Here is a 60,948-nt window from a genome sequence, read left to right as displayed (position 1 = left end):
ATAAAAATAATGTATATCTTGAATAGATATCCACAATTATAATAAAAATAAAACATCCCTTAATCAGTTAAAGGTTCTAAATCTATTTAATGATTATAATGAACTACCACATCTTGTCCGAATGTAATCTATCTATAATACTATAGTCTACAGTATGAACAGTAAAATAATGTCTCAGCTCACAAAAACAAATAGAATATACTTAGATCAAACATTAAGTAAAAAAAAGAATTACTTAATATATGCTAATACTTATGTACGTTATGTTTAATGTATATTATATAAACGCTCTGCGTGAAAACTTGTAAATATACACGCAGCACGATGCAGTTATAGATAATTTTGAGTTTCAACCCGAAATTATATCACATCTCTTTATAAATTAATTTCTTTGACCATTGGAAATACCTAAACAACTCTGTACGCAAAAAAAGACATTATACATCAGGCCCCAAATGCTAATACAATATATATATATATATATTTAACCGAAAACTCTAGTATCAACCTTAAATATTTAAACTATACATTTTACGTTGCATGTTAGGTCAATTTTTGTTAGCAATTTTATGATATTATTGTTATTTTTCATTTTAATTCGTGAACACTGTCTTGAGCTTTTGTGAAGTAACTTTTAAGTTTTATCTGTTGATTAAAAATCTAACTCATAGTTAGTACTTTTTAGAATTAATTCTTGAGAAATAATAATTTATTCATTTCAAAAATTAATACTTGTATAGGAATGATAATGTGAGGTACAATTTCATAATACTCATACATATTGAAGAGGAGGAGGGCCAAGAGAGGGCATGTCTCTCTTAGATAATAACAATAACAAAAGGTTGACAAGAGGGTACCACTCTGCTGCATAGTAGATGTCGAGGGTCATTGTAATGGATGTGTTATATTTGAATTCAATAATATAACATTGTATACAAAAAACGATTCTGAGTGAAGACGATCTGTCAGCCTATATCACTAAGTAGTAAGTACAATAAGTGCATATCATGATATGTTTTTTGATATTCCTATTAAAGTAATTTATTTAACTTATCTATATTTTCGTATAATCTGCCAATAACATGGCATTTATTATGTTATTAATATGGATTTTTGATAATAATATGTATTTATATTATATTATTTTAATTAACCTATGAGTCAATATCATCTGGTCGTAAAACATCAGTAACCTAGCTATTGTTTATTAGAAATAACATTTATTTATACTTTAAATTTTGTATATTACATAAATTATTATTAACCTTAAATTATATTTTAAAATTTAAATAATCGTTATAACAAATTTAATTGTGGTATAGGCAATAATTTATTTGACAGTAATACATTAATAATAATAATATATGATTGGGAATTGCATATTGGCATGAATGCACTTGATTTGCCTATTTTACACGCCGTGTTAGCCAAATATTAATGTGTAATTTAGTAGGTAATAGAAAAGTTGGATTTTTTCAATAAAAATAACTTAAAAATAAAAACATTAATTTATAACTTATTAACACATTTTAAGACTTTACTACTAAAAACCATGATCCTGAACAAAAGATAAAACTTTTTTTACGATTTAACCGTAATAATTTTAATAAAAACATACAAATTTTATCTCTATAACCTGCGATACTGTTTAAATTGTAACATATTATATACTGCAGCAAAAATATTAACAGTGTATTAATTACTAACTCATTAAATAAAAAATAAATAATAGTAACTTCCAATATTATTGTTTTAAATATATTCTGTATACATTAAATCGACTATATAATCTGAATAAAAATATAGAATATACAGAGTGCGTTATTGAATTCTAACGTTTTAAAGATTGTTATAGTCATGAAATAAAATTAATAAGCTAAACTGGTTTATTTTTATATTTTAGTTCATGATGTATAGTTACACTATCAGTAATCATATAGACAAGGCTCGTGATTCGATTTATTTTTACTGTTACAGCATGTATTGATAATTAAACCTAAATCCATCGTAACTGTACAATACAATTTTCGACACATATTCAAAATGTTTGTTAAGGGTAATATTTCATTACTGAATTCAATTTTAAATTGGTAACTTTGAATTTATGATTTTAATTTTGAGAAAAAATACTATCCCTAAAAGAAATATTGAATTGGAGTCATCGGTCAAGTGCATTTATTTGTTTTGATTTAACTGCGTTCATTGCAGAAAATAAGTTTGTTCAAGTTTAAGACAAAAAAATTAAAAGTATGGATGGGCAGCAACTTTTTAATAAACACTCATAAGCGAGTTTTAGACATTCAAAATTTCAATGTCTACATTTTTCACTATGTTTCCTTGGAGATGTTTAAGCCTTCTATTTTTCATGAGTTTTTTCGCATCAATTTATTGTTGTTTCTAACTATTTTTTCAAAAGATTAAAATAAATTATTGTAAAAATAAAAATGTATCAGAAATAATGTATACAAATTAATCGATATCACATGTATATCAGGAAATCTGAGAAACTTAATATTAGGTACATTCAAAATGTTTAAACCTCAAACCTATTTTTGAATTGTTGAATTGCTTTTCACATAGTACTTAAAAGCATATTTACTTTTTTATCTTGCAGCCTTATAAATTTTAATTTTAAATGTTTAACTTGACAGCTTTATACATCACGATTAAATATATTAAATTTTACTTCAAAGCCTTTTTTAAACCTGAACATGAAATCTAAGGATTTTTCAATACCTTATAGTTTTAGTTAATTTAATTCAAGTGTAAGGAAAAATCAGTAAAATATTAAATTGTACAATAAATTTAAATCAGTTAATTTCTTAAAATTGTTTTAAATGTAACTTAAAACAATCGAACTTAATGAAAACATTAACAAACTATTACTAAAAAATACCTCTGTTAGTAAGTCAGTAAAAGTTATTATACGTTATGTCAATATTTTATTTAAAATCACTGAATATTAACATGGTAAATTTATACAACTTTCTGAATCTCAGAGTGTAATATAACATTATTAACGACCTTATTTTTTTAAATATTGAACTTTTTCATAAAAATGTTGATCATACTATTTTGTAAAATATCAAATCACGCTCTGCAATATTCAACAGTCAGTTTAAACTCATAGGCATAATTTCACACTATTTCAATTAAATTTGATTAGCTATCAATTTTAATACAGGTGTGAAATTATTGGAACTATATACTATGGAACAAACGCAAAAGACCAGTTATAATACTGTTTTTTAATTAACTTAATTTCAATTTATTAAATTACAGATAAATAGAATTTTCATAATAAATTATTGATAGATACTTTTTTAACTACTTTTGTTAGATTAATTATTGGTATTATTTAATATTTACAAGTGCCCTTATACAAGAGAACATAATAATACAATTTAGATAAAAGTAACAAAACTAAATTTAATAAGCGCATAGAACGTCTAACTTTTATACCACCACACTGAAAAAAACATATCATATACATTGAAATGGTTACATGTCTAATTTAAATAAATACCAATTATTTGGGTGTATTTGAGTTATATTACTATTAAATTCCAGTCGTAGATATGTGGAAAATATACCAATGTAACAATACATAACATGATACAGAACAAATTATTTGGTTTTATAGTTTGTTACAACCACATTTATCATCGCTTTAGTGTATGCCAGTTTAGTAAACTTTAAACGTTTACGAATAATTTATAATATCTGTTTATCAATAATAATACACACTATATTATAATATATTGTGTTACGCTACATGCTGGTACCTATGCTTGGTTAGGATGATATATAATAGTTACTCGTATTTCCACTATTTTATTAATCTATAATTTTAATAATAAAAAAATACGTATGAGCATCGATATTTATGCATCTATAGGAAGGTTTGGTTAGATAGAAAACCAAAAAAACAATTGTGTTCTCTATGGTTATTTCAAAATTTCCCACGAGATTTAAAAACCAAAATATAATAAAGTATTCTCAATTTGTACTTGAATAATAAATAACGTGGACGATTCATGAAAAATAAAACACTATTGGATAGGTATCGGTAATAAATAATATGTTTCATGTTTTTATTAAAACTTATAAATTATAAAATAAACATAATAATAATAAATTATAGGTGTCATTAATTTAAAGTGATACTGAAATTTCGATATTTTATTCAACTTAAATAAATAATTATTTTCAAAAAATCATTATTCTTAATAATTTACAGTAAAAATTAAGTTATAAAATGAAGGTTCCAATTTAAAAACAATTAATTTGTACGGCTTCAGAAAATTGTTTAAATACCACATACACAATTAATTAACTTCAGAAGTGTATACCTACTTCAAAATTCTAAAAATCAAAATTTAGGTAAATCTACAATTAATTAAACGGTAAAGAGTACAGAGGTAAGCATGTTTAGTAAATCATAAAGTAAACATAGGTTTAATAAATACAATTAGTTTTGTCTTACCCATAGTCCAATGGATCCAGTCTTCTTGTGATTCACTACATAGCTATGTATAATAACTATAAACGCCGAAAAAGGTCGTTAGATTAGATTCTTCCTTATCCCTTACACACGCGACAAAAGTATATCTTAGGAGAAAGGGGAAACGCGTCTTTAATGGGATGGATACGGGTGTATGGGTGCGCGACACACTCCCTTTAACCAACGATGTTACCCTACTCCCCCCACTTACCCTACTGGATTGCCACCCAACGGAAATCGTGCGCGTGAGTACTGTGGAGTAATGTTTTGAGAATAGCCGCTAGTCGTGTATTATTATTATTATTATTACAGTCGGCAGTTGTTTGCGGACCACGTTTCAAACCGTACACACTCGCGTCCCGGTCCTGATCCAGCGGCGTTTTTGATTCAGAGACGTCGGATCTTTCACCTCATATTTATCTGATTACATGAAACATTATGTACCTGCACGGGTAAGTTGATTGCGTAATGGTTTTTACATAACTGTTCATCGATTTGTATAGTAGTATTGTATGATATAAATAGTATTATGATATCGATGTTGTTAATTATTAATGATAAACAATTTACAACAAAATTATCTACAATTACGTGTGTCACGTTAGTAATATTTTTTTCCATTATGAACTATTTTATCAATATTTTCAAAAAATATTATACATTAATAAAATACAATAATGTGATTTTAAAAATTGATAAATACGTGCATAATATGCAAAAACATTTAATATAAAGAATAAATAAAAAATATCAATTTTTATTTTTATTTTATACGGCATTAAAAACAATTCAAAAATTAACATATTAATATATTTTTAATAAATAAAGATTTCATACATTATATTTTACAAAATAATTTCTGATTTTTTAGAAAATAATGTTATTTTTTTATTATATTACTTGATCGTTAAAATTTTATTCTTTTATTCATTTCAACGTTTTATATACAATAAATGTCCAATCTTATTAATATTCGTGTTAAATTAATAGCAATAGTAATCATAACTATGTAAAAATATATAATAGTGGGTATAGTTTTCTAACCAAAAGTTTTGTATCAATTACCAACGTTTATCTTATTTAAAGTTAAAATAAAATAAATATAAAGAATTTAATTTGTTATTGACAAATGTTTACAAAACACGATGGTTAAAAATTATGAATAGATACTAATATACATATTTATGAGTGATTATATAGATAATTTAGAAAAATTTGACAGGCAGGTTACATTATTTATATTTTATATTTAGTAACATTCTAATTATTATTTAAAAAGACAAATTATAAATATATTATATGTAATATAACATTATATACTCGCATTGGTTCTTTATATTATATACACATTATACAATATTATTATTATATTTTAAATAATATTATTTATACAGTAAGATTAATCTTCATCAAAAGTTATGATGACATGAACATAAGATATTACATTATAATTCACATGTAAAAGAGATAAATTAAATAATTTAATACTAGATATACTTTAATCATAGAAAATTACATTATTTTATATTTCTTTAAATTTAATTAAAATTTTTTTTTTTTACGTTTTAAACACTTAATTCAGATTCAAATTTACCTACTAATAAGCTTAAATACTTAAAATAAATGTGTCATCCTTTTATTAAATTATGTATAATATATAAAAGTGTGATAAATTTACTCAATCTACTGATTATCATATTAGTTAATTTATCATACATATTAAGCTTAGGTTAGGAACCAAATCAAAAAAAAATAATAAATCTGTACTGAGGTAATGCCTTGAAAATTTTTTCCCTAACATTTTCTAGACATGAAATACAAATAAACAATAATTCCAAAATCTTTGTAGTTGGTTATTTAAAAAAAAAAAAAAAAAATAATTCAGTTAAAAATATTACATCGGATACAGCTTTCGCCTATATTTTGTAATATTCGTATCATAAATTTTAATACTCAATTCAAAATTATTAAAAGTTAAAATACAAATATACTTATTAATTTCAATAAAAACTACATAACAGTTATTATTCTTTTTAATTAATATATAAGTGATTTCAGTTATTAATGTTATTATTACTTACAATAAAAATTATTCAGAAATAAAATAAAACTATTAATATAACGTAAAAATATAAATATCTCATTAATTTCAGAGATTGTATTAAAAAAAACTCTAACCAATAAATATTTATCATTAAAATTATTTAAATACAATTTTATAAATTAATAATGTCATTTAATATATACCACAAAGAGAAAATTAAAATACATACATGTTTATTTTATTTGTGTGTATTTTTTTAAATTATGTTTATTTTAGTTTAACTAGAAACATTTACTTCAACAATATTTTAAACTTCAGTTAAACATCTCAAATAAATTTTACTCTTGGTAAAAATTTGAATTGTAAATTTTCACCAGATTTTAATTACAATGATTAATGAAATGAAAGTATATTTGGTAATTATTATTCAGCTTATATTTTAACTATTAAAATTGTATTGGCAGATATTTATCAAAAAGACAAATTAATGAAAAAAATAATGAAATAACTAGTGTTTTTTTTTCCTAGTTAATACTTGGGAAATATAGAGAGCAAACAATGTATAAAATAGCACATCACTACACATTTTAATTAAATGATCATTTTTTAATACAATTAATATTTTTTTTTTTCACTTATATCTGCCAATAAAATTTTATTAGTTAAAATAAAAACTGAATAATATTAAACCTGTCATTAAAATAATATAAGTCCATAATCACTGATAGGTCTATCAGTACGGTATATACAGAATTCACTACTTCCATCAATTAATTAGTCAAGTAATGCAAAATTGATTATATTATTTAAAAGATATACGATTATTATTTCTACACGATAGCTTCTTCTTATCACTTTGATTCAGATAAAGTTAATCACTTTCAATTTTTCAGTTTTAGTTTAAAATAAAATATAAAAATTATTTTAAATAACTCCACAGATAGTTTAATTCATATTTATTTTGTACCTATATTAATCGCTCATTGAATCGTATCCTTATAGGTATGTACGATTCAAATAAATACATTTACATACTTTAAGTTAGATATTCAACACCCCTGAGGCATATTTTTAAATATTCAAATTTGACAGATATAGGCGACTCTCCTTGACAGGTGTCACTTATTTATTTTATATATGATACACATAAGCAATACTGATGCATATTGTATGCAAAATTGTAAATGGTCAACCATTTTATGATTATTGTTTTTTATATTATTATTTATACTTCTTCGTTGTTCGATAAGTGATGTTTTGTTTACTATTAAGTATATTAATTTAATATTATTTGATTAACAAAATAAAATTATTGAAAAAAATATTTAAAAATATTTATTAATAAAGTTAATTTGGTTTTAAATTCTCGTAGTTTAAATATAAAATTAACTGCAATATTTGATTATAAGTAACAGGAAATTTATTTAAAAATTGTTAATAGAAATATTTGAAAAATATCAAACTTTGATTCAGAAAATTATCAAGTTTATTACTCCCGTATAATTAGGAACATAAAAACAAAAATTTACACGAAACCAATTTTCTAACCAAATAGATTTTATTTTAATTCAAAAATAAATAACTATGAAGCATGTAAAACTTTCACTGAACATTTAAATTAATCTTTTATAGACATTTTGATTCTTTTTGAACTATTTGCAAATTTTTGAATTGTATTTTATAATTTTTTTTTTTCTGATTAATGTATGAAAATATATTTTTGTAAGTTAAAAGATTAAAAATAAAAGGTTGCTCATAAATTCCCCCTCCGACGAAGTATCTTCAATGGGAGATCTCTTTACTTCATCTTTTCTATGACTATTTAATATATATATATATGTCATCAATTAAACTTATTGTTTATTTGTTTGTAATAGATTGCTAAATAAAGAATTATGTTAGAAAAAAAAAACTTATAAATTAATTACTTATAGCAATCTAAAAATATCACAAATACATGGGTATAATTTTGTTTTAAATAAATTATTTAAAGTTTTGAAAAAAAAATTTAAATTTTTGTTATTATGTTATTATGTTGTAATTCAAAAATAACAAAAAAAATTAATTGTAAAGAATTAAAAATTTTGGCGACTAATTACTGATTGTATTAGTTAGGTTGTATTGTTTACTGCATTGTCAATGTCAAGATTCGACTTGGATTAACTTTTAGATTAATTTGTTGATTCAGGATATTTTGAAATACAAGCTAATTAGTTAAGGGAGAAAATAGTCTAATGGGTGGTTCCATAATTACTGTAGCAGTAGCAGACACAATAAGTATAACTAATGAGTGATTAGAATTTAAATTTAAAATAATATTTTAAGTTTAGCAGTGTAAATTATTTGGTGTTTTTGTGACAAATTTATCTAATATTTCAGTGGTTTTTTTTTTAAAGAAGATAGCAAATAGATAGGGTAAGAGTATTTTAAAATTATTGGTATTAACATAATTATATATAACCGTGCCTCAAGGGTTATTTGAACGACAGCCACATAAATTATTCTTAGCATTGAAGTCGCTACTAATGATAAAATATTTTTTAATTGTATTGAATTGTTCTGCAAATTTTGGATTCGAAATATCATGTAACAAAAGGGACTAAAAGGCACTTATAATAATAGGAATATTATTAGGTTAAATAATTATTAAACAATATTGTATATAATCAGAACAACAGTTAGTGAGGAAGTAAAAGTTCCAACAATAAGTGAAATGTCTATTTGTCTATCATTTAAGATACTTTGGGGTTAATTTACACGACTGTTAGTATCAAAAAATAAAATAAAAAGAGATTTTTTAGACACAGATTTATTCAATTTTTATTTTCTGATAAACTGATAATTACTTGAATAATTAATGAAATTAGAGGATTAATACGAGCCTTAAATCGTTTATTAAACTAGGCATAAGTGTAAATATATTCAGAGTTTAAAGTTGAATAGCAGACTAATCATTGGCCAATTTTTGTCTAAGGGTGGGTTTGAGATTGTCCTGACGCAAGATTGTAGGGAGTTTTATTACAATATTATGAATGGCTATCTTGTATATTATTACATTTAAAAGTAGGGTTAATAGATAATTTATAGATATTTAGGTTAGTTTTCTGACGTTGTTGATGAATTTTATAAGCTACACGTCTCTTGTAGTTTGCAGGGTAATTACCGGAACAAAGGGCGCATTTCATTGGGGCTTGTGTGAAATTGGACAGATAAATGAGGAGTGATCATCACCGCATTAAACGCAATAAGGGAAATATCCACGGTTACCTTTAATATGGCCATATTTTTAAAAGTTTTGACATTAGGTAATTATTTTAGGCTTATGAGGTTCTTCAATTTTTAGTTTAGTGTGTAAAGAAGAATTTTAGTTAAACATTTTCAAATTAATGAACAGTCGGTTCCAAATTCAAAAAAAAAAAAAAAAATGAGTGGTTAAGTAATTTTATTGAGTCTAATTATTTAATAAATTGTGTGACTTGTCTAATTTGGAATAGTTGGTTTTGACTTTTAATTAAGTCTGTTGGAGTAGATAAGTAAAGGTTACAAATAATTATGCGTAAAAGCGTATCTTCTTTAAGTTAAATGCTTCTTTCTTTTTTAAGTAGTGTATTAGTGTCCTATAAGAGTTAGGATTAGAGGTTTGAAATTAAAGATGATTCACCGTAGACTAATAAAAAAAAAAAAATTATTTACACCAATTAATTCAATTATTATTTATTCCAGTATACACTTAAGAAAAGTTATTTACATTTCGAATGAAGATCAGTGGGGGTAGCTTACTCGGGGTGTTTGCAATTTAATAAAAAATAGAACACTAATTTAAACATTATATACAAAAGGCGGTTTTAATTTAAAACTTATTTTCCTTACAATTAGCTTGAGTAATTCATAGGGAGTGGTATTATCAATAAATCGAAAACATGCCAAGTCAAATTAAGATATAATATAAGGTTTATGATTAGATATGTATAATATGTTCTAAAAGTTAGTATCTGATATTGAGTTATATAAGTTATATTAGTTATATTTCATAATAATAAAAATCATGAAACTATCGATTTTTTAACTGATTAAAAAAAAAATAATAATAATTTAATTTAATAAATAGTCGTTAAAGGCATCCAAAGTTTAAATACGCATACTTTTTTAAACATACTTATTCATCCGCAGTAATTTGCACTATATGCACTATACACATTCACATTTTCGCAAATAAATATTATTTTAATACAATTTTTTAAAAATGTATAAACAATTTACGAATAGTTAAATTAATTATTACAATTGATTGTATATTATGAAAATATATAACTACCTACAAAATTAAATTTATAATATAAATAAAACCATTGTGAAAATTAACTTCATTATCTATAAGTCTTTAGTAAAATATACATTTTAAAATTTATATTAATTAATACATTAATATATTTTAAAAATCTGTAATATTTTTGAAACAGTGTTTCAGTAATTATGCGGTTCTCTCATTTGCCCTATAAATGATCCTGTAACGACAAATAACACATATAATTTTAAAACCAATTGATCAGTATTTAAACACAATTTTTTTTTATATAATAATATAATATGAGTTAATAGTAATAATAAACGATTAAATAACACATAAATTATCAATAAAAAAATGATAATTATTTTTTTATTGTAACCTGTAGAAAAATAGTCTATTGAAATATGTATAATTTTACGAGTTGATTTAGAAATAAATTAGAGTTTAAACTAATAACCTTAGGAGTTGAAGCTATACTATGAATAAAAAAAATAAATAAAAATAAAAAATAAATTAAATGTTATAGGCTTTCATAAATATTTATTATGAACTACCTTGTGAATAAAAATAACAGAACATGTATGTTTTTAAAGTAATTTGATTATAAGAAATATATTCAGTTAAGTATTCCTTATTTATTACAAAGATGTTCTTGGCATCACCCAATAATTAGAGCTTTTGGTCATTGAAATTCATTACTATTATTTTAACAATACATTTAAAATAAAATATTACGATTTATTATAATTTAAGTAACAATGATTATACTTTTTATATATTATTCTCTATTATATATATATAAGCACAACATTTTATTTATTTATCAGTAAATAAATTTTATTCAGAATCAATTTTAGAACTCAATAATATAACGCTTTCAGATTTAAAATTGTAGAACAGTAATCTGATCCACCAGCCTAAGTGGTATCTTCGATATACAAAGTATACTCGGATTTTGTGTCTATTATTCTTTTCAATATGTATCTAAAGACAGAGTGAGAAAAGTGTGCTTGTTCTGAATTTTTTGAAATCAAGTTATTGAATATCATATTTAATAAAAAAAAATATTTAAACAATAAGATTTTAATGTAAATAATATAAAAACATTGTTTTATGGAATATTGTTTTATTTAATAATATAATATATGTATATTGTATATACAGTTTTTCAACGTTAAAGGTAACACATGCTATTTTAAACAGATGAAGCTGATTTTAAAATACTTAATATTACTTATTTTTTAAATTTGAAATTGAATTAAATTTATTTTCTTAAAAAACTGTGCCATTAAGTTTTTTCTACTTTGAAAATTGACATATTAAGAGTAAGTTAATGTTTAGATTTATGCATGTTAAATTTATTTCGTTTAAACAGTTTATATACAATATAACAAAATCCCGTGTGATTTTATACTTACAACACTAAAATTTCACAAATGAATTTTCAAATCAATTACACAAAATTACATGGAATTGTAAAATTTTATGATACGAATTTTTGAAAAATTGAACATACATAAATTGAAAAGAATTTTATTATACTCAGTAATAGACGGTCTAAAATAAATAACGATACACATTTAAAATAAAAATCACGCACTTGCCCTATATTATATATGTATGTATCAATAATAGATTTAACATATTTAAATATTATATTATGTTTTAACGATAATAATTTATATTCATAGTACATCTATTATCCGATACTAGAGGTAAAATTGACGTCATACTTTAGGTTATTCTTAGTATTTATACCGTTCATAATCAAATTGTATTTATTTTTTTTATTTATATAATAATCAATTTTGAATATTTCTGCTTCATTCAATTACATGCAACCCATAAAAAGTTTATTTTAAAATGTTTTGATCCAGTAAATCATATTATATATACACTTGCATGATAACATAATATTGTTGTCCAGTTATAAAAATATTAAATTATTTTAAAAAATTAAATAATTTCAAAAAGCTTACACATTTTTTATACGTAGGTAGTACCATAATATCATTGTCTACATAAATCAATACATTTAAACTGTATTATATATTTTTATTTTGACATACATTAATACATTATACTTATGAATGGTGGACCAAAAGTTTTGACTGAGTTGAAAAACATGTTAATTTTTTCTAACTTCTAAAAAATATATTATGTATAAACTACTACCGCGATTAAAAAATGAATAATGATATCAAAAAATAATTATAACACGAGAAAATTTGATTGTTATACGGTTTTAAGGATATAACGTACTATATTTGATAACAAATAAAAATTATATCATGAAGTCATTAATAATTTTTACTTTCTCGTAAAAACAAAACATAATAATATAATATTGTATAACACGTCGAAATATTAGTTTAAGTCATGTTTGTGACGTAAATATTGTGCGAAATAAATGTATTTTATGTACCTATATAAATATTATGTTTTGATTGACACGGCAATAAGAAATCTGCTATGTGGTGCATAAGAGTTAAACTAAGCATTAATTTATCAGAAAGGATATAATTTAAGTGTACATATCGTATAAGTATATATACATGTCTTTCGGCCACAATGGGGGTGGTTGAGATTTCTATAAGAGCTTTACTGCCATATACGGTGCGTATAATTTATTTGGCAATGGCATTCACCAAGACTTACCACTCGTACCTAGACCGCGATTGGCGCTCGTTGGCCTCGTTTTTAAAAGCCATTAATCCTCCGGCAGACCTCCCGCAAAATATCAAATCACGGCCGTACCACAGCACAATATGTGGACCAGAGAAAATAAAATATTCTTCTCGATTTGTCTCATCAGAAATCTTTTTGTTGGCGTTCTTTTTCTTCTGGCTTGTCTACAACCACCATAGTCCAATCATTACTTATTCGAGACGAGCCACGCATATAGGCGTAGACAGATGACACGTTATATATATGTATGTATACCATATTTTATATTATGTGTAGTTTTCTTGCGTATATTGTTATAATATACAACGGTCGGGTCTACACATATGACATATTTCATATATATGTATACACGAGGTCGTGAGAATAGTCGCAAGCGCGTATAACATATCACTTATCTCACATTGTACAATACACCGGCTAGTTCATCTATCACTCGGTCCGACGGACGATTTGACAATCATAAAAATTGTATTATCTTCGTATAGGTATGTGCGTACGTGGTTGAGAGAGGTCAATAAATTGGACTTAAAAGTGGAAAAATATATACGCCGAGAAAATAGTGAAAATACAAGTGGTGTTCATAAATTCATAATACAGAGCGATACTTTTAACAGTTATATTGAAAAATATTAGAAATACCTTAGAAATATACGTTATAATCATGTTTTCACAGTTGGTTTTATTTTTTTTTTTTCAAGCATTTGTATTTTAGATATAAGTAATGAAATAAGTACCTCACTATGTACACCAGTGTGTCTACTTTAATAATTTAAAGTTTATTATACTATCTATACTAAAATTACTAAATAAGTTTAACTTGGAAAATAAATTTACATTAGAATATCAGATAATGAAATAAATAATTAGGTTATTAGTTAAAAATCAAAAGTTTAAACTAATACTTTATAGTACACTTTTACCAATAAACATTATAATAAAAGTATTTTAAAATGTTATATTTATTACAGTATATAATGTGTATCATATAGGTTTCCTAAAAAGACAATTTTAAAAAAAGTCAGTCAACGATATTATGAATAATCAATGCTTATAAATAAAAGAAACATCGCTTTGGAATAATTATAAAAAGACTAAGTGTACCCATGACGGCGAGTAAGGGCCCAGGAATTCCAAGTAATAAAAAATTTGTTTAACAAAACTACTCGTATTAAGGTAAATGCAGTATTAAAATATTGAGTCTAGTATTTATTTAAGTCAGATAATTTTTACAAATTAAAAAATGTTGATAGATTAATATTAATAATTATAATTACCAAACCTATATTATTATTGACTTATTGGTGCACAAAGCTAAATACAAATAAAAAATGACTCGTTAAAATTTCGATTTAGACATATCTACATTTTTAAAAGCCGTATATCATTTCCCCATCATCATTGTTCATTTTTACCTCTTTTATAAGATGCGCGTCGTTCGATTTTCGGGTTATCCATCGTTTGTGCATCACTAGTTACTTTGCATTAAATTATCGTATACATATTATTTGTGTATCAGAATATTTTACAATATAACTGGGAAGAGATTTAGAGTACCCGAAAGCGCAACTTTTTTACTAGCTTTAAGCTTAAAATTTGGTGCTCATAATATTAAGTTTCCAATTATTGAGTTCTTATAAAAATATAGACGTATATTTAGACAAGATTAAACAATTGAAGTACACACGCGGGTGATTCGTAATCACGACCAACTCATACATTTTCATATCGCAGTATGTATATTGTATACACATATATTATATTATAAGTTATGATATTAGCTACGTTATAACGTATTCATTCAATGATATAATAATCTATTTATTCGAAAATATGGTCCTTAAGTATACTTAAAATTAAAAGTTCCAAAACTCAGAAGTTTAATATATTAATTTTCTATGGATTAAATGGAAGTTAATATACTTTGGTTAATCACTCTGCGTACTATATGAATGTATTAATTATACTAAAAAGACACATATATCATATACATAAGGTATTAATATATCTGTAATAAATAGTCGATAATCAGTTTAGTCAATAAAAAAATTAACTTAAAACTGTATTCCATAAAAATAAAAAATAATTTGTTTTTCACCTTTTTTAAAAATATTTTTGAGGGCAGATACTGAGGATTATAAATATTATATTATTTATCATTAATGGTGGTTGGGAGAATCTAATGATCATTTCCTCGCGTGAGATCACTCGTGGTTCACGATAAGTAATAATTACACTATAGCTAAATATACTATTGGCGCAATGTAGTTAATGGTGAATTGTTTTCTTCGGTATTTTACTAATTAGCTGATATTACTTGTCCATTTGATAATACTACTATTTTAAATACTTACATATTTAAAAATAAAATATAGTTAGTGATTCACAAAAAACTGTTATTTAATTGTATAATATACTGATAACATTACATTTTAAGTTTAGTTTCAGAAGGTAATGACAAATACATTTTTATCAATGGACGGAAGATCATACACTAATTTTCTAAATTTATGAATAAATTATTTTAACTATCCGTTTTTATAAAATAGTTTTGAATCTTTATTTTAATAATATCAAATATTTATTCCCAATAATCACTAAAAATAACATAATTTGAGTATTATTCAAACATACCTAACGATTTCTCCTCATATAATTATTGTTATTTTGTATTATAATTCAAAATATTTTATAAATTAGGTTGTGATAACTCTAAATAATTTTATGGAAAAAATGATCATAGCAAAATTCATGTAGTCCACTTTTTTATGTTCTGCAATTTATTGTTACACCATGTAATGTAAAAACAATTATTAAAAGTTAAATTAAAAATTAGATAATTACCTAAACTTTTAAGGTTATAAATAATCGAACATGATTAGGTACTAATGATTTACTAGTTATAAATATACAAATTTAGAACATTGCATTTAGTAAATTTGTTTTAGTTATTATTATTAAAGAGTACCCCGTCAGTATTGGCTATTATAGGAGTGATTCATAGACATTAATTTACGTATATGTATCATAATACACTAATAATAATGAATAAATATACATATTACATACTATATACGGTTTAATGATTAGTTAAGAGTACTTGTTGGTTGTTGTTTATTGATATAATATACTGTATAGTTTTCATTACTAATGGTAGTTAATAGTTTTTAAGGAAATATTATAGGTAGGTAAATTCACACAGTCAATAATATTATAAAACTAATTTTATACAAATACACGTACCTATATACTATATAAGTAGAAACAATTTTAATAATATTATTATTATAACGTATCAGTTGTAAGCAATAAAATATTGATAATAATCATTATTATTTAGTTAAAACTATCTTAGTTTTTAAAATTTTTTAATTAGCCTAGGATAATAATCTATTCGATAATAGATTTATAAAATATGAGTAGGTATTTGAAAATTTTAGTAAATATTATAGATCTTTTAACATTTTATAGTTTTTAAAAATATTCTATGTATATAATAAGCAACTGAATACATTTTACATATATTTTATATTTGCATGCCCGTTCGGTGAACCATTCTGTATAATATACCTTACATTCCTATATTACTGTCTCTTATTACATAAATATATCGTTTGATATGCAAATAAAACACGGACGATTTAACAGTTTTTTTTTTATTCTATGTGTGTATAAAAATGTTAATTAAATAAAAACAATAAAGGAGTGTATGACATGCAATTTGGCTGCGCAATATACTGAATTGTTGAGAATTTACAGACAATATATTTATATAAAATAAAGGAACCTTTTTAAAATAATTTATAATATGACTTTATAAATACACATCAAATTAATAATTGATTAAATAAATTATTTGTGACATTAAATGCTTATAGACAATTAACGCGTGTTAATTATAGGTAAAATTATTTTATCTATATTTATTACTATTTACATGAATACAATAATAATATAGTCATTGATTGAAATTTAAAGTGAACATTGAACGCTGATTTTAATGTAGTATTATATTAATATTTTTAAAGTATTACTTTAAAAATATAATATAATAATACGAGTATATTAATATGTAACTATCAACTATAACGTAACATGTCACATGCGCTTGTGTTGGAAAGTATAGAAATAAAACCACTCGGAAGTCAGAGGACAAAAAAAATCATCGAATGCGCTTTTGCCATAATACAAAAAAATGTCCTATATGTATACATTGCATAAAATATTAATAGTTGTACACAGAAAAAATAATAAAACTTTAAGTAATAATTTTTTAATTATAGTATATCATATAATAACAAAGATCAGAATGGAATCGTTAAAATGTTGGCCATAAATATTTGTATCGTACTTTTTTTTTTGTTTTGATAAAAACATATTTTTCATTTTTGAAATATTGGTACATACTCAAAACTTATTGAAAATATTATAAATCTATTATTTTAAATCTGTTTTGAAAATTTAAAACTTTCATATTTTTATCTAGACTGTGATTTTATTTATTTAACTATTTAATTAATTTTTTATTAGTTCTTTTGGTTTTTTTTTTTTTGTAAATAAGTACTTATATAATACTCTATTGTGATACTTAAGAAAAAAAATCAATATATATATATATATATAAATAATAATATTAGCGTTGGATAATATTTATTATATAATATTATAATAGATATTACAATATTGTTAAATTTGTCATATTATTTTTGAATGTTTTTTAATAATAACATAATAGTAACACAACGTTTTGGACAGACAATAATTTAGTTGTAAATTAATTTGGTTTAACTAGATATATGTTATAATTATATTTAAATTAATTATGCACGTGTTTCATACATTTTAAATCTGCATGTATGACACGTGCTGTTTATTATACTTCGACCAATTAATATAATATATCTATAAGTATACGAATACGATAATCTAATATGTATTGTATTATTAGTTACAAGACACGTGATAAAATTACTTTAGTTTTGAAAGTAGATATAACCATAGATAGATATTATTTGATACATAATAAAAGACTATTTCTTCCTTATACACATTTCGTGTACAAAATCAAATCAAATACAAAATAAGTCAATACGCTATGTAAAAATCGATTAATTTAATTACATAATTGTATAGGTATACATTTTTTGTAAATATATGCTCACTTTTTATGTTTTTGAAAAAAAAAATTATTACGTTTAAGTATTTCATATTTTTATTTTTATTTTTATTAAAAATATTTTTGATGATAATTATAAAGAAAACGCTGAATCTGCGTACTTTAACCGTCTTAAACGATTTGTTGTAAAAAGACTTATGTAGAAAATATTAAATCTGCGTTCAACAGAACCAATTTAGCTTTAATATTAGATGAATAAATTAATCTGTCATCAAACTTGAAAGTAATCAAAGACCTACAACTATTGAAACTACCCCTTGATATTTTACTCCATTCATCTTGATCTCGAATCCCCAAACAAAATATTTATTTAATACTTGCAGACATGTTACTGTATCGAAAAATACAGGAAATTATTTTACTTCTAATGCATTTAACTATAGATACATAAACCTGTACAAAAACATTTGAATCGGCTTTAAAAAAATATAACGTTTAATTGGAAAATAATATAACCAGTGGTTAAAAATATGTATCACTCGATATACTTATCACTCTTTTATATTCTCGGAAAAGTACATAATAATAAATTCTCATATTCGGATTTGACAATAGGTAGGACAATTAGTTAATTGATAAGTATATCGTACATAATTTAAATTAGAGCCCGGGCGTAATGTATGTCTGGTGAATCGTGAATGAATAATAATAATTATATGTAGGACATGTAGGTACTAGGAGGTATATACGAGTATAACCTTGGAAGGCAAATTAGCCGCTCTCATATATTATAAGCAACGGCGAACGGATGCTGCAGATATATACATTAAAAGTACGATTATTGATTATATTATTATGATAATTTATTACCTATAAATTATAATATTCAAAACAATAACAATAATCGCTACGCACGGTCACGCGTGTGATCAGTCGCGTCGAACTCTACTAGTACCTATACTACATTGTAACGTGGTATGACAATATTGAAAATAACGATTTTCGCCATACGTTCAAGGTTTTTCTTTTCGTCGAATGATTATAATTTATAATATCATTGTAATTTGTATTTATGGTATTAATATACACGCTTTTTTGTTCACACACGCAACATTGCATTATACAGCGATAGATGCATGTACACGTTTAAATTATATTAATAATTAATAAATACGTCGTAAATTCGTCACCATGACGCATATACCTACTTATACAAATTGAGTTTTAAATTTAGGAAGGTAATTCAATTTTTTTTTTTTTAAATAACACCCCCTATGTTAAAATAAAAACTAAATATATTTTGAATATGCAATTCATTGATCGATTAATACAAATAAATTAGTTTTAGAATCTGTAATTTTATTTTGTTAGAGCAATAATAATGTATATACAGGTTCTATCCTATTGGAGGTTTGAATGCCTTATTAAAGTATTAAAATTATTATTTTTTTATATTTTCAGGTAGAATCTAAGCGATAATTTATGTTTTTAAAACAACCAACGTCACAACTTGGGCGTACACATTTTGTACGAACATTTTTCATATATAATATTAATAATAATAGGGGTAGTGAATTTAACGTATTAAAAAAACTAAAATTTAAAAACAAATGCATGCAGTATAAAATGCATGTAAGTATATTTATCAATCATATAGTTAAAAAAAATATAAACATTTATTAAATATAATGTTAATTGTTTTAAACTTAAAATATTATTAATTTAGTATGACGTACATACAGTACGTAAAATATTTATAAGACAAAAATTAAATAAGTAATAATAATAAATAAAATATATTTAAAATTAGTAAATAGAAGGAAATTAATAAAAAAAATTGAAAAAAAGTAATAGTAAATGAAAATTTACTTAAAAATATCTAGTAAATCAAAAATTATAAACAATGCAAAATAAAAATTTCAAAATTGTATTCATTAGTTCTTACCTAATTAAAACTTTGTGTTAAATCTATGTTTTAAGTATGTTAAAAATAATACATTTTCTGTAAATTTTCAGCATTAGTAATAATAATATAATATCAACTAGTTGTCCCGTGCACTTTGTTGACCTAAAAAATGTATCTGTGTTAAATTTGGGTACCAAATACTAAAATAACGTAACCTGCGTATGGATAAATAATATTTTTGATATTCTGATTTAGTGTATGGATGATATTTCCAAAATATCAACTTTATATAGCCATCCCGCCCAGCGTTCCTGTGCAAATTGTTTTGGCCATTTATAAGCAGTATTTTTTAAATATTATTTTTCGCTTGGGTGTCAGACTAAATATATTTTTAAAATTATTCTTTAAAGTTTCTATTGATTTTCTAATATTTCTTTGTGAACTATATTATTCGTTTTTATCATCAGAACCATAGATGTATAGATTGTTTTATGAGTTTACCCGAAATAGCAGCAACAAGCAAGAAAAAACATAGCAGTTATACTTGTACGTCGTTCACTTCATTATCCAATACAATTACGCTTCTTATGTGATTCAAACTATTTTCAATTCGTTATTTAGGTACTTATATTTGTCGTTCACAAACGACACAGCGTTCCTTTTATATCTTTTAGTGCGTATTCATTGATTAATCTGAAAATTAATAAATTGATTGTTAATTAACTTATTAAATCAGAAATAAACTTAAAACTTTTCTTTCAAACGAACGCATAGTGCTACATTGTTAGAATCTGTTCCATAGTGTGCTCTTTCATTTAAAAAACTTCATCATTGGTATTTAATAAGATTCATACATCCGTTATTTAAGTTATATTCATGATGACATTTTCTAGAACCTAGTTGTAGCACCACTTACCGGGTCTAATTATGAATCTAAATCATTCAGGAACCCACTCAATCACACACAAAAAATTTCATCAAAATTGGTTTAACCATTAGGAGGTATATTCAGAAGCATACCATTCACTCGGTACAGACGGATTATACAATATAAAGATACCTTATAATTACTTGTATAAATGTAAAAAAAAATATTTTAATCGCTGCTATTTTATTGAACACATATTATAAACATATTTCTAAAAGTTTTTTTTAAATAATTGTATGCCTTAAATTTTTAGGGTGCTATACCAGTTGATTTGCATAACGCCATTTTGTGCGCCAAACTTTCCTTTCGGTTTCCAAACAATTGGAATGTACTTTATTAATACTTCTAAGAGTACTAAATACAGTTATAAACTACTATGTACAGCATAGCACACACATTTCAATTAGCATTAGGTATAATCGGTATACCGATCACACTAGGCGAAACATCGGTGAGTGATTCATAAAATACATTTTTTGTGTGTATTATTTTCAATTTAAATACATTATGAAAATTGTTTTATTTAAAGTTATTTTGTTCAATTTAAGTTTAAACTTTTAGTCGGACAAGCTTCTTAGAAATTTGAAAAAAGCAAGTTTATATATTATAATTACAGCATTTAAGAGTTAAATTTTTCTAAAATTAAAAAAGACTACATTGATAATTTTAATAAAGATTTTTAATTACGAATAATTTTATTCACTCCTTTTTGATGACAATAATACTATTATATTATAAGCAATAAATAATTTGATTTAACAAAAAGTTTAACAATACAAAATTTACAAACAAAATTGCAATAATATCAATATAAAATTTAACTGAAAATATTTTGATGCATTAAAAATTAAAATACTAGATACTGAAATAATACTGCCCCTTCGTTCATAAAATAGTGAGCATAATTATCTCTTGTTTTTATTTTCTATGTCTTCAGAACTGACATTTTTACCACCGCGGTACTTCATGTGGTTAAAATTTACATCGTACCTTTCCTTTACATAATCCAACTCTTTTTCTGATAAAATTATGAAGAACTCAAGAGAACACCATTTAATTTAATATTATAAAATATTTTGATTTCTGTTAAAATTGCTGTGAATAATATTGGTATAATTTATCTGTAAGCATTTTAAATGCGTATCTACGGTTCATCTTTCTTTTAACTCTAAATAGATTATAATTAAATACTCGTCGAAATTTGCTGAAACCACGACCTGAAAATAGTCGTAATTTATTCGAAACAAAATTCAAATAGTTGAAAGTTGAATATTATTATCAATTTAAGGCCGGGTATGAAATTTGGGAATTTAAAGTAAATTTCCCAAATGGACTTTCGGAATACACCTAAATCAGCAATATTTAATTGGCATTCACTACTTTTATTAACACAATAGAAAAACATTTTTCATTATTATAATAGCAAAATGAACCGATATTTTATTGATTATAAATTCTAATTTCTAAGTAGAGCTATATTCATTTGGAAATAAACAGGAATTTTCACGCAAAACCAATTTATATTATATGCTTATACCTATGTATTAAATCTTTATATGTAATATGATATACCTCATTTTCAATTATTTTTCTTTTTGTGCTATTTGTAAATATTTTACTTTAGTTTTTTTCAAAAGTATTAAAAGGATTGTTTGTTTCTCGAAAATATAATACAAGATCACATATAAGTTGTTAGTTTAGAAAATCAAAGATATTAAAAATATTTACGTAAAATTGATTTTTGTAAGTATTTGAAATTTAAATATTGACAAAATTCGTCGAAATTCTGAAAATATTAAAAATATTCCGTAATTAAAAATGTATAAAATGTTCAGTTTTAATGCTAATTAAAAAAAAATTAATTCAAAGTTTCTCATAAGTATATTATTATACTTTACGTCTTTACTAGTACACAATGTAATTTTAAAAATATTTAAATTTATTTTAAGCTATTGCTTGTGTGGCATATAGCTGTGTAATTAATTTCATCTATTCTGTAATATTATCGTGATAGTGATTATCAAGTTTGATAATGGAACAGATTTGTAAAATGATAATATCGTGAAACGGTGATAACGTTATCAAAGTCGTCTAAATTAGTTAGGTGTTGACTGTTAATTTTTTTTTTTTTTTTTTAATTATATTTTTATTTTAAACGGAGATTTTTCGGTGTATAATGATTGGTAATGCAGTTTTCCCGATACCGGTCGAACAAAAATATGAGTACTCATTATTGGGATGGTCGCTATTTCGGTTAGTTGGATGTCTGTTCAATTGGATGGAAAGACCAATTAGCAATGAATTTTATTTGGTCTAATGCGATTTTTGTTTTCACTTGTTTAGGTGACCAAGCTCAACGCTTGGTGAATTTAAATAGCTGTGCTTATTGTACGTCATGGAAGACTGGATGGCAGCATTAAAAGTTACAGCCAGCAGAGATATTTTAAATCAGGTAATCGTTTCAATCAATCAAAGTCTTGAATGCTTCAGTAACAGTTTTTTACTAGAGCTATATAATAATTTACTAAGGAAATAAGTGCATTGTACATAGTTTTTTAATACTAAAATATTTATTTTAGAAATAACTAATGTTGTATAAGCTATTAATGAAAACAATTAAATTAACTTAGGTTTTGATTTTAATTTTCCTTGACTTATTTTTATGTTAGCCAATTGGTGTGGATTTAAATGATTTTCTGTCTGGAAATCACTCGTGGCATACTACTTCACATGCACGTCCAACATATTGCAATATCTGCCGAGAGCAGCTCTCAGGTAATTTAAATAATACAATATCAAAATTATCATTCATTGCTTTCATCCTTAAAAAAATGCATCAATTAATTTTCACTTCAAAAATATTTAGGTGTTACATCTCATGGATTTAGTTGTGAGGTATGTAAGTGTAAAGTACATAAAAGATGCGTAGACAAGGCGATCAGCAACTGCAAGTGGACTACATTAGCTAGTGTCGGAAAAGACATAGTTGAAGATAAACAAGGGGTAATAATAATTTTTATTATTTTTGAAAATATTGGTTATTTGTATACATTTATTCAATATTAATATAATATTAATCATTTTTAATACTTAAACAGAAACTCATATTGTAATAAACAAATTTTGTTTTTAAAATAAAACTTTTTAACCATGTTTACTAGACAAAAATATCAACTAACAATGTAGTTTATTTGCCTATTAACTTAATAACTTACCTTTTATTAAATTTCTTTATAGTACAATATCTTAATGTTAAATGTATTTTCATGAATTGATTCAAATACAATTAATTAAATATTTTAAATATGTTTTACTGATATTAATTATGTATCTATGTATTAATTATAAAGAAATGTAAATTAGTTTAAAACATTTTTCTGTAATCAATTTATTTATTTATATATTTTAGAATATTTTAATGATACACCAATGGGTAGAAGGAAATTTACCTGTTTCTTCCAAATGTGCAGTCTGTGATAAAACATGTGGATCAGTTTTGAGGTACATAACATTATTTGTGTAATTAAGATAAAATAGTTAACTCTATTTTTATTCAATTGAAATCAGGCTCCAAGACTGGAGATGTTTATGGTGTAGAGCAACCGTTCATACTGCGTGTCGCCCTAAACATACAATTAAATGTCCATTAGGATCCAATAGACTAAGTGTTGTACCACCCACAGCTATACATTCTGTTGGTAAGATACTAATTACAAATTAATTTACTATAAAAGAATACTTAATTATTAAAATTTTTTATGGTATAGCTAGTGACGATTCTTTAGAAGCAATCCAACCCCATGGATGTTCCCCATTATTGGTATTTGTCAATTCTAAATCCGGTGACAATCAAGGTATAAAATTTCTCAGACGGTTCAAGCAAATATTGAATCCAGCACAAGTATTTGATCTCATTGGAAATGGTCCTGGACCCGGGTAATAGAATTTTACCATTTTATTTGTTAAACAAAATAAAATATCTTTTTTTCTTAAATTATTTATTAAATAGGTTAAGATTATTTAGACATTTCAATCCATTCAGAGTGTTAGTATGTAGTGGTGATGGTTCTGTTGGTTGGGTACTTTCTGAAATTGATAGACTTAATATGCAGGTAACATATATCCATTTACTGAGTAGTTATATTATAATCGAAATATGTCTGTATATCAGGTGCAATGTCATGTCGGTGTATTACCTTTGGGAACTGGTAATGACTTAGCAAGGGTATTGGGTTGGGGCGCATCTTGTGATGATGATGCCCATTTACCACAAATACTGGATAAGTATGAACGAGCCAGTACTAAGATTCTTGACAGGTAATGGTTGATTGGTGATGATGATTAAATCACACATTTTTATGCACTTAAAAATATCACTATATTTTATATAATTTATTATAAAAAAAAAAATCAAGAATAAATGCAAAATAATTTAATAAAATCAGTTGTAGTAAAAAAAAAAAAAAAAAAAAAATAAACTTTTATTTAATAATTATGAATTTGTCATTTATAAAAATAGTTTAATATACATTTAATAGCTGAACTGATAATGCAAAAGTACTAATTTTTTTTTTTTTAATCATTAAAAAAATTATAAACAAACATTCTTAATGATAATTTTTTTTTTTTTCTGAAAAATTATTAGATTCTGGTTGTCAAAATTTATTATTAGAATTTTCTAGTCAATGAAATATTATCTTACTTCATTAAATTTTTAAGATTATGTATAATTTATTTTCACTTCAATAAGCAATAAATATTAGATGTTACTGAAATATGGAATAACCATCAAATATGAAGAAATATTAAAAAAAAAAAATTAAAATATTAAAATGGAAACAATTAAAAATTGCATAAAAATCTGCACTCTAATTATGGCTAATGAATTGTATAGTCTGTCTCATAAAAGAAAGGAACGTTTCTCGCATGTAAGCTATGAATTGTTGCTAGGTTGAAATGTGGTTGGGGGGGGTACTAGATATGTGGTTCTTTTTTTTCTTGAGACAGACTATAGGTATGATATGTGGTTTTATTTAACACTTTGTATGCACATTTTAGATGGAGTATAATGGTATATGAACGTAGTATTGACATAGGTAGTGGCACAAAACTCACAATGAATTCTGGGGTACAAGAGGGTATTAGTTTAGAATCAGCCATAACCACATACTACAATTATATTATAACTAATTTGAACATTATTTTGCAAACTCATGAACACGAAACAATTGTTAACACAGCCAAGTTAGTATATTTTGTATTAATTATATAATCGTTTGAATTAATTGTTTTTTTATTATGCACTTTCAGAGTGTTATGTGGTACTATCAAAGATTTTATTGTATGCATATCAGAAATTAGTAATGTTATCGGCAATACTGAATTCAATGATATGCGCCAAGATTTAAAGTATAAATTAGATACATTTTTAAAACTTCTTCAAAAAGAAGAGTTCAAAATAACATATCAGACCAAAACTGTAAGATATTTAATCTTTATTTTTTTTCACTACAGGATTTAGATTTAACTTTTCATTTTTATTTAGGAAACAGTACAGAATAATGATTTAAATGAAGAAAACATACATATTAACAATGAAAAAGATACTGAAAGTAAAGCCATCAAAAATGTATGAGATTTAATTATTTTTTATAAAATAAATTTTAAGTTATAAATGTTTATATAGATGTATAAAAAGGAATTACTTGAAAGAGCTAATAGTCTCAAAAAATCAGTTACAAAATTAATTGATCATTCTGGCAAGACAACTTTTCCTTCTACTATTTCAACTCTACTTCCCACATCACAACTAGTATGTTTAAAGATATTTATGATGCGTAATGTATTTATACTAAGTTAAATTATTATGTTACTGTTTAGCTGTCACCTAGCATCGATACTAATCTGAATCTTCAACAGCTAACCCCTACATCTATTGCCAATCCTGTATCTATTTCTCCTTTACCTATGTTAAGAAGAGAGTCATCATGTTCAACTGAATTAAATATTGAATCATTGCCTGTACCTGTGGAATTTTCTGATTGCCATCAGGAAATAGTTCTGGATGATCAAAATGCTGTGTATGTTAAATTAATAATTTATTTTTTATGTATTTTAAATATTTATTGATATCAAATATAATAATATTATATGAATAGGATGTCCGAAGAAGATACAAGTACTTATCAAACTTCACAGTATGATGATTTGAATAGTTATTGTCAGATATACGGAACTGATAAATTAAAAAATGAATGCAAAGACCAAATTAGTGAACCACTAAAAACATATCCTGCATTTAAAATAAGCGAAGAAGAATCTTTAGGAAATATTTGTCATATCGATTCGTCTGAAGCATCAGATGAGATACCAGATAGTTACAAAATGTGTGATAACAAGTGCCAAGCCTCTTCGTCTCGTTACAGTTTTCGCCAAGCTTGTCGAGGGCCATTTTTACATCATCAGCCAAAATTGAATTTTGGTATAAATGAGTGTGTGGAATCTGATGTAGATGTATCCAATTTAATATCCTCATCCCCAGAAGATGAAGAAAGTGAAGACTTTCGTAAAGAGCTTATAATTGTAGAAAATAGTTCTAAGAAATGTAGTATTGCACATTTCATTGAGGGAAATGACATCGCACGAAGATCAATTAAATGTCGTCATCTTAATAAAACATATAGTGATATGGAAGCTGAAATTGAGTTTGGATTCAAAAATATAACCAAGGAATCAGAAAAATGTTCTGTCAACATGAATTTAGAAGTACCAAATGAAATAAATGTCAGAATTCAAGGTTCTAATGGTAATTTAAGTACTAATGGTGATAATTTATACCTACTTCAAGATTCCAAACCAACAAGTAATGTTCTTGATGCTGATGATGATGATGATGATGAATTGCATGGTTTTAAAGGATTAAAAAGAAGTCAAACAATGGCTGGTCCAGCTGTGGTCATTGATCCTCCTTCTCCCCAAAATTTTTCTCCCAATAAATTGTGTGATGTAGAAGAGTCACATCTGGACTGTAGAAGAAATAGTTTTGACAGTTGTCGGAGACGTATGTGTAAATATTTGATGAAACTAAAATTATAAATCTAATAATTGTTTTATTTTCAGTTTCTGCAGCATCACCTGTCATGTTAAATGCTTCGCCTTTGCGATCTTCACATAGAATTTCTAGTAGTACAGCATTAAATAATCGAAATCCTTCACCTACACCATGCTCAGCACAAAATTATACATCGATTAAACGTAATAAACATTTACCAATTATTAATCCATTGGTCACTTTACCTACTTGGCCCAGTAAGAAAAAATAATTTTGAAAGGTTTAATTTTGTATATTAATAAATATTATTTTTCATTTTATTTTAAATAGACGTAACAGAATCAAGCTTGATAAGTCAAGTATTGTTGGCTAATGCTGATGCTCTGTGTGCTCCTGCTGTGCCTTTAATGGACCCCGATGAGACATTGCTGTATATAAAATTATAACTATAAATTTAGAAGCAAAACAATAATAATTTTATTTTTATTTCAGAGAAGGATTTTTTGAAAAATGCATTATGAATAATTACTTTGGTATTGGCATAGATGCTAAAATCTCATTAGATTTTCATCATAAAAGAGAAGAGCATCCAGAAAAATGTAGGTCACGGACTCGAAACTACATGTGGTATGGGGTATTGGGAAGCAAACAATGGTTACAAGTAAGTTGTTTTTTTTTTTTTTTCATAAATAATAAGTATATTTTAATTTTGATTTCTTTTCTATTTGATAAGAAAACCTATAAAAATTTGGATCAAAGAGTACAACTGGAATGTGATGGACAAAGAATTCCACTTCCTTCATTGCAAGGAATTGTAATACTTAATATTCCAAGGTAATGTTTCATATTCTTATGTTTACAATAGAAACTCGATTGTCAGTCACAGGACTGGAGCTTTGACAGATAATCAATTAAACGGTTAACAGAAATTTTTCAGTTAACATATATAAATTACAATGTGTGTATTCTCATATAAATTAAATGTATTAAATATAATAATAAATTCATATACTAACTACACGTCAAATCATTGTTTAAATTAAATTAAAAATATATTTTTTCATGTCTCATTTATCGCTTATTATGTTAAATATTTCAAAATAATTTTTTTATATATTTGATAGTCGTTGTGATACCATTAAGTGTTAGGCATTTCAATGAGTTTACCACAACTGTCAGATTTTTATGATGACTTATAACAGATAGTGACTAATAATCGTGTTTCTACTGTATTTAGATCCAAATTAATTAATGTTTAATGTTTAGTTTCATGGGCGGTACAAATTTTTGGGGTGGTACTAAAGAAGATAGAGTCTTTTTAGCTCCCAGTATTGATGATAGAATATTAGAAGTGGTTGCTGTGTTTGGAACTATCCAAATGGCTGCATCACGTTTAATAAACTTACAACATCATCGTATTGCTCAATGTACTACTGTACAAATAAATATTATGGGTATGTATTATTTATTTTCTTAAGATACATAGAAATTAGAGGTGTATATTTATCTTTTAACCAAGGTGATGAAGGAGTACCAATACAAGTAGATGGTGAGGCGTGGGTTCAGCCTCCTGGAATGATTCGTATAATTCACAAAAACAGAATGAAAATGTTATGTAGAAATAAGGCACTTGAACTGTCACTAAAATCGTGGGAAGAAAAACAAAAACAAATTAAACATCTTAGTAAACGTACACATAGCCAATCACTATGTAGATTTACCCCTTTAAGCCAAGATGAATGGATTATTTTAAAGGAATTTCTGGAAGCCACAAAAAACTTAATAGAGTAATAAATAAATATTTCATATATTTATGATAACATTTTTAAACAATTAAAATTATTATGATTATTACTTTTAGACTGATCAGAGAAATATTACTGAAACAAAAATTTTTCAAAGGAGATGATGTAAAAAAATTAACTGATATTACTAATGATAATGTTAAAAAAATCAGTATCATTGAACATGAAACTAAGGAAGTAGGTTATAATAGTTTTAGTATTATACTCAATTTGTCTTTTATATTTCTACATTTTATTCATGAATTAATTTTCTATTTGGATTTAGAAGGAGTTACGATCAGTAGTAACTGATTTTGTGATAAGTACAAAACGTTTATATGAAGAAACACTATCTATGATCAGAAATGCAGAAAATGTAAGTAAACAAAATTTGTCTTTCTATAAATGTTATATTATATATTATTATTATTTTTTTTTATTTAAATACAAGGTTTTTAATGGAAAATTTGTAGTTAAACTATCATTAGCATTCAGCAGACTTGAAATTGAATTTAAAAAATGTCTAATATCATCTAAGGACTCTGAAGAAGATTATGATTCATCATCATGTTATGTTTATTTCCTCAACAATGCTTATGAATCGGTAATCTATTAAATTTTTTTTTTATAATTACATAGTAACTACACACTAACTTGCTTATGTCTTATGAGTTATGATTGATTAAATTAATTAATCAGTACATTTATTCTTTTGGGCCTCTATAAAAATTACCTATATTAAAAAAAGTTGTCAGTCAACTGTATTATGTTATAACAATATAAAAAAAGAAATTTCATTTATTGTGATAATTATGTGTGTTTTTTTTTTTTTATAGCATTTTATATTTCATTGATTTGAATTTATATTGCTTGTACTCTCGTTTATCTATATTAAAAAATATATTAAATATTTTGAAAATATTTTTAATGTGATTTATAAATAATTAACTGTTTTATTAATTTATCTTAGGACAAGTTGTGCCGTAAAGGACAGTTTTGGCAAAAATTATGGAAAACTAATGTAGTATCATCAAAACCACTCAGACAAGATATATCTAACTGGAGCATAGTGGAGGTGGGAATTTGGCTTGAATCAGTTCAGTTGGGAGAATACACAGAAGTATTTGCTAACAATGATATTCGAGGCAAAGAATTATTGAACTTATCACGACGAGATTTAAAAGAAATTGGTATGACCAAAGTTGGGCACTTAAAACGCATACTTATGGCTATCAAAGAATTAGTCATGATCCATGAAGATCATTAAAACTAATTGAGGTAAGGTGAAGTATTTTGGTTAAAATATACATTAATATTTGTGTATATTTTTACACAAGCTTTTAAGTTTTTTTTTTAGTATATTTTATTTATGTTATATTAAAATACTTTCTCATCATATAATGATAGATAGTTTCCAATGTCTCAAATTTTATATTTTAATTTTAATGAAGTTAATTTCTAAACCTATACACAAATTTTGAATTAGAATAGTAATCTAGAACAAAATTATCTATTTAATTGATGTTCCTAAGTTATAATATATAATAGTGCATATCCAATAGGTATAAAATATTACTATACAATTCTATTTATGCATAATATTTATTTAAATTCTTTTTTTTTATGAATAGATTAACATGATTTTTTATTCTGTATTGGCATTAGAAATGAATACAATAATTGGAACATGAGCTATAGTCCTAAATATCCATAATCATAATATTAATTAAGTGCATTCTATTAATACAATTTTAATTTTTTTATTACATTAATTTGTAATAGTATACAAATTCAATGATATAATTTTGGGATATAAAGGCGTGCATTTACATGTGTAAAAATATGCACCGTCATTTGATGAGCATAGCGATTGGTTTTGATATCATGTTACATTGCTACTAGGTTATTAGCATCTATAGCATAGTACAAATTTACTCTATTCTTAAAAATACTATTATTTGTACACATACTCCAAATTTAAATTCTGGATCTCTACCTGCCATATGTATAATCAGTAAATGTCTGTCAATATGTTAATAATGGACATTATTAGTTTTATGTTAACGGGTAAATTATGTTAAATTTAAAACAGGAATGACAAAGACTTATTCTACTTGCTCTATTTGACTTGTCTATTATCCCTATCATTTAGTAACTTAAGTGCCAAATAACTATTTATTAACATTTTCATTGTTTTTTTTTTAATTTTTAATAACGTTTGTATAACTCAAAATAGTGAACTAGTATAATTCAAACATACATTTCTTAATAAAAAAGTTTTTAAAAATATTAACCTACAATTTATCAATTTATTCAATCTTAATGTATAACTCATAGGCATAAAATATAATAAATACACTCATTACTCATTAGTATATTTATCTATATTTTTGTTACGCACATGTTTTTCAAAATTGTGTACATAATATTATTCATTTTATTGTTTAATTATAAAGTGATTCATATTGTGATACGATCAAACTAAGATGAAAACTATTCATCATTCATAGTATTTAAAATTTGATGACTATTGATTTTAGACAAATTTCTTTTTATAATGATTGTAATTTTTGAATAATAGAATATTAGTTATTACCTTTATAATTATTTATGTATATTTTACTAATATCGATATACCTAAATGATTTTTCTGGAATTTTATGTTTACGCATATCTAACAATTTTAACCTATTTACAGAGATGATATTCATTATTCAAACAATTTTGATTAACTAATTAATTAACTTTTTATTGATTCAATAATATGATAATTATAAAGAACTTATTTATACAACAAAAATCAATGGTCAACAAAATTATAATGTATTTGAATTGTTTAATATTGTGTACTGATTAGTGATATAATAATTAATAATTAAGGCCATCAATGTGTTTCAATGAACTTTTTATTTATTTATTTATTTATTTATTTAACTATTACTTGTGTATGTTAAAATTTACTAAGAAATCATCTGTTTACACTAAGTATTAACTAATTTTTGGTGCTAACTACAGTGGTTCATTTCGTTTAGATACTATTTCTAAAACAAAAAAAATCACGAAACTAAAAAAAAGTCACAATTCGTTAAATTAATTAAAATTAGTGTTATACAATCTGTTGTTGAACATTGACTATGTCTCACAGGGTTTAAACGAGTGACTATAAATATTCTACTTGTGTCCATGTTACTTGTAAATGGTTAATGGACATTGGACACTATTAAAATCTTGTGTAATTGTTATTACTTATTATTACAGTAGAATATAATGTCTTAGCAATAATTTATTAAGCAATAGTTTAGTAAGTTCCTACTATTTTATTCTAAAATCAAATATTTATTTACTTTTTATCTAAACAAAATCTTTATTGTGTAGAATAGATGTACTTAATACACATAATATAACATCATAATTTATAAAAATATTGTTTTTTGATTTCTTTGGCGTTTATTCAAAGAAAACAAATTGACTTTATTTATTGTAAGCTATTTTTACCTTTATGTTAATAAATAATTAATAATAATAATCATATTAATAATAGTATAAACTGTCTTTTTTATTATCAATTAAACCCTACTTGTGCTGATCAATCTGTGATCTAAATTGTAGTGTATCTACAATATACATCTTGTAGTGGTTCTCAGTTCGTTGTGATTTATAATTTATATTAAATCAAATGAATTTGTTTCCTTAACATGTTTATGGATAATTACTGCTATTACTATATCTGTGATTCTCATCATTTGTGTGTTGCTATTACTCGTAAAAACATACAACTATACAAGTTTATTGAGTTTATGGTACATACATATTATAATTTGTGTATATGTATTTTTACTCAAAAAATAAGTTAACCATTACATCTACAAAATGGCAACATTTTAATCTAAGTTAAAAATCTTAGATAATTTTTAAAATATGTATATATATTTACATAAAAATCCGGGCTCTCCTCGCTCCTAATTAGGAAATAAAAAACAATATTATGATAATGCGGTAATCTGGATAGGCCATTTATTCCTGAGACGGGTCTATTTTTCCGGCATCTTAATTTAAAAAGAAAAAAAAAATGTTTTTCGAATTTATCATATTTTTTATCCGAATCGAATAGTAAAATAAGCTCCAATAATTAGAGTAAAGTTAATGCATAAAATAGATGAAATTATTATTACTTATTTCTATATATTCGGCGATGGAATATAAATGATGTAGCGTACAATCAAATCATATAATAAGACATTTTACTAAATGCCTAAAAAAATAATCAAATAATTTAATTTTTAAACTACCTTACTATCCACCTAAACCCTAGAAATTTAATTAAATGCCTAATTAGTCAGGCAAATTACAAAAATGAAGCATTTTGTATTATTTTACAAATTTAACTATATTTTCTTATTAATTATTTACTGTGGAAAAAGGACTTCTGTCTCTTCTATCTTAACATAAATATTGCGTACGGCCGATATGTATGTTTCTATGTACACCGGCAATTTATTTTACAGAAAAGTCATTTTCAACCTAAAAAATTGCCGCTCTGTTGTACATTAGGTGTCAAGTGGGTCACTGTTATGGATGTGTTAAATTTGAATTCAATGATTTACCATTTTATACGAAAAACGATTTTGAACGAGAACTGGTCTGTCAGCTTATAATATTATATGGCTTAATAAATATATTTTTTTATTTTTTTTATATACATATTATAATCATTTATTTTACTTTCAATGTATAACGGTAGGTTGATAAAAAATTTTCTTGGATACTAAAATATTTAATTATTATAATAATATACATTTGTAAAATATTAGAATGTATATAACTATAAATTTAATTTTATCTTTTCTGTAAATACCATAAAACAGCAAAATAGATTCATGATATTATTTATTTTTTATATAAAAAATTATTAGCTGAGTCAAAATTCTTGAAAATTTAACATAAAACCCCGCAAAAGTTATTCTTATATTTGTATAAAAAATTAAAAATACCTAAGGACTTTTTTTTTTTATATACATTTGAAATTAGAATTTTAACGAAACTTTGTTTTACATTCTTTATATATATTAAGTCTATATAAAAGATATCCGTACTCTTAAATTATTTGAATTACTACAATCTCCACGGCTATAAATAATTTTAACTGCTAATATAAAAAAGTATTAATAACAGCGGATTTGTGTTTTTAGAGATGAAATTTTATTTGATTATTAATTAATATTAAATGTAATTATATAAATTACAATTTATAATAAAATGAATACGATCATAACTGTTCATTTTGTGGATGTGCTGAATACAAAAAAAAACATGCAATCAAGGAGATTGCCGACCGGTTGGTTTTGAAGTGAAAATAAACACGTAATATTTAGATCATTATGATTCTACCTGCATATCAAAACGATTGTATAACATAAGTAAATAAAATACGATTGACAATAATTTTTGAGTTTCGTGTCTACATTTTACCTTCGAAATGAAAATTAAATGTAAGCACTTGGAAATTTATGGTGATAATGAAAACCACATCCAAAAAAAGTTAAACCTATGTTGTCGAAAATAAGTACAGTGTAAGTACTTAGTACACGTCAACATTTTCGTTTTAAAATGTTTACACACCACAGGATTCGATTGTACCTATACTAAATTATAAATCACTTTAGTCTGTATTTCGTTTGATTTCTACCCAATAGAACTAATATTGCAAATCTACCGCAACCTAATGCAGGCTATACATAGCATTTTCCGTGAATTTTTCCGTCACAAGTATAGCACATCCTAATTTAAAATAATGTAAAATTAGGAGTTTGCATTTTTAATATTTGGCGTTCGTCTGCTAAAATGCAAGCTCACCGGCGTTTTTGCTGCGGTTCCTATATAGCTACTCCCTTTTTAAAAATTATAATATAGGCGGTCCGATGACCTGCTGTTTTCCCAGCGGCCGAGGAATGTCGCTGATGTACACCGATTCTACAGCGCGAAGTCACGAGTGTACGTCGATGAGTAACGTGTCACCGCCGTCATCGTCCACAATGTCGAAAACTGCATCGGCTCGCGCCCTCCGTATCGTTAGTTCATATAGTTTTGATCTCTGTCGTGTGCGCAGCTTTTCGGGTCTTCGTGTTTGTCCGGTATTATATTATTAAATAGACAAAGTAAGTCGAGCCCGTGGCTATAGAGACTTTAAACGATTACAAAATGAATCGTAAAAGTAGAATCGCTTAGACGTTTTACCGGCAACTGGAAGATTTTCACCACTCATCTCGATATTTAAATTGAAAATTGAAATCTCAAATACTATAATTCATACATTACGTTATGTACGTCAATTTACAAATAGCCATAGGTACTAAAATAATATAGCATCGCGACTAGGTCCAAAAATATTTGTCTCATGAAATTAAAGACTTATTGTGGAAATGGAAATGAGGGTTCTCATAACATCTACATGTACCTACAACTAAAAAAAAAAAATCAATCGTTCACATTTGATTTAATAATAATAATAAAATTTTTTTTATAAATCATTAATTTTTTTAAAATTATTTTAGAATTAAATAAAAACTAATTTTAACTAGATAAATTATTGTGACTAGATGACTTTATTGTGTTTTTTAAATTGATAATTTAATAACCATGCTTCAATTTAAATCTTTGAACATCTAAAAAACATATTAGATAATTATTATATGCCTCGCATATCTATAGTTTATAATATGATGGATAAAAAGACTCAATAACGTCATTAATTTATTAGTAAAAATCAATGTACAGTATATAATTTAGTATAAATGTTGTATGTATGATTATGTTAATATTATTTTATATTATAAACTACAATAATGTATTGCAAATTTCCTCACCACCTTAGCACATTATGAAAATTGATTTTATATCAATCTTAATGTTGCATGAGGTATTGCATGTGGCGCGTTTTTTTTATCGTGGTTTCCCCAAGTATAAACTTTAGGCCTATTCCACACAGAAGATAATGGGTGAACAACTGCCAAATAGCTATAATGATGGAAACTGTTACGATTTATCATGTAAGTAATGCATATTTTAAGCTACAATTGTAATGGCTAGTTAATTTATTATGATTTAACAAAATGGTATTTCTTATGTGACTGAAGATCTCCCATTATCCTCATTGACAATGCTGAATTCAGAACGTATATGATATTAATGATGATTCAATAAACGGTAATCATTGTTACCCGATCTTATTATAAAGTGCAAATTAAAAAAAAAACGTACTCCACAATTAAAATGTTATATATTAATATAGGTACTGAAGTAATTTCGTTCATATCGATATATTATTGTTTACTAAATTCAACATTGTACACATACATCTGAAAATAAATATAATTAATACGTATCCATTAATATTATAATATTATATAGTATATTATATATACTATTGAAGCGAATAGTTTTAACTTAAATAAGATTTTTTAAATTATTTCTTAAATTATACTTACCTGTTTACTGCCGCTTTTATTTTAATAATCGTGTAACAGAAAAGAAATATATTTTTCACGTATCATTATATATAATATATATTATACATCTAAAATTTCCCATGTCCTTTTGTGAATACCAATGACAGCTAAGTAATGTGGATAATATAAGAAAACGTAAAGACACAAAAACACTTAGTGTCTGTTTGCAAAGTATTTTTAAAAAATAATTTACTGAAAATAAATATTTAAAATTAAAAGGAAGATATTTAAAATTAAAATTAAGTTTTGTAAAACAGAACTTCTACTAAAAAAAAACTAATAGTGCACTAAGAATGAAAAAATTAACAGATAAATAATTGAAGAACAAAAATAATATAAATCACGAGTTTGTGTTCAAATAACTTAACTGACTGATGATAAACATTATAAAATAAACATTAGGTTTAAATATTATAGTGATATATTTATTATTCTAATTAGCCAGCACAGTGTTATGATTATTGATTAAACTGATCATTAATTTTTAGCCAACATGCTTACAATATTATAATATGACTATTGGCTATGGTGCGAATACCTATATAACAAAAATGATATGTTACATATTGCGTTATTAAAGTACAGTACTACAGTTATTAATATTTATTTATTTTTTTAATTTATTTTAATTCTAAGTTATAGATATATTTATTGAAAATTTAAATAGGTACTAGTTAGGTACTTAAATAATAATCTTGAATTTTCTTATGCTTAATCAGTTTAAATCAAAAACAATAATAATAATATTGACATAATGAACCTACTAGTTTTAAATTGTATTAAAGTAAAATTTTTCATTACTTATATTTCAAAATAATATTAATATTTGCATTTTTAATCTGATAATTCCTATTTTAAGAATAGCTTAGATTATGGTTTATAAATTTGTGTTCTATAAATATTTTTAAATGATTCTCTAGTATTTAAATAATCAAGATTAACCAATTTCACTTCAATTTATTAATATATTGTGATTATAAGTTATAATTTAAATCTTTATAAATTCGGTAACACAGTAGAACTGTGAAAAAAAAATATTAATTTGACGAAAAAATGAAATGAAGTAATTACAATAAAACGCAAAACAGATTAACAAATAAATGTATTCGTCGTTAAACATGATAAAAAAAAAGATTTCACTATGTATGATAAATGTAGTGGCGTAACTTTAAAATTTGCTCCCGGATGCGAAATTTCCAATGCCCCTCTCAATAAAGTACTATATAAAATTATCCGGGGGGAAGGGGAGGGAAGGGAATTCAAAAATTACTTTACGAATGTTTAAAAATACAATATCATGTTAAAGCACGGTGATGGCGTGATGATATCGCGAGCGTCGCCTACACTCTGGTACAGACACCTAAGATACTTTTGCAATCGCGTTTAAATTACTTCACGTCAATGTAGCCACATTTAAATGGCCTGACCAATTTGTCCTTATTTGTAACTTAAATGTGAGTTTTATTGCCACATCGTATTTTACTGTAGATTTTTCCATAGCTTTTATTGTTCCTTTATCAAATAGTTTAAATATTCAATACAAATTCCTTCGTGAATTTTTATTACAACAGTTACAAAAATACAAAAACCGCATAGATTAATTATTTCGCAATGTTATTTTGGTGAAATGAATAATAATAAATTAAATAATAACAAGTTAAATAACATAGAAAAAACGTTTATTCACATTAAACAAAATTTGCGTAGCTATAAGTTTTAACATAGTATTATAATCTAAGTATTAAGTATATTTTATTCTGCCGACTATCTTATGCGCAACAAAGCAGACGTCGGAGAAACTTTTTTGTACGCTTCCAAAATGAGCGGCGTTTGTTTTTGACAGCATGTACCACAGTCTCAGTTTTCACATTTGTAATGGAATTTAAACCATCTGCCGAAATTTGGACCGCGGGACACTCTACTTTGATTGTTTTAGGTGTTAGGTTTAATGAAATATTTGGCATGGAAAAACATCGTCTTAAAGGTGGACCGGGGAATGACACATTCGGTTTAAGATTATCGAAAACTAGCAAAGATGATGATTGGCAATATACAGGACGAGTGTTTGGGATCGGTAGAACTGAGATAGCGTTAGGCTCAATTGAACCACCAACACCACCAGAAGTAATGATGTTGATAATTGGCATAGAGCTATATAGTGTGGCTTAGTTCTTAAACCTTTCAGTTCCCGGCTTACCAACATTTTCGATGATTGCTCGTTTGAAAGTTTATTGGAAACTATTTGTAACGACGTCTCAGTGATTTTAGCGTCAGCCGTTATGTTTTCCAAAATTGATATATAAATACGTTATGAGAATCAAGAACACTATTCGGTGTATTACTGACAACCGTGAGATAAATAATGATATTTTATAAACAACACTATATAAACACCCATTCAGGCAAAGAAAATACCTACATAAAATAATACAAAATTTACAACAGAAAAACCGCGCGAGGTGGAAAAGTATAAATTTAATATTATAATAGTTTAAAAAAAAAAAAAACCCCATTCTCTATGGTCTTCGACTGTTAAATGTTTATATTAATTTTTATGTACACATTATAACTATAAACATAAACGACACGATGTAACGGCGAAAAAAAAACGAAAACAATAACGAGACGAGAATAAAATCGACAGTGACATCTGATCGTCTGTCACGCACACTCGTCTGCTCTGCGGGAACGACAGGTTGACGGCGAAAACGCGCCGGAATTAAGTCATTGCTCGCGCGTTTTCCGATCGTCGACAGCGTGACCAGACGGCGGGCGTCGCTTGCACTCGGGTGCGGACGCCCAAAGGCCAAAACACTCTTCCGGTCCAGCGGCCCTTGCGACGATGGCGAAACAGCGGCTACAGCGTTATCGGCGAATGTCGGTCGGAATAAAAACGTCAGCCGTGCCGTGCTGGCGCGGCGGTTTCCGGAAACGGTGCGAGTGCGCGACACCCGCGATGACCGGATACCGACATAGCTGACGGCGCGTTTTTCGTGGTATACAGTACCTATCTGACAGGTATTCGCACTGCGAGTGTAAACTTTGAACAGCGTATTATGGAAATGTCACATAGCTAGATTATGAAAACAATATTAGCTGCTAATATCTTACAGTAAGAATAATATGCAATAGATTATGCGTGTTGAGTTTTTAGGAAATGTTAGGATACGTATTATATTGAGCTTATCGCGTACTCTACAATATTTCGATACCGAGGCACCGAGCACATCGACCTTTGTACGCAATAAGCTCATCGAACTCTAACGTCGCCTTCCTCTCCTCCTGTCTATATGCGAAATCGGCATATGCACAGCGGTGGACGTAAAATAAGCGCAGTTATGCTCTCCTCGAACGACCGTTGTACGAGATATGTCGTCCTTGCCGCGCGTGTGCGGCGTTTAGTGATTTTGACATTGGTCATTGGCTTTGTTTTTTTTTTTTTTTTGTGCCGTTGTACCGGACACACTTGTACGGAAAACTCTTAAATCGTGACAATAGTGCGCCAGAGTTATCCTAATAATATATTATTTTGAAGAATTATTTGTTTTTCTTCAACCGGTTTTTACTGTGTCGAGAACTAAAACCCTTTTCTTTCGGTTTGAGGAACCGCTCCGTTGGACGTACGTCCGACATGATATTTTTTCTTATATAATCTCCGATCGTCAACTATTATTTTTCAAAAATAAACACGCGGATTCGGAGGTCAAGAACCTGAAATCTACATTATTACTTATAATAATCGGTCCCTGTGGTCGCGCTGTCCAGGACCCGAGTGTTGGTGGCGCGGACGACCGGACGGTATCGTATCATTATTTTATATACCTTTGTGATACCAGTAATCACATTAAAAAATTATTATTTATTTGTTTTATGTATACGGTTTTGTCACATTAATTATTATTATATATAGTTTTTTTTACTTGTGCGCTCATGTATTCAATTTTACCTGATTTTTTCAGTAGTGGAGTTTACATGAATCTAATTTTACCTGTTTTTTTTTCTGGCGGAGTTTATATGCGCCCACTTCTATATAATAACTTTGGTCACCTGTTTTTTGCCGATATAGTGAAATATTAGTGAGATAACTTCTGTGTAGTATTTTTATTATTATATTCTTTATCGCCATCTAAAGCCAACCGTCATCTCCGTAGGACCCTTGTGAGACACATAAATAACTAAATCCTTTAAATTTTTTAAACATTAATGCATTTATACATTTGCAGACACGCAAAACTATACAGATCTTTTTTGAGGTTTTAAATAAAATTTAAATGAAGAACTTAATACAATGTAAGTATTTATGCGTTGAAGTTGGTACATTTAACAATAATAATAATACGTAACACAAATGCTTATAAGTGATTTTAACCGTAATTATCCAAATTACGGATATTCGTGTGTGATTCTAATACATTGATATTTATTATTAGCGCGGATCTATGTAAAATATAATTCATTTTAAAATAAATACGATAATAACTATTTATTTTGTGGATAGCTGAAAATAAAAAAACATGCAACCCAAGATACTGCCGACCGGTTGGTTTCGACAAGAAAATAAACACATATTCTTCAGTTTAACTCTGCACAGTGTTGAGTCCAAGAATACTTCAGGGGGGCATTCGCCCCTCCCCTGAAATTTCTTTCGCACTCCCTGGTAAATACAACTTTCAACTAAGTGTACTTATTTATTAAATGCACAATAGGTACTCGTTGACGACACGAACTACTCTGATGACTTTAGCATTACAACAACTGAGGTATGTACCTATATCATATTTTATAGTTATACGAATTTTACACTATTTTATTATAAACTATACATTAGGTAGGTAGTGTAAATGTACATAAATATACATAGTTTTATTAAAAATCAAAAAATATATATATAGAATACATATTATCTTTAATCCAAATTGACTCCGTATTATTAAAATAAAATTAAAGTTTACAAATCAATTTCAAAATATGTGTAGGTATATTCATTTGGAAAAAATAGAGTGGCTAAAAAACTCATATTGTATATTTTTCGTCGTCCACGAGATATTTGCTGTTATGTTTATATGTCCGTCAGATTACGGTTAAAACACCAAATTACATCGTTAGTTTAGTTTAGATTTCATATTAATCAAATACTCGTAATTAAAAATAATTATTTTAATTCTTCTTTATAACAATAAATCGTTTAGTCGTTCATATAAAATAAATCTATTCCAAAAACGGGATTTTAAATCAGTTCACACTAATTTAAGTTCGAAAATACCTAACTAAAATTTAAATTATATTTTAAATGGAATAATGAATAATATGACATTTATATTGGTCATATTCAAATCTCAAGACATAATACATTTTCAAAATAATTTGGATCTTTTTGATTTAATTATAAATATTTTAAATGTTTAACTTATTTTAACTTTTTACTCATTTATGTTTTGCTGATAAATAGTAATTAATAGCATTTTATTTGTGAGCTAAAAAGCCTAAAAATGTAATATAACTAATACAAGAATTAAAAATATCGAAAATAATTATGAATTTATTTATGTACTTGATCACTTTAAATTCAAATTTTTTCAAAATCAGATTGAAAAACCGAAAAAATGAAAGAAACTTGTGATAAGAGACTGATAACTAATAAGCCGAACAGATATGAATAATCGCGTTAAAAGAGAGACGTATTTATTTTTATACGTATATAGAATTCGAAAACAATATACCACTCCTACCGAATTAAAATTAAATTCTAAAAGTCGATTTTTGTCGATTTGGCACCGTCCTGGTGCCCCGTCGCAAAATGGCCAGACATTCAAACGCGCTTACGACGATGTTTAAGACGAAAAACCGAAAGAAGTCAACACGAACACGCGGATAAGTCGGATTCAACATTAGTCTACGTGCTTGGAAGTATGAAGACAAAACAAACACGGCGAACTCGCGTCGCACCGTCATGTCATCATCGTCATCATCATCATCATCATCATCATCATTGGTTAACGGCCGTAATGCGGTTCTGAAAAAGTCGTCGCTGACCTTTTGACCGGCGCACGTTGACGCGGTCGCCGAACTCGATGAAAGCGTAGTCGATCTCTGCCGGTTTACCGGACCGGCCGTCACCGTCCGTGGTGCGGACGTTTACCACTTGACCGTACTCGGCGACGTTGTCCACGAGTGCTCGGACGAGGCGGCACCCTCCGTCGAGTGGCCGACGAACAGTTGGCAAACGCGTTCTGCAGTACGGCGGACGCGACCGCGGCGCGCTTGAGCTTGACCGCGAACGGTTGGCCGTACGTACTGTCGCATAAGCGGTCATTGCCAGCAACTGGCCGGACGCGCGCGGGACCGTGTCCACCGATTCGACGACCACCGGTCGGCCGTCGCTGTGGCCGTGGCCGGTGTGGCGCCTCTCTCGTCGGCAGTTCCGAACAGTTCGCGCAACTGTGGCCGACCCGCCGTGACCGCGGTCCGCGCGTTCACTCGACTGTACTGCGTGTTTTACGCGTAGAACCGCCACATCGTGTACTGGCGCGTTGTACAGCACCGCGTGTGTAATGCTGCCGCACCAATTCGTGGCCGACAGAGGCGTCGTCACGGTCGCCATTGACCTCGGGCCCGCCGCCGCCGTTCGGATCTTCCGCTTGACACTCCTTGTCCTGGTGCTCGCGCTGTACGGGCTCGAGTTGGTGCTGCTGTTCCGCGTTATCCTGCTGCTGAACGACGTGCCCAGCCGATTTGGCTTTTTTGGCAGCCCCGGCCTTTCGTAGGTAGCCGCCCGCGCAACGTCCCATCAACGCTTAGTATCCGCGGCAAATATGCAGAGATATATAACTATAATAAATGTTAAATGCAGTGGTAACTGTTCGCTCGTACAATTCATGTTGTTGTCGGAATCATAGTATTATTATTTTTTTGATTCTAGTTAGCGACCTCTCTCGAATTCATAACGATATTATACGACACGTGTGTGCCGACATTTTTATCGTTTGCGAGGTTTTTTTTTTTTACTTGATTCGCCGCCATATCATTCTACGTTTTTTTTTTTTTACAGTTGAAAATAATTATTGTATTTTTAATTCTTTATATATATATATAAGTCAAAACAATTTTAATTAAAGAAACAATAATAGTTGGTCGCCGATTAATCGGCAAACACGTTCTTACTTAATACTTCGCCAGGGTTTATTTTAATTCTGTTTTTTTTTTTATGTATATTTTTTATTCAGTAAAAAAATACAACCGTGCTCATCTCTGAATAATGTTGTTTAACGTGGAATTTACCATTAAATATTTTTAATCCGACTGAGTTTTACAAAAAAATAATCGTATTAAAAATTTGTTAAATTCTATGCAAAAGGCGGCTATACGTAATGCAACATAGTTGAAATATTACTTTGTTTAATTTTATTTACCGCATTCTAAGTGATAATTTTAATAAACGATGCCTGTACATTTAAAATTTGATTATCAAAATATTTCATCTTTGAAATATAAATTATACAACAACGTTGTTTTTGTCCACATTTTTGTTAAGTGTAATTGGTTTTAATACTGAAATATAATAGACTTACAAGTTACATTATACGCAAAAGTAAATTAAACATTCTGTGAGACAAATTTGTACAACATGGCTTTAGTAATTCGATAGGTACTTCTAATGAATTTATAAAATAGTTTTGAGTTTAATGTATGCTAGCATTTAAAAATGCTTTTTTTTTTTGATTTGGTGTTGATAAAAAGAACTAACGGACGACATCAAGCTATTAGAACAGCCGAAAACGTGGACAGAGTGAGGTTGGATGTTGAATCCAATGCTGAACCCCAACCGTTCTATCCGTTTGCGCGTCGCTACTCTTGGGATCAACGAATCAACTGTACGTCGGGTCTTAAAAATTGATTTAGCGTTTCAACCCTGCAAAGTCCAAGTTTGCCAACAATTATTGGCAGGTTAGGTTACCAACAGCGTGTTAATTTTGCTCAGCTTATGATTGAAATCATTGACAATAATGATGACGTGATTTTGTTTATGAGTGACGAGGCTCATTTCCACTTAAATGGTTATGTCAATAGGCAAAATTTTCGCTACTGGTCCCCAGTAAACCCACAACAGTTGCACGAAGAACCTCTGCGTACCTACTCCAAAAGTCACAGTTTGGTGTGCAATAAACGCAACGCAAATTATTGGCCCATATTTTTTCGAGGACAACGGACAAACGATCACTGTAAATTCAAAACGTTACACCGAAATTTTGACTCGATTTTTTTTTTCTGCGCTTCAGTGACGACATGTCAGTGTTAGAATAAAAATTTAATTAAAATCTAGATTAGATATTCATACATATTTTATCTTACTTTCAAAATAAGTTACTTGATTAACGTATGTGCTGTATAGTATAGCCAGTACCTAGTGTTAACACAATTATTATATAACTCAATATTTAATAGTAATGAAAAATTTCAAAAATAAAATATTGAATGGTTAGGTAAAAAAAAGGTAAATGTATTTAAAAATTATAATACAAAACAATGGTTAAACTTTATCTAATAAGAGTAGATTGTAACCAAAATAGGGTAAAATTTTTTTAATTATTATGATAATAGATACTACTTTGCAAGTTAAAATTTTCAAAAATAGTATAATAAATACAATATCTTATATTGTTTCTATTCCTTGGTTTAATATTGGCTTTTCAATTTTCACAGCAGAAACATCAAATTCCATCCAACTCTCTAACGATACTTCATTCTCATCCATTACCTACAGTAAACATTAATCTTTTAAACTTACTTCTATACAGAATAACCTTTTTTTATTTGACATAAATTTAATTACTTCTTGGATGATCTTTTTTATACTTGCAAAGTTTGGTTAATGCAAGCAAACCTTAATAACCCTTAATAACTTAAGTTATGATATTTTGCAATAGCAAATTTCAATTAAATGTTATTAATTTAAAATCTATATATTATTTAAGTTTTATTATATATTTGAAAAAATTTAAATACTTTTTATTTTTATCATTGTCATAAGCAATTGTGGTACGTAAATGCTTTAGCAAAGTTTAGACCAACAGCGAGTCATGTTTTTAAATATTAGGTACATACTTATTAAAATACAATTATTTTTATATCATAAAATCTTTAATTTTAGATTACTATATATTACTTATAAAGCAGATATACAATATACTTTAAACACTTCTATAAAAAATGAAAGAAACATTTTATATATGATAATGTAACTTAGTATTTCTCGCATAACTATATAATGTTTATATATCAGTGGTAAATGCTGACTCCGATGTATGAGCATGCTCATTTATAATAATGTATAATAATTTATAATTCTATTTAATTTATAATTAACAAATAATACATAAATTTGTATTTATTTTGAAATAAGACTTTGGTTTATTACTTTATACAATAGCACTTACTTAAATAATACTCATTTAACTAAAACAAGTTGCCTTTACTTTTTTTAAGATTGAAAAACACACTGTCATATTATGAACCTAATATATTCATAAAATATTTTAACTCAAAAAAACTGTTATATCATAATATTATATTTGTAATGTAATAAAAATATTAAAACAAATATTTTAAATTCTAATAATTATTAACACATTTCTCACTAGTTATTTTTGCTGACATATTTATCATAACATAATAATTTATTTAGGATTTTTTTTTTTTAATTTTTAAGTATTCAAATAATTATTCAAGTTGTTCAACATAAATGGGGTGCCAATTACGATTACATAGTACTAAAACGATCAAGCATTGATTAAACGCGTGCCAGATTAATCGACCATAGGAAAATTTTATTAAAAATAACAAACAACATTTCAATCTTCGGTCCACGGAAACTAGATTATCTAAATACTAAAATACAATATCGTCATTTTTATTAAATCATTTCATAAATATTAATATCACGTAATATCTTTACTATATTTGGTCGAGGGAAATCAAATAAATAGACTTAGGCATTAGCTTAACGATGAAGTGCATTTTTCTTCAGTAGACTGAGGTTCTTTAGAGGCATAATATTATAAAATAAACAAAACATTTAAATGTATTATTTTTTTCAAATTTTCTAGTTTATTGTTTTCTATAAATGGAAAAAATAATCGAATAAGTGTAAACATAAGCGTCTGGGTTTTCATTCAAAACAAAAAAAAAAAGCGGGCAAGTAGACAAAAATTTCTAAATCAGTTTACTTATTTTTTAAATATTCAAGCATATTTTAGTATATACTATTAAATACACAGATCTGTAGTGCAGTATAGCTAAACATATATTAGTGTTTTAATTTTATAAGATATATTTTTAAATTAAAAAAATTAATTTATAAGCTCTGTTTCGAAGTAGTACATGATTATGGCTCATTTCTTAGTCAATATTTTAAAATTTAAACTATATCAAACATAATTTTGTTTGAAAAATATTTGATTAATATTATTATGAAATTGTATTTGAATTGCAATCGTATCACCATAGTTTTATTTTTTTGTTTTTTGTATATGCGTGACTCTGATGTTATTATGAATTTACATTATTATAGATTATTTATTTAATTTCGTTTCAGTGCCATCAATCGAAATCCAGAAATGACTATAAATCAATTCGGAGTACCTGCAATGCATTGCACTGAACCGGCCAACTTTCTGTACTTGGAAGTTCAACTTCTGAACTTGATAGTTTTGATCGGAATATTCCTCACGATGGTCGTATATGTTGGATTTTATGCCTTTATATACAAACAGTCTGAGTTCGATCGACAACAAGATTATGATATAGAAATGACTGAATCCAACGGAATCACCATTGACACCTGCAACCGCCGTCGTTGGTTTCAACCTTTTTGTCACTTTAACAATTTCGATGATCAAACGACTGAGTGGATGGGAGATTGGATATCGGTTCGTACTTCAGCGTCAGACATTTCTTCAGACGACGAGATGACGAGCCTCATGTAGAAATGTAATCACTGAACTAAAAGCTGGTATCCGATCCCCCCCCCTATCCACTATTAGATCCTCGGAATTGTTGAAACAACGAAAGGGTGAAATCAACAACAAGGCCGCAGAAGTCATTGGCGATTCCGTTGACTGTCACGGATTCAATCATTTTTGTAACGAATACGATCAATGACGCACACCGATTCGCCGCCGAACTATGAAAGCGTAGAATCCAAAGTCGTTCCGCGAGCGAGTCGCTTAATTTAACTGGATTCATAATCGCTGAAGATGAGCCCTCAGGAAGTCCAGACCTTAATCTTTTGGGCTACAGACAGTGGAGTATTTTGGAGGAGGCCGCCTGCTCTAAGCCCCATCAAAATATTAAATCACGAAAAGCTGATTTGGTAAAATCAATTACCTCAATATCGTTATGATTGTTCCGTATCGTCATAGACGAGTGGTTAGATTAAGAAGTATATAAATGCAAGCCATGGACATTTAGAAATTTATAATAGTATTTATTTTCTTTTAGTTATTAAGTTAATAAAGAATAAATAACATCAGATTTTTTTTTTTTGTGTTTGTTTTATTTTATTTTTTAGTTTTTAATAATTTATTGAAAGAGTATAAAAAATATGTCAATTTTCCAAACGTTACGCCTAAAATTCTTCGCCGAACTAGGCCGGTGGACCAGCCGTGTTGTGTTTAATATTAGTGACGTTAGAACGTGGAGTACCTGAGCGAATAATAAACTTATCGTTTTTATTTGTATTTGTCAGATCGATACACAATAGGTACAATTAACCGAAAAGTTAGTACCTCTGATTCAAAAACATAACACATATAAATACTGTAGTACAATTTTTTTTTTTAATGAAATTAAATGTTTGACGAATGTAATAATTTGTAAATAACTTTTTTTTTCCAAATGTCAAATACTGTTTGTGTATGAAAGCGTAGAATCCAAAGTCGTTCCATGGATAGATTAGCGAACATTACAGTGTTGGCCGAAATTTTACTCGTCTCGGAAACCACCGCTGGCGTTTCGCTTGGACTAAACACCGTAATCAAGAACGTTGACCGCTATAGATCCAAAGACATCCCGGCACCCGTTAACTGGACGTAAAGTCGTTTAGTAAGATGCTGTCTATAGTTTTTTTTTTTTTTAGTTTCAAAAAAAAACTACACTGTATTACATGTGTTATGTTTTTGAATCAAAAGTACTAAATTTTCGGTTAATTGTATTGTATATCGATTTGATGAATATAAATAAAAAAATCGGGCAAGTGGGTACCGCTCTGCTGTACGTTAGGGGGTGGGGTGAACCTCGGACTAGGGTAGGTTAAATTTGAATGCAATGATAGGTATCATTGTATACGAAAAACGATTCTGAACGGAGATGATTTGTCAGTCTAGGATATATTATATTTAAATATTGTCATACATTCTATTTTGAAACAAATATTTTATATCAATTAATTATTAATTTTTATAAATTATACCGATAAAATAGTTTGCAAATATTCATGGTTTTGACGAATTTTTGTCAACATTTGAACTTCAAATGCTAATAAAAAAAAATTGTGCCTATGGTATTCTTAAACATGTTTGATCACTATAAGAAAAAATTATGAGGAACTTTGTATTAAATGTTATTAAAACAAGTTGCCTTTACTTTTTTTTAAATTTAATGTTTATAAGCACCAATAAATAATATAGTTAAAAAACATTGATTTATACATAACTTAAGTGACTATATTGGTTTTTTTTAGTCAATTGATTTAAATAAAAAATTTAAGAGAATAAAATTCAAAATTTTGATTGTGTTGTAAAATTCTGATTCTGCATACCTACTTCAAATAATAATAATTTTCATTATAATTTTCAAGAAAATTTTAAAATCTTAATACTGATTATTCCTGTAAAAAAAATCAACCACTTCTTAATATGCACTGATATACCATAACTGTTATTGTCATGAATTTATAAAATATTATCAATCGTTTGTAATCGGATTTCAGAATCAGAATAGAATATGTTGTTACAATTATAATTGTAGGATGAAACCCAAACCATACTTGTGTATGTTAATATTGTTTAATGTGTATAGTAAATGGTCAAAAATATATCTATAAAATAAAACAATCTATTTTTTTTATTTCATAAAATAAATTACAAATTACAATAAATGATAAGTAATATTATGTAATACATCCATGTATTCAAAGCATATTAATTAGTTTTTTTTATAAAATATATAAAAATCTAGTAACTATTTTATTTAAATCACATTTTTTTGTAGTATTAAATTAAGGAAATTAAGTATATATATAAAATTTTTAAGAAAAACTAAATATTAATGATACATTTATACACGTAGTATAATTAATAATTGGTATACTCTTATATATTTAAAAGAAAATAACATAAATCCATTTCAATAATTGAATAATAAACATAAATAAATTTAACAAATTAAAATGTTTGAGATCAATAAAAAATTAATTAAACATCATTAAATATAAATTTAATTTTTTAATAGCTTAGCTATTAAAACAGTCATATTTATATGTTTAACTATTTTAAATTACATTATTATTGAATGAAACATTTTAATTTTTTATGTTTTTTTACCTAAAATATACATTTTATCAGATTGAATAGTTCTATCTAATTTATTATAAAATGCTATCACATCAGGATTTGCCCAAACATGTTTCTTATCAAAATCCAAAATTCTTAACGATAATAAACTTTTAGCTCTAGATAATGCAACATAAGCTTGTCCTGCTTCAAATACTCGCCCTAAAGATATTTCCACACAATCTAATGTTAAACCCTAAAAAAAAAAAACAATTATAATTATTTATATTTTTTTATGATTAATTATATAATATAATAACCTGTGACTTATGAATAGAAAATGCCCAAGCTAGTTTCAAAGGTACTTGTTGTCTAGAAATAAATTGTCCGGTAGGAGTTTTGACAATCCACTTTTCAGGTTTAATAGTTACTATATTACCACATTTAAATTGGACACAAGGTGAACCTAAAATATTATTAATTATCATAATTATTAAGTAAATAACATTTTAATTGTGAGGTAACATTATATTTTATTTTAAATAATGTTTAAATGTTTTTTTGAATTTTATATTATATTGTTATAATTAGGGACCAAATCTATATGCAAATGCATATATGTATTGAAATAAGAGTTTTGAAATCTGATGAGAATTATCCCCGATGTAGATCATTCTTATTAAAATAATATTAATTGTATTTTACATATTTTAAAGGTTTAACCTATTAAAAGCATATTAGTAGTTTTATATTACATATTATTATTATTTATAGAACATATTATATTTGTTTCATCATATTTTCAAGTTCATAGCCACATAATATCGATAAAATTATGACTGGTCGTTACTGCCAAAGATAAGATGACATACTCATATGTAACATAACATAATATTGTATTAATATAGATCAATGTTACTTTTGATTTTTTATTAATATGGGATAATAATTTAAGATAAAAAAGATAAAGAATATTAAATAGCAAAGATGACAAAATACTTTTTATATACTTATTTTTTTACATAATTTTAAATAAAATATTTTTGATTCTATTTTTAGTGCATATATTGTAGCATATTACAGGATTTTTTGTACATGTTAATCCAGTCCCTAGTTATAACAAAAATATTAAATAATAATATGTATATAATAAAGTCTGGGTCTATTATACATATAACAATTAATACTAAATATTTGAATTTATTACTCAAGTACTTGTGTTATTCTATTTAAAGAGTAACATATAAAAAAAAAACCTAATACTAAGCTTATATTAAAATACTCTAGATCATAATATTAAATAAAATCTATCTGTATTACATTTATGCAAATTAATATTTTAAATAAAATACTATACATATGTAGCAATAATTAATAAACATTTAACTAACCATTTTTATCAAAATCTTTGACCACTCCTCTAGCACCATTTACTAGCCCTGATGATACACTTAAATTTTTTAATAACATTACTTGAGCGCCAGACTTGAGAACAAATGATTTTGCTACAGGAGTATGATCATCTAATGTTTTGGTTGGACCGCTATCAAAAGCTTCAAATTTATATACTTTGCCTGGTAAATCAAATATTTTTTGTTGATTAATTAATTGAGCATCAGCTGTTCGACAACAAAGGCGTGTAGGTACAATTCCATCTTGTTCTAATAAATTAGATGCAGTGGATTTTAATTTTACTGCTGTAACTGGATCTATGCTAAAAATTGCAAATATTAAATTTATCAATCTATCAATTTATTTTACATTCAAGACTTAATTTTACTTACTTTCCTAGGCGTAGTTCATTTAATATTTTAATAAATTCATTATCTGACTGTCTATGAACAAACTTCAAGTTGAAACAACGGAAACGACATTCAGCCCAAGTTTTAGTTTGGAAACAGAATCTAGATTTTCCTTGTTTTACAGGAGGTAATTGTAAAAAATCGCCACATAATACTAATTTTATACCGCCAAATGGCTCATCTCGTTTACGTACAGCTTTTGCTATTTTGTCAAGTTTCTAAAAAGTATTAAAAATTGTTTAATAAAAGTAACTGAAATAACTTAAAATTTAATAAAAAAAATAATATAAAAATTACTTCAAAGTATTCCCCATCTACCATTGATATTTCATCAATAATAAGTATTTTACATTTACGCCAAACTTGTGCAGTTGATGATTTAGAGGCCATTTCAATACCTCGTTCAATAGTGCATTCACCATTACCAATACCAGCAAAGGAGTGCAACGTAACTCCTCCGATAAGACAAGCTGATGCACCAGTACTAGCAGTTACCATTGTTACATCAGGTGGCAAAGTATTCACAATATAACGTAATAAAAAAGATTTACCTGTTCCTGCACTACCTGAAAATATAAAAGCATATTTAATTTCTTGTTTTTTTTATTTTCAAATAGAATAAATATTGTAAAAATAATTTATATGAATATACTAAAACATTCAATAAACTTTGAACACAAGTAAAATCGATGACTTATTTCCAAGCTAAGAGTATATGTTAAATGTTTTATAACTTGAATATATTTATTTTTCATTACAATACACAATTGTTTTTAGTTTTTGACAATCTAATCAACATTTTTTTATTAAAATAATCAAAAAACTAGCCAAGTTGAGAAAAAATTTAAATTTTTAAATGATTATTATTGAAAAGGAGAAATCTGTGACATTAGAACTAATTTTCTTATATTGACATATTATTTGTTTCCTGTACATAAATTAATACTTTTATTGTTATGTATACAATTACAATACACTACTTACCAGTAAAAAATATGTTATTATTAGTATTAACAGCATCAACTACCTCTTTCTGTTCATCAGTTAGCTTATCTTTTAAACTAACTAAATAACTTTTTTTGACATTATGGTTAATCAATTCATTGTTCAGTTTTTTTTTTTTCATACTTGGTTCATTTAATTTATGATCAACACGTCCAATATCCTTTACATTAATGGGGCTGATTTCTTCAGTAGAGCTACTTTTAACAGCTAAAAGTCTTTCCCTAATTTTTACCTATAATCACATATAGCAACAAATAAAATATAGGTACTTACTATCATAACATTACACTAAAAACACTGTAATATATAATATTATATACCTGAGGCGATTCTTTACGTCCTGTCACCTTGACAAAAAGAGTCTTCAGAAATTCGGCTAGTTGTGCAACAGGAGCATTTGAAATCATCATCATAACTTTGTCAGTTTTAAAATGGATTGTTGCTTTGCCATCACTAGCAAACCGTTTGTGTACTGCTATGTCTTTCAATGCTAAACGGTGAACTACGCCTTTATCGGCTGATACGTCAATGAAAATGTCTCGAAAATTGTTTCTAGTCAATGCCAATTTGGCTGTTAATGACTTGAATCGTTTCAATACAACGCCTTGAGCGTTTGACCATTCCACAGAACACGAACATTGTAAACTCATTACTCAACTGAATGCTTTTTCGCATATAAAGGTAATAAGACTATAAAATATAAAATTAAAAGTCTTAATAAATTACTAAATTAATAATTATAGCTTGAAATTTGAAAAATAACGAGTATTAACTATAGAATAATGAAAAAAAAGAAACGTTAAACCGTTATTATAGATAGCGCCGCAGTACCACAAGGCACAAAGTAATGACACAGAAATGATAAGTGATAAATGATAACTAATAATTTAGAAATAAAAAATTGAAATCGTGGATTCACCGACCAATAGTTGTCGATTAAAATAAATATAAAGTATAAATATTAGTATAGACTATAGATCCAAATGATCCAATATCCCATCAAAAATCTTCCTCAGCAAGTTTATGGTTTTACATTTTTTTCTAAACTTGATTTTCAGATTTAAATACAAAGAAATACACACATTGTAATATCAGTACATTCATCGCCTCCACCATTGACAATCAATTACCCACTCACGACCTAATATCTATTAATTATTATAGAATAAGTGATAACCATAACCATAAACTTCGAATTTTTAAAGCTTTAATTATGGGCTAGTTGTTGGATCACTTTTTATTTAAAAAAAAACTCAATAAACAGTTGCTTATTAAAAGTAAAACATAAATTTGTTTGTATTCAATAGGTATTTTCATAGTAAATTTTTTAAGTCAAATATTTGAATAAAGTAAAATACTAAAATGTAAATAACTGAACTCACTAATTAGTGAGTTAATTTTGAAAACCAAAGTGCCATAATTGTATAATTCATTATCATTGTGAATTAGGCAGTTTTTGCTCTGAAAGCTGAAATTAATAATTAAAACATCAATTACAAAACGAATTATATGCTGCTGTCTAGTAAATTATTTTTTATGATTCTATACAAATTACAATTCTACATGCCTCTTATTCAACTAGATAACTACTATCAAAAACACCCGGTGTTATCATTATATGATAATAGGCCGCTTGTAATTGAATTGATAAATGATAATAAAATAAGCATGTTTTTAGTTTTAAGTCTTTCGTTTTTACTGAAGAGCAAATATCTTCGTTTATTAACTACTAACTAGATACTACCAACTAATATTTTTCGAAACGTTTTGTTACCTCATACCTTTTTTTCTCTTCTATTAATAAATATTAACCATGCATTTATTTTAGTCGTAACTAATCATAAAACGTGTTAGTTGTTAAAGTCACTAACAATGTTTACTTTGAAGAAATCGCTGGCCACATTAGTTGGCCGCCGATTGCGTTGGACTAGATCGTTTCTGTCTGAGGCGTACGGGTGTGATGACGTGTGGCAACAACGACTGGATTGTTCATTGCTGAGGAAAGTCGAACCTGAAGTGCTGTACCACAAGTTGTCGACTACAATGGAACACGGGTCGAAGCAAATCAGTGCTGTGGATCTAGATGTGTTCGCCAACTCGTTGACGGATAATTCATACTTAGATGAGTTAGAGGAACTCACACATAAGTTTCGTTTATCGGCTCAGACCGACACAATGCTCCCATCAACACATCATGCTGTTGTACGATTGCTTTTAGCATCAAATTGTGTCAAAGATCTTGTCAGGATATTAAAGGATCGGCTCAATTACGGAATTTTCCCTGATTACTATCTGTGTAACTTACTAATGGACCGTTTCATTAAAGGCAACGATATTCGGAATGCTATAGTTATTGTCTCCAACCAAATGTTACAAGAAGAACTAGACAATGATATTACCAAAGCCATGGGATTATATACCTGTTTGAAATATATCACCAATCCAACTGAATGGGAAGAAGCAAAAATAGAAACAGAAGAAACAATTAATAATGATGATGACGATGAAGAAGATAGAAGAGTACGTGTAGACTTTTTAAGAAATCCTTATTTTGATAATCATTTTGATTTGACAGACAGTGATCACTTGGTTGGAAAAACCATGTTGGCAATTAGCAGTAAAATTGATAATACTATACTGGGAAATAGTTTTAAGACTCTTGGATTAGCTTATTATAACCAATGGAATGATTTTAGAAGTCATATTGAAAAACTTAACAGTTCTATTTATCCAGAAACAGTAGAGTTGGCAGTTACTGCAATAGATAAACGAGCACCCGAAAATGCTGAGGAGCTAAAAGATGCACTTGCGAAATTACAAATTGAAAACAAAAGTTTGACTGATGAAACAAACAATTTTGTAAAAGAGGCAGTAACCAAAAATGAAGAAACAGAAATACAGAATCAAAAAATAGTATGTATAATTAAAGCAAACTAAAAATATTATTTACAATATTTAATTTGATTTCAGATATACAAACAATGGGAATCTTTCAGGAGAGAAGAGCTATCTAGGTACCTTGATCATTTAAATAAGTTGAAACGTTTACAAAAAGTTCAACAAGCCAAACAGGATCTCAAAGAAAAAGAACAGTTGTTGTTCTTCTTTGATAATGAACACAAACATGACTTAGTTAAAGAAGAAAAATTGAAACGAATGAAAAAGACAGTAATTAAAGACAAAAGTCTTAAAGATGATTTAACATATGTACCGCCAGAAATCAGAAAACCTGGTTTTAAACGAGATTAAATTAAACTATAAATTTTATAAGTTAAGTTAAAAATTACATGGTTATAGTAATGATGAATAAATATTCACATATAAATCTACTACAATTTGTTTTGTTAATAATTTTTTTATTTTGTTAGTATCTTCTCTTGATACTTTAGAAATATAGTTATTTGTTTGATTATCTTTAACTCATTGAAATCCATTCAATAGTGGTGTAACGGGGTTGATTAATTTGGTAGATATAGATAATTTAGTTAAGGTTTTCATTAATTTGAGTTATTATTTTAACTCTTTTAAGATAGTTCAAATAATAAGTTTCCGTTGATGTATTTTATAAGTTTATAATCTCAATTATATATTAAACTGAGTATTATAAAAGACAGATACAAATTATAATTGTTAGGAGTTTGTTAGTGAATAAATTGTTGTTGGCCCAGAACTATTGAAGTTTGAGCATTTCTTCATTTCTTGTGTTCTCTAAACATAATTAATAATTATACAGTTGTTCGCGCTAATAGGTACCACTAAATATTTCAATTCGATGACTTTGTATTGAAATGGGGTTAACACTTAATGATAAATAGTACTTAACTACACATTTTCAGATAAATTTTAAATTTTTAACACTTTTGATACAACTTGCTTATTGTTAAATGGTAACACCAATTTTTTTTCACATATTTGGATAGAGTATATTTTCTAAACAATTATGTATAAAAACTTTTTTTCTGATTACAAAATTAGCATATTATGAAATTTAATGTTTATGAGTAATTTGTTTATAACGAAATTTAAACTAAATTCAACTTTTGTCACTTATTAATTTCCAATATTGTTAAATACCTGTTTACACATAGATAAGATAATAAAAATTACTGGCAACATTTGCCAGTAATAAGATATTAAATCCTGTCCGTTATACTATTATACTGTTATTCGTATAACAGTGTTTTATTCTGGTTAGTTATACCTATCCATCACATTTTTTCTGAAAAAATTATTATTGCTTTAATGCACTATGTTACTTAAAATAAATTTATTAAGATTAATTCGAAATTATTCTAATTTTTGTGCGAATGTAATCAATCGTAGTTCTTGTCAAGCAGATCGGTATCCATTATCCAGATAGGTTTCATGTACGTTATAATTATGTTCATAGATTTTTACGTGGATTAAATGAAAACTGTCAATTTTCTAGCAATCAAAATAGACAACGGCAACCTGACCAAATAATTTTGATGAAGATACCGAACTGCAGGTAATGGCCTACATACGTGCTTATCCACGTTCATCAATAAGACACATCTCTACAAATTGGTATATCAGTTAGTGCAGTAAATAAAATGTTGAAAAAAAAACAAAATGCATCTGTATAAACCTGAGTTTATTCAACATTTACGAATCGGAGATTATGAATGTAGATTACAATTTTTGTCATGGTTTAGTTTAGTGTTCAATTTGAAATCAACAATTTATTTTATAATAGTATTTTGTAGGGCGTAGGACGTTTGCGCATCGCTATTGTTACCAATAATTACCTTTTTTGTAGGCCGTTTGCGCATCGCTATTGTTAAAAAAGGCATAGATTGTTTTCCTATATAACATAACAATTTTTATTAATTATTATTACGTAGCTTATGATTTCTATAATTACAAAACTATAAATGTATAGGTACAAAAATAATCGTCAATATTCAAAAAAAAAAAAAAAAAAATTAATACTTTTGAACGTATACTACCATATTATTTAATCATCTTATAATATTAGATTCGTTATAAATTGTTTTAAATTACTCATTATTTACATTTATTAAAAAAATACTAAATTATTAATATATAAATGTAATCTAAATATGTTTAAACCTGTGTCCCATTATATTTAAAAATTGTTGTCGATTTATTTCCCCACTCGTATACTTAAAATAATGTTCGTTTACGAATTGTATATTTTTTATTTCTTTGTTTCTTAAACGGATTGAATTTCATTCATTTTAATATTTGTTTCCACTTGAATCTACAACTGTGGTTCCTAAACCTATAACTCATAAGTCATCAGTTATTAATATTTAATATTATCGTAACCTATATGTTATCGGTGTATCATCCGGTCATGCATGTCATAGTAGGTAACCTTTTTATTTTTAATTTTCGCGATGCGCAAACGACCAATCAAATTTCTTACCTGAAGTACTAATGATGCTCAAACGACAAACATCGATTTTGTAGACTGATGAATCTAAAATTACAAACAATGGTTTAATAAACAAACAAAACAATAGGTTTAGAGACGATACCTACAAATCCATACTGGTCCCGAAAAACTCACTTTCAGACAGTTTGGGGTATAAATGTGTGGTGCGGATTAATTGGTGGGAGTACTTGTAGGTGCTTATTTTTACAACAGAACACTTACAGGTAGAAGATATCTAGATTTTCTAGTTAATTAATTACCGTTACTGTTAGAAAATGTTCTATTAGCCACGCGAGAAAATATGAATTTTCAACAAGACGGTGCACCAGCACACAACGCCATCATTGTTAAACAAAATTTAAATGACATTTTTCCTAATTGATGGATTGGTACCCATGGAGTAATTTCATGGCCAGCAAGATCTCCAGATTTGACCCCAATGGATTTTTTTTATGGAGACATTTAAAAAATGTTTCTCTCTCTTTTTTTTATTATTCTTTATTATTATTACTATATAAAAAACTAAAATAATTGTAATAGCACAATATATGCTGAAATATTTTAAATTGAATAAATAAAAAAAAAATGTTGTATATGCGGACCCACTTATTAATCTTCAAGATTAAAAAAACAAAAAACGACTGGCTTGTAATAATTTGAGACTTTGAGAGAAGAACAATAAATAAACGCTGCCACATCAAAGGAATTTTTAATACGTTTGGAATCATGTTTGGAATATCAAGATGGAAACTTCGAACAATTTATTAAAAAAAAACTAAAACCGTAGAAATTAATTGCAAATTACTACATTTTGATTTCAAATTCAAAGTGTGTTCCTAGAATTTTATAGTTTTCATTACCATCAATTAGCTATCTTATTTCAGAAGAATGAATGAAAAAAATGAGAGTAAAAATTACGACAAAAAAATGTTTATTTATACCTTATTTGTGTACAAATATGCAGGTATTTAACAATATTGGAAATTAATAAGTGACAATAAGTTGAATTTAGTTTAAATTTCGTCAAAAACAAATCACTCGTAAACATTAAATTTCATAATATGCTAATTTTATAATCAGAAAAAATTTTTTATACATGAATTGTTTAAAAAAAAATACTCTATCTGAATATATAAAAAAATTGGTATTACTATTTGAAAAAGTAAGTTGTATCGCGTATGCGCGTATCGACAGAGTTAAAAATTTTAAATTTATCTGAAATTGTAGTTAAGTATTATCTATATGAAAACCCCATTTTAGTATAAAGTCATCGAACTGAAATATTTAGTGGTACCTCTTAGCGTGAACACTTTGTATTGTATACATATAACATATGTGTATGCAGGTGATTATTAAATTTC

At 26.5% G+C, this 60,948-nt stretch overlaps 3 protein-coding genes across 5 annotated transcripts; 2 read left to right on the top strand and 1 right to left on the bottom strand.

Moving 5' to 3' along the window:
• Window positions 1-4,840: 4,840 nt before the first annotated feature.
• On the top strand, window positions 4,841-31,773 carry LOC112600812 (diacylglycerol kinase eta-like). Of its 3 annotated transcripts, none has more exons than XM_025348117.1 (25): window positions 4,841-4,956; window positions 23,815-23,923; window positions 24,141-24,246; window positions 24,338-24,474; window positions 24,881-24,972; window positions 25,039-25,169; window positions 25,239-25,407; window positions 25,481-25,583; window positions 25,643-25,788; window positions 26,530-26,715; window positions 26,782-26,950; window positions 27,017-27,100; window positions 27,158-27,283; window positions 27,352-27,551; window positions 27,630-28,531; window positions 28,591-28,779; window positions 28,853-28,952; window positions 29,015-29,183; window positions 29,256-29,356; window positions 29,789-29,976; window positions 30,042-30,309; window positions 30,384-30,504; window positions 30,593-30,682; window positions 30,758-30,910; window positions 31,277-31,773. In XM_025348117.1, exons 2-25 carry the CDS (start codon window positions 23,867-23,869, stop codon window positions 31,571-31,573), a joined length of 4,284 nt encoding a protein of 1,427 aa, XP_025203902.1. In that variant the 5' UTR covers window positions 4,841-4,956; window positions 23,815-23,866; the 3' UTR covers window positions 31,574-31,773. The 3 variants fall into 3 exon arrangements, with proteins under 3 accessions (XP_025203902.1, XP_025203903.1, XP_025203901.1); XM_025348118.1 differs by lacking the exon at window positions 4,841-4,956 and adding an exon at window positions 23,579-23,724 and having other exon boundaries at window positions 30,596-30,682; XM_025348116.1 differs by lacking the exon at window positions 4,841-4,956 and adding an exon at window positions 23,580-23,724.
• A 19,529-nt stretch (window positions 31,774-51,302) lies between these two features.
• On the bottom strand, window positions 51,303-54,915 carry LOC112600798 (ATP-dependent DNA helicase PIF1). The gene is made up of 8 exons (XM_025348102.1): window positions 54,486-54,915; window positions 54,145-54,397; window positions 53,458-53,726; window positions 53,143-53,378; window positions 52,750-53,072; window positions 51,679-51,824; window positions 51,407-51,614; window positions 51,303-51,322 (listed from the first exon to the last, which is right to left on the bottom strand). The coding sequence occupies exons 1-8, from the start codon at window positions 54,813-54,815 to the stop codon at window positions 51,303-51,305; spliced, it is 1,785 nt and encodes a 594-aa protein (XP_025203887.1). The 5' UTR covers window positions 54,816-54,915.
• A 927-nt stretch (window positions 54,916-55,842) lies between these two features.
• LOC112600819 (28S ribosomal protein S27, mitochondrial) lies at window positions 55,843-57,495 on the top strand. Its single transcript, XM_025348130.1, has 2 exons — window positions 55,843-57,078; window positions 57,136-57,495. The coding sequence occupies exons 1-2, from the start codon at window positions 56,038-56,040 to the stop codon at window positions 57,412-57,414; spliced, it is 1,320 nt and encodes a 439-aa protein (XP_025203915.1). The 5' UTR covers window positions 55,843-56,037; the 3' UTR covers window positions 57,415-57,495.
• The last annotated feature ends 3,453 nt before the right edge of the window (window positions 57,496-60,948 follow it).

This window comes from Melanaphis sacchari, unplaced genomic scaffold (assembly GCF_002803265.2).
Source record: "Melanaphis sacchari strain LSU unplaced genomic scaffold, SCAv2.0 Contig72_pilon_pilon, whole genome shotgun sequence".
Classification (NCBI taxonomy): domain Eukaryota; kingdom Metazoa; phylum Arthropoda; class Insecta; order Hemiptera; family Aphididae; genus Melanaphis; species Melanaphis sacchari.
The sequence above is the reverse complement of the archived record's forward strand: the minus strand, read 5'-3'. Positions and strand labels throughout refer to the sequence as shown.

Bases quoted from the DNA above. Each gene is read 5' to 3' on its own strand.
- LOC112600798 (XM_025348102.1), bottom strand. From the start codon at position 54,815: ATGAGTTTACAATGTTCGTGTTCTGTGGAATGGTCAAACGCTCAAGGC. The intron at 51,615-51,678 runs GTTATTATATTA...TTTTTTTTTTAG, and splicing joins TTTCTATTCATAAGTCACAG to GGTTTAACATTAGATTGTGT. The intron at 51,323-51,406 runs AAAAAACATAAA...CTGTTTTAATAG, and splicing joins TAAAATGTATATTTTAGGTA to CTAAGCTATTAAAAAATTAA.
- LOC112600819 (XM_025348130.1), top strand. From the start codon at position 56,038: ATGTTTACTTTGAAGAAATCGCTGGCCACATTAGTTGGCCGCCGATTG. The intron at 57,079-57,135 runs GTATGTATAATT...ATTTGATTTCAG, and splicing joins AAATACAGAATCAAAAAATA to ATATACAAACAATGGGAATC.
- LOC112600812 (XM_025348117.1), top strand. From the start codon at position 23,867: ATGGAAGACTGGATGGCAGCATTAAAAGTTACAGCCAGCAGAGATATT. The intron at 24,247-24,337 runs GTAATTTAAATA...AAAAATATTTAG, and splicing joins CTGCCGAGAGCAGCTCTCAG to GTGTTACATCTCATGGATTT. The intron at 29,184-29,255 runs GTAAGTTGTTTT...CTATTTGATAAG, and splicing joins GAAGCAAACAATGGTTACAA to AAAACCTATAAAAATTTGGA.